The 71079-nt window shown below is 50.5% G+C and overlaps 1 protein-coding gene across 2 annotated transcripts; it reads left to right on the top strand.

Moving 5' to 3' along the window:
• The first annotated feature begins 31767 nt into the window (after positions 1-31767).
• On the top strand, positions 31768-57716 carry RSPO4 (R-spondin 4). 2 transcript variants are annotated; one of them, XM_069496441.1, is made up of 5 exons: positions 31768-31846; positions 50150-50338; positions 50975-51115; positions 54264-54449; positions 57610-57716. In XM_069496441.1, the coding sequence occupies exons 1-5, from the start codon at positions 31768-31770 to the stop codon at positions 57714-57716; spliced, it is 702 nt and encodes a 233-aa protein (XP_069352542.1). The 2 variants fall into 2 exon arrangements, with proteins under 2 accessions (XP_069352542.1, XP_069352543.1); XM_069496442.1 differs by lacking the exon at positions 54264-54449.
• Positions 57717-71079: the final 13363 nt, after the last annotated feature.

The following is a 71079-nucleotide window of genomic DNA, read 5'->3' as shown; positions in this document are numbered from 1 at the left end:
TTTACAGCTGCTCCCCATCCTTCACCATCCTCCCCACCTGCTGGTCCATGGAAAAATTGTCTTCTATGAAACCAGTCCCTGGTTCAAAAAGGTTGGGGACCATTGGCTTAGGCTTCTGTCAGCATTATTCTTTGTCCTCCTGTCTAGCTATCCACTCATCCATCCTTCCACCTATCCTTCTACTTGCTCATTCATTCAACCACCCAAGCAGCCAAGCCACCTACCTATCCACACATTCATCCTGACACCTAACCATCTACCAATTTATCCACCCATCTAGCCAATAAACCACCCAGCCAATAATCCATCCATCCAATCTTCCACCTATCCATCCACACCCCTGTCCATCCATCTACCCATCCATCCCTGCATCCATCTACACAACTCCCATCTATCTGTCCTTTGAAAATAGGGTTATCCAAGATCCATCTGACACCAACTTTGTGTCTTGGTCTAAAACAGAGATGGGCTGGTTCTGTGCAGTGGGGGAAACTGAGTCTGTGAGAGATGGCAACAGCTGAGGATGGGGAAACTGAGTCCTGGAAAGACCCACACAATTCAAGGCTTGGGGGAATCTTGGGGATCCTCTGATGCTGATAATAAACGACAGCACTCACTGAGCTCTTTCTCTGCGCTGCGGCCACGTGGTGCCCAGCTTCCCCAGCCCAACAATAGCACCGACCTCCCAGGGCTGCTGAAAAGACTGAAGACGTTAAAACACATGAAGGACCTAGAATGGCCCCTGCCATGAAGAAAGTGCCCAATAAGTGTTATTTATCATTACTATGATTTCAAAATCACCCTGTGCAGCTGTGGGAGGATGGAGTTTTCTCCTCCTCTAGGCCTGTTTGGTCTGATGTCCTCCACACAGGCTGCAGATGGCACCTCCTAGCTCTTCTGTCCTGCCAGAGAGTCCCAGACGGGTTTGTTGTGAGTGTGGTTTTAATTTAAGCCAATGCTGCCAAATTGAGAGGGTGTCAGGGAAGGAGGCCCCCTGGGAATGTCATCCTTCTTCTACTTACCCTGCACCAAGCCCCGAGTCCCAGCAGACGTTGCCGGGCAAGAAGGATGGTGGCACACTTCAGAGTCCAGGCTCTGGTGCCAGGTGGAGCTGGGTTCAAAGCCTGCTTTTGCCCCCTTCCTAATGGCAAGAGTGACTTCGCCTCTCTGAGGCTGTTTCCTCGTCTGTAAATTGGCAAAGCAAACAATACATAGTGGGCCCTACGGAAGATGTTGATCGCTTATCTCCCCAGCATCCACTCTCCTTACCAGTTCCTGTTTGGGGAACTCTTCCTAGTCTTTGCTCAGGGTAATCTGCATCCCCAGGCCTCAGCCAATCAGGTGTCACCCTCCCACATCCCCACATCAGGGTGGGTGTGTGATCACACTGGTCCAACAGACTCCCCTGACACAGCCGTGCTACCTCCAAAGACTCTGGGAATGAAGCCAACCCTGAAGGATGCCGAGCAGAAAAGTGGAGCGAAACCCCACCCCAACGACATCGTTTGAGCCCTGGGATCCTGCCACACGTGCAGCCCCGGCCTGGACTTTCCAGTCCAGTAAATCTCTCTTGCATGAGCCAGTTTTCCAAAACCAAAAGAGCTGACAGACACAAACGCAATGAATGCTAGCTGCGGGCGTGGGGCTTCCCTCCTCTCCCACAGGGGCTCATCTGCCTTTGTGTTGCACACTTGGGCAGGCTTGGTTCCCTGCACTCAGGGCTCCCATGGGGTCCAAATTCTTGCTGCAGAGAGTCTTTGTTCTGATACTAACTTTAATTAAGGGCTTTGCAAGCCCCTCTGTGAAGAGTTGTGCTGTCTGCTTCATTATAATTTGGGAACCATCCCTGGAGATGCCGTTCCTGTTTCCAATCATCCAAATTCTGAGTCCCAATTTCTACCAGATGCTGCCCCCAGAGGGCTAACAAGCAGGCAATATGGGGACGCAGAGGTCCCACCTGTGCTGGGTACGTGGCTTCACACTCATCCCATCATACCCTCGCTCAAGGGCATCCAATGGTTCCCCATTGGCCTTACACTCAAGAGTTGCAGAGCTGCAATTTGAATGCCGGCCTCTGCAAATAGAAGGCTTGGGTTAAACTGTAAGGAGATGGGAACTGACCCAGAAGGGTAAGGGAGCGCTGCAGGGGTCAGTAAGACTTCCCAGAGGAAGTGGAGCTCAGGCAGACAGTGAAAGACTTGGAGATGCAGAGGGGAGAGGAGAAGGTGCCAGGCAGGGGATGCAGCGTGGTGCAAGGCACAGAGGTGAAGCAGGGTGGGATTCTGAGAGATGTGCCAATAGAAGCTCCAGGTCACCAGACCCTGCAGGGTTCACCTCCTCTCTCATCGCTCTATTCCTGTGGTCCCTGCAAAGCTGGGCCCATTTCCTCTCATCTGGATAGCTGCTGTGGACTCCCCACTGGTCTCCCTGCCTCCTCTCTATAACCTCCAATCCACCCTCAATCGGCAGCCATTCATTCATCCATCCAACCATTCATTCGTTCAGCCAATATTCATGGAGGGGCAGGGGATGGGTCTTGCAGGGCCCCCAAGGCTGGAGCCTCTCTGCCCCTATAGCCTTGTTTCCCTTCCCCCAGCCCCTGTGTCAGTCTCAGGAGACCACTCCCCACTCCCGAGGGGCCTTGCTCTTTCACCCTCTCCGTCTGTTCGCTGCAATCCCAGTGCCGGGAATCCTACCCTGCCCTGCCCCTTCCCACAACACTCTCCTCATCCACAGAGGCAGGGCTCACCTCCTTCGTCTCGCCTGCCTTCCTCATCCCCACACTCACTGTACCTCGTTGTCTTTCCAGTCTATGTGTCCCGACGTCCCCGCTGGACCATAAGCTCCTTGAGGGCAGGAACTTGGACTCCAGGGACTTGGTGCTGAGTTGGATTAAAGGTTCTTATATGGGACCAGGTAGGATCCTTAGGTCCCACTGCTTGGGTTAGAATCCCAGCTGCAGCATCCTCCAGCTGCGGGACTCTTTATCTCACTGAGCCTCAGTTTCCTTATCTGGAAAGTGGGGATAATAATGCCCCCACTCATGGTTGTCATGAGGATGAGACAAAGGAATCCACGTAACACCCATAGTGAGAGGTGGGCAGTGCCCCGGCACAGTGAGCCCCCGTGGCATGATCGTTGTCAGATAACAGTGGACAGACAGGGGAGTGGATGCCAGGGCTCACCTGGACTCGCCCTCAGACACCCTTCCCTGCCCAAGGGACTTGGTCTGCTGATGGCTCCCAGCTGGGAATCACTCTCGGCTGCAGGGAGTGGCCCTGCCCTAGGACACGTCCTCTCCCAGGTGCAGCCCAGAGCCAAGGACTCGTTGATGTTCAATAAAACTACCTGACCCCTCAGCTCCAGAATTCCCATGGGATCATCTGGGATATTTTGTTGTTGTTGTTGCAACTCCATTGTGTCAGCTGTTCCTCCTCCCAGCCCCGCCTTCCTCACTCTCGCACAGGTATTACTCCTGAGTGCTTGCCCAAATACACCCACTGCACACCAATCTCTAGCTCAGAAGCTTTTGCCAGGAACCAACAGATGATGACAGGCATGGCGGGAGTTCCAAACACAGAAAGCATTGCAGGGTGGGAGGGGGAAGGGAAGGCTAGGAGAGAAGAGGTTGGGCAGATGCCAGCAGTCAAGTCCTGGGTCATGTTTGGGTCTCAACACCCTCTTACACCCTTAAAAATTATCGAGGACCTCAAAGAGCTTCTGTTTATGTGGATTATATCCAGAGCCAGGACTGGAGAATTAAGTGAGTCATTTGCTTCTTTAAAATTTAAGTATGCCAAAAATCTCAGTAATTAAGGTACATATTTCAGTGCAATATTTTGAAAAATCTACATTGAAGCTTGAGGCAAAAGGAAAAATCAGTAATATTGACATTCTCTTTGTAATTTTAATATTTTGTTCATGATAAATTTTTTTGCTTTGTTTTTTTTGCTGTCAGAGCAATAGTGCCATCATGTGTCATATCAACTTGGGACAACTCCACTGAGAGTGACAAGAACAAATAATGACTTAATGTTATTGTGAAAATAGTTTTGACTTTGTGGATGCCCTGGAATGGCCTGGGTGGTGGGTAAGGACCATTGCTTTTGATGGAACTGAAATCTTCTCCATGGAGTTGCCACCCTTTGGTCCTAGGTCTACCTCTTAGGGCTGCATCCATCTCTGCCCTCAAGGGGGCAGCACCCAAGAGGCTGAGCTTTAGAATTCATGCTTCTCTCCCATCTGCTCCAGGCCACAGACCTCCCAGAGCATAGGGTTCCCACCAGCCTCTTCCTGTCCCTCCTCCAGACAAGCCCCATTTGGTTGATGTCTCTGAAAGAGCGGGGGCCCCCAAATTCCCAGGTGTGGCCTGAGCAGCATGGAGTCCCCTGCGGACCTGTCACCTCCTCCTTGGGACATTCTAATTCTGCTCCTGCCCCTGGTCCCCTCCATGCCCCCAGCCACCTGTCCCACAGTTCCTGCGCCTTGTCCCTCCTGGCCTCGTGATTAGAGTTATGTTCAAACCTCTCCGAGCGTCCTCTAGGCTCCTGGAGCGCGGCTGTCCACCAAGAAATAGCATCAGGCAAAGAAAACCTCCAGCTTATTAAGCTGGCTTCGTTAGGAGGCCAACTTCTGAAAATTCAATTTGTCGGCAGTATAAACAGGATATTGAGCCTGGCCAGGACGGGCTCTGAGGAGGGCATCTGAGTGGGGAGGAAAGGAGGCAGCCACCTGCAGGGAACGGTAACGTCGGGCACATTCCTCAGCGGCATTAAAACCCACCGCTAATCACAAACAGATTCCTGCCTGCCCAGGGCCTTTCTTTGTTAGCTCGAATTTCTCTCTCCAGACATGACACTGAGTCCACCAGGCTCTGCCTCTCTCAAGCTTCTCCCTTCCCTTCCATGGGCCTCAGTTTCCCTGCCTGCTGTGTGAGAGGACTGGGCTTGGGTCTGCAACCCGAAGTCCATTTTGTCAGGCTAATATCCCAGGATCCAAACTCCTCTAACTTAAAGTCCCCAAGAGTCTGGAAATCCAGGACTATAAAATGCCCAGATTTTATGACTACAGAATTCGACAAGTCAATGACGGCAGCTTCTAAATGCTATGATTTTAAGATTTGGTGGTCTAAGATCCTGCCCTTGTAGCTTTCTATAATTCTAAAATCTGGAGATTCTAAGTCTTCATGATTTTGAGTATCTATGAGGCAATACGGTGTGCTCTAGAACCCGGGGGCTGCCAGCCCCACCCCCACTAACTGGGTGACCTTGGGTAGGTTACATGACCTTTCAGGGGCTCAGTTCTCACATCTGTAAGGTAGGGATCATAATAGTCACCACCTTATGGAGTGGTCGTGAGGGTTCAATGAGTTAATATTTGTAAACAGTGCCTGGAGTAGGAAGCACTCATGTGTTTTGCACTTAGCTTTATTCAAAGATGAATATTTTCTACAGTCTCAGAGTCTGAGACAGCCGTTTCTGGGCCTTGAGGACTCCAGAGTTGTAAGTTTCAAAGAATCCATTGCTCAGAGAGTCAATGACACAATGAGTCTGTCAGCTGGCCGTGGACATACCATGTTTTGGTATTCCTGACCCAGGACCATGGGGAGGAGTCTGGCTGGTGGAAGTGGACCAGGCACTCCCAGCCACAAGGCCAATGAGCATGACAAGTTGGAGACCCTCAGCTGCTTAGAAGGGCCCTCTTCTGCCCTTAACACATGCCCCTGGAGATAACTTGACCTTCTGGCCAAAGGTTCATTGACTGTGACTAACTCCTGGAATCCATGAAGACATGGGAAGACTGTCACTCCCATAGCTTGGGACTCCTTTTCTCAAAAACCTGCTGTGGCTCCCTACTGTCCTTCAAATCAAGTCCTGTTTCTCAGCTTGGCTTTTGGAGTCCCTTTATATCTTGTCCATTTCAAGGTAAGTTGTTGAGATCATCTGGAGTGGGGAAGAGTGAATTGGGATGATTCTTTTGGAAATTACCTCTAAGCCTTTGTTCATTCTTATTCATACCACGAATAATATATATTAAACATCTACTTTATGCCAATCTCTCTTCTAGGCTCTGGAGACACAAAAGTGAATAAAATTGACAAAGTTCCTACTCTTGGGAGCTCACAAAACTCATTTCAGACCCCACTCACTGTAAAGTGTTATTGTCAGGGGGTAAGAGTGCAGGCCATTTCCTGGCTGCAGAACTTCGGACCGACACTGTGCCTCATTTGTAAAATGGGTCAATAGCATCACCTACCACACGGGGCTATTGTGAAGACTAAAAGAGATGGTGATGGTGAAGAGCTCAGTCAGCACAGTGCTGGCACACAGCAAGTCCAAATCCATGGATGCTGCTTGTTATTGTTCTTGTTGGCCCTTCAGAGCACTTAATGTGGTGGCTAAAAGCCAGAGAGGCCTGGGTTCAAGTCCTGGGATGTAAAAGATGGATAATCACTGTGCCTGTTTCCCAGGGTTGGTTGCCTGGCATGTCAGCCACACCCAGCTGGGGCTCAGGTGGTAACAAAGACACATACTCCTTTCCCTCCAGGGTTCTCTCTCTAATAACTCATCCCAACCAAACTCACAGTGCACAACCTGAGCAGCTTCCTTTCCCCTTTGGGTTCCAGTGCCTTCCATGTAGGGCCTGAGTAAAATTGGCTCTAAGACATAGGGTGAGACATTTGAGCATGATACAAAAGGCAATAGGGAGCCAAGGCTGGCTCTGGAGGGAGGGCGTCTCTAGACAAAGGCCATCCCCTGTCTTCCAGTGGCTCCTCTATACCCCTTGCATCTTGTCCTCACAGCTGCCAGGGCTCCCGCCAACACCGGCCATGAGTCCCTGGCCCATTTGATGGTTAGGTTATTTTTCCATTAAGTTTGTAATTATTAAAAAATGCAAGTCAAATTGCGACGTGCTGAGCTGAGCAGGCAGGAGGTTAAAGCTTTTTTCCCAGCCTGCGGCCTGCTCGGCCCCCACCCTGTTCTGGTTAAAGGGGAACATTTTTGGGAAAATAAACAAGGAGGCCTTGATTCTTTGGGGAGTTTATGAACTTGACCCCACCCCCATCCCATACCCTACCCCGTTAGCGGGTCTGGTCGCTCTCCCTGTTAATCAAAGGGGAGACTAGTTTCCAGGGCAATTTGGCCCTGGCCGGGCTTGTGCCCACATCCTTGAGAGGGTGCCCATGGTGAAGGGCCAGCTGGGCAGCTGGTGGCCTTGGAGGTAATAATTTGCCTCCAGATGGAATCCACTCCCCCGAATAAAGGGACTTTGTGTTCTCTCCCATTCTCATAGCCCCCTGGCCTCCTAGGAGGGAGTTATTAGAGGGGAAACATCTGTGGTTGCCCAAGATCGCGGCCGCCATGGCAGGCAGCTCTAAGCTATTGCCTGGGCCATTCCTCCTGGGCCTCCATCTGTGTCCTCAGAGCTCTGCCTTCTCATAGAAAAGTATGGATTTGCCCAATTCCTCATTCATCCTTTTGTTCACTCCACAACTCTTTATTGAGCACCTACTGATGTACCAAGTGCTGTTCTAGGCACTGAGAGCATGGAGGTGAAAAAGAATAACTCCCTGTGGTCCCAGAGCTCATGGTCTCGTGGGCTAGACAGACACTAAAGATAAATCCATTGCCAGGCAATCAGATGGGGCCAAATAAAGCACAGTTAGTGGATAGAAAGTGATGGGTAGGCAGAGATCCCTAAGCAGGGACCTGCAGGTGGGGAGGGGTTAGCCAGGGGACAGTGGCATTTAGCAGGGACAGGTCAGCCTCATGCCTCCACCCCACTTTTCCACCCCTGGGAATCTTTGGCCAAGGCTGCCTGGACTGCTCTGCTCTCTGCGCTTTGCCCAGCCAGCAATGACTTATCGGTATTTTCCTTAATACAGAATTTGCTATTTCATTAACTGTATCAAGTGCATTTGTAAAACCAGAACATGAAGTCATCTTGGGGTGTGTAATACAGACTGTTTAGTTAGAGTCACAAAACCCACATTGCTGACACACTTACACACCTCTGCCCAATATAACGGTGCTTTTCCCATTTAAAATCCTAATGAAATGGTGTTTTTAAGATGGTGGACTAAGGCATTTCTACTCCCCCTCTCTTGTTAAAAGATCTCCTCAAAACAAGAACAAGAAAGGGAAATGCAAGCTCTGTCTTTGAGAAAACTGGGAGACATTTTAACCCTGAACCACAATGTACAAAGAAGGGAAGTAGATGGTAAGGCAGCCAGTGACTTAGCAGAGAGGAAAAAAGTCAAACCTAAGTGGATGGGGCCAATGGCTGCTGTACGGGTGGATTACTACAAAGAGAAACAAGCAGATTTGCCTGAAAAGTTCAAAAATTAGAGATCCCAGGTATGAGAGGAAGTGCTGGAGAGGTGGGGATTGAAAGCAGGGTGGAGGTGGTTCAAAGTCTGCACAAGGAGCATGAGACCCCCACATCCCCAACCCTCACCCTGCCCAGCAAAGTAACAGCCCCTCTCACATCTGCGCCAGTGAAGGGAGGTTTCATATCTGGGAAAAGCCAACAAGGAGGCTCTAAAGCCAGGGACACCGGGACCAGGGAAGGTGAGATCCTCAGTTGTCTTCATCTGTCTCATTCTAGAATGTCTTTGGATGTGCTTATGTCCTCACACCACCCCCAGGCAGAAAATTATCTGTAGAACCCCTTCCAAGACAAAGACCTACAGATACAACAATCTGGGGGGATAGCGCTCCATAGAAAAAGGCAACCAGCCTCTTGATCAGCCACCTTACACACACCCTACACAGAAGGCCACCAGTCCACCATCCCCACCCACAACCGCCAGTCAGATCGGTAATGTGAATGGACACCCAAGGATTACTGGAAATTTAAAGACATTTCCATCATGAAACACAGAGATGGAAGCAAACCATAAGGGCGGGGGGAAAGGACTTCAAGAAAGAGAGAATGCAGGGAGCAGAAAAACATTTAAAAATAAATCCTACAATTAGTATCCTTTAAGAGATAAAGATATTACAATCATAAAACAAGAACAGGAAGCCATTTAAAAGGAACAGAGAGTAAGAAAGTATAAATTTAAAATATGTGCAGTAGATCGCACAAATGACCCCAAGTTCTTTCTGTTCCAGAATGTCTTCCCCTTTCCAAGGAGACTTTGCGGGCCCACCCATCACAAGATGGAGTCTGTTCTGGTTATCTATTACTGTGTAACAAATCATCCCCAAAATTAGTGGATTAGTGTTATCAGTTAGAAACTCAGGCAAGGCTCAGCTGGGTGATTATTCTGTTCCACATGGTATTCATAGAGGTCACTCAGGAGGATTCAGCTGGTGGAATGAGCTGTCTGTTGGGTCCAAGATGGCATCACTCACGTGCCTGATGTCTTTGGCCTGGATGGTTGGAAGGCTAGACTCAGCTGGGACTGTTGACTGGAGTGTTTATATGTAGCCTTTCCAGCATGATGGTCTCAGGTAGTCAGACCTGTCCCTTGGTGGCTGAACCCCTACCCTCAGAATGAGCATCTCAGGAGAACCAGGTGGAAACTGAGCTTCAGAGGTTATGCAGCATCACTTTTGCTGCATTACTAAGGTTGGTCCAGGCCCAAGCTGGGGTAAGTGTCACAAACCCCATCTCCTGATGGGACAAATGTCAAAGGAATTGTGGACATGGTTTAAAATTACCACTCTAGCAGAGGATGTACTCCACCAAAAAGAGGAACTAAACCAAGAAGAGAAAAACATGTATCAGTTAGCTTTACCTATGTAACAAACTGACTCAAAATTTAGAGGCTTAAAAACAGCCCGCATTTATTTGCTCATGAACCTGTGGTTCAGTAGTGTGGGCGGGGCTCCACGTGGTGTGGGCTGGCCCCCATCGTGTGTCTGTGGTCAGCTGGTGATCGGTGGCCTCACTCACATGTCTGGTGGTTGGCTTGGTATCAGCTGGGGTAACAGATGATTTGGCCATGGGTCTCTTATCCTCCAGCAATCCAGCCTGGGTTCATCGCCAGCCTGGTGGTGGTCGCAGGGTTCCCAGAGCGCAAGAGGGCAAAGACACAAATGCACAAATGATTTTCTAGCTTCTGCTTATGTTGTGTTTCCTATTATCCTATTGGCCAAAGCAAGTCATATGACCAAGCCCAACATCCGTGAGAGAGAGGCTTGGATGAGGACTTGGACATAGGCAGGGAATCCTTGCCTTCTTTATTTTGTAAATATATGATGACTTTGAGATAAAGTAGTCCGTGGTTGCAACATAGGAGAGAGACAAGGGAATTCCTGGTGGTACATGTGCCCCGGGCCTAGAGCAAAACTTGTCCAGATGGCACTAAGGGTCAGAGAGCCCAGAAAAAAAATGACAGCAGCATGAATTATTGGGCAGGTGTGTCTGTGAGGAAACATGTTGAGGGGTGTTTTACAGAGCTGTTTTCAGGGTGAGGGAAGGCTTGGGTCAAATGTTCGAAGAAAACTAATCAAATAAAGAAAGGCAGTTTCTATTGTTTTTATTGATTGATTTTTTTTTTTTTTTTTTTTTTTGCAGAGATGGAGTCTCACTATTGCCTAGGCTGGTCTCCAACTCCTAGCCTCAGGCGATCCTCCCTAAAAAAGGCAATTTTTAAAAGAGTTTTGCTAACGATGGTTTCTTTTGCTTTTTTACTTTAATTGCCACAATAATTGTCCATATTTATGGGCTACAGTGTGATGTTTTGATATATGTATACATTTAGCACATCCAGCACCTCAAACATTTATCATTTCTTTGTGGTAAAGAGTATTCAGGCTCTTCTCTTCGAGTTATTTTGAGATATACACTAGAACGTTGTTTACTATAGCTACCCAACTGTGCTATAGAACACCAGGACCTATTCCTCCTGTCTAACTGCTCAACATCACTAATCATTACGGAAATGCAAACCAAAACCACAAGGAGATACCACCTTGTCCTAATTAGAATGGCTATTACTAAAAAGACAAAAAAATAACAAATGCTGGCATGGCTGTGGAAGTGATTATTAATTCAAGGGGAAAGGGCGAGGAGTTTAAGAGAAAGGAAATGTCATCACAATAGAGTACTTACTCAGCTGCAAACAATATTTTCACAGTCATAATAATGAAAACACTTAATACAAAATTAACCCAAAAATCGACATTGATAATATTTGGAGGAAAAGAGAGTAAAAATGGGTATAATTGAGCTAAAACCCCTCCTCTTTCATACCGGGAAGTCAGCATGTGATGTTTGAAATGGGTACATCAAGAGCTTTATATTTGCAAGGGTCAGAAATACGGGAGTGAATCTCAGGAGACACAGCTAAAAGCATCAACGTGCATCTTAGATCAGGTGGGGTAATGGTTAAATCCTGCAAAAAGGGTGAGATGAATTTGGGATGATTCAAGTGCATTACATTTATTGCGCACTTTATTTCTATTGTTATTACATTGTAATATATAATGAAATAATTATAAACTCACCATAGGTTGAGGAACCCTGTTTTAAATGAATTTTGATGGCCAGGCGTGGTGGCCATCACTCCCACTCTGGGAGGCCGAAGTGGGAGGATTGCATGAGGTCAGGAGTTCAAGACCAGCTTCAGCAAGAGCAAGATCTTGTCTCTACTAAAAATAGAAAGAAATTAGCCAGATAACTAAAAATATATAGAAAAAAAGTTCTGCCCAGTCTAGAATGAGGTGGCATCAGCCTAGCTCACAGTAACCTCAAACTCCTGGGCTTAAGCAATCCTTCTGCCTCAGCCTCCTGAGTAGCTGGGAATACAGGCGTGGGCCACCATGCCCGGCTAATTTTTTCTATATATTTTTAGTTGTCTGGCTAATTTCTTTCTATTTTTAGTAGAGACAAGGTCTTGCTCTTGCTGAGGCTGGTTTCAAACTCCTGACCTCAAGCAATCCTCCCACTTCGGCCTCCCAGAGTGCTAGGATTACAGGTGTGAGCTACCACGCCTGGCCATCAAAATTAATTTAAAACAGGGTTCCTCAACCTATGGTGAGTTTATAATTATTTCATTATATATTACAATGTAATAACAATAGAAATAAAGTGCACAATAAATGTAATGCACTTAAATCATCCCAAAACTATCCTCCTGCCCCCAGTTGGTGGACAAATTGTCTTCCATGAAAATGGTCCCCAGTGCCAAAAAGGTTGGGACCACTGGTTTACAAGGAAACCTAATGGCTCTTAAGCACAGGAGTAAATGTTTCCCAACACTCTTAGTTATGAAATTCACATTTTAAACATACCACAGCTTTGACAAGGAATAAGATAGTTAATAAAGATATTAAAGTATCTCCCTAAAAATTATGTTATAAAAGGAAAAGTAACAACTTTACAGCGGACATCACCTTAACCAAGTGACCAAAGTTGACATCAATAGAGGGACAAATTTACATCATGTACCTCCTGATGTGATACACAGAGAAGGACACAGTGTCACTTCTAAGATATTCCTGCAAAACAAGACATAGCCTGAATCTAATCATGAGGAAACATCACACAAGCCCAGACAGAGGGACATGCAATTCCACCAAACAACTAACCTATATTTTTCAAAAATGTCAATGTCATGAAAAACAAAGAGAGGCTGGGAAACCGTTCCAGATTACAGGAGACTAAAGAGACCCAGCAACTAAATGCAATATGCAATCCCATACTGCATCCTGCACTGGAAAAAAAAAATTCTATAAAAGACATTCCTGGGACAGTGTACAAAATTGAAATACAGATTGCAGATTAGTTAAAAAGTACTGGGTGGCTGTGTGGTGAGGAACAGGCATTCTGCCACATTGGTTGAACGAGTGTCAGGTCATTTAGCGATATCTAGCCAGTTACAAATACATGTTCCCTGTGCGCCACTAATTCCACTTCTAGGAGTTTATTCTGCACATTCTCGTATTTGCAAAATGACATCTGCGTAAAGACAGCCATCGCATCCTTATGATGGTAGCAAAAGGCAAGAAACAACCTAAACATCCATCAGTAGGGGAACAAGGAAGTAAGTGGTGGCACATCCACACCATGGAATTTATGCAGCTGGTGCAGAGGTGGCTCTGCACGCACTGCTGAAGAATGCTCTCCAAAAAGTGTTGCAAAAAGTGAAGTGCAGAACACTGCAGCGTGTGGTACCATTTGGTAAAGAAAAAAAGTGGGGGAGAATGTTTGTGCACACGCTCGTAAACACATGCACCATCTCTGCATGGAAACACAAGAGAGAAACTGAAGATAGTTGCTGCTTCCCAGAAGGGGAACTGGATGGCTGGGGACAGGAAGGAGGAAGAATTAGTTTCCCCAGTATACACTTTTGCACTGTGTGTTCTTGCACAACATGTGTTAATATTACATATTCGGAGAAGAAGGAAGAAGACGACGGAGGAGCAGGGAGAGAAGGAGGAGAAGGAGATGTAACAATAAATAAATAAATGCAAACATACAGGCATAAATAAATAAAGTGGTAATTTACCTGAAAATTTCATTGGCAACTTATACCAGCTATCCTGGCACACTGTTGGAAATGCATGAAAAGAATCATGGATGGCAGATGAAAGGAGGCTGTTCAAGCCTGTCTCCCCACTGACTAGAGGGAGAGACTTCAGCCCCTTGGTCCCTGAAGGAGGAGGCAGAGAGGCCTGGAAGGTCCAGGATGAGCACCGAGGCCCCCTGACCCCTGGCTGGGCATCCAGGCCGCCACCCCACCAGCATGCAGGCCTTTTGTTCTGCATTTTGCATCAGTGTCCATTGGTGCCCCTGACCTCCCACCATCCTCATCTCTCCCCTTGCCAGGCCCAGCCACACCTGCTGGGGTGTGGGTTTCTGTGCATCTACAAGTGTCTCAGTTAGCGTGTTTTCATCTTTTTCTTGGCTATCCATTTTGCCTTCACCACCAAACTGCAAAAGGCTGGCTAAGGGTTCAGGATCTGAAGCCAGACAGACCTGAGTTCCAACCCCAATGTCTCAAGTCACCTCTCCTCTGTGAGCTGTTGCTTGAGGATGAGTGTGGGTGCCTGCAAGCACTTGCCAGGTATCTGGCACCCCAGAATTCACTGCTTGGAAACTGCTGTTATCATGGAATATGAGCACCATCAGCCCAGTCTCCAACTCCCGTAAAATCTTCAGCCGAAGCCCAAAAAATACCCCTACAAAACAGGTTCCAGGACTCAGGGACCATCTGCTCTGGGATGAGGGATCTGAAAGAAGCAGCCTGCAGACCTGCTGAGTGATTGGTTCACTTGTCTGATCTTGTGAACCTGCCCCACCCCCTCCACCCCCACGGTACTAGGCGAAGGCAGAGATGGGTGACGTAGCCCCTACATCACACACAGCGTTGGCGTGGGTGCTCGTTATCTAATAAACTGCAATTATCTGAGTCACATAGGTAGAATAAAAGTGGTATATCCTCTTTGAATATTTGAAATGTATAGAAATACATCAATAAAAAAGTAAAAATCATGAAACACATAAACAGAATAGTGCACCAAAGAAGGAAGATACAAAATTGTATCCACCTTATGATTCCATTTATATAAAGTTCAAGAATTGGCAAAACTAGCCTGGGGTGATAAAAGTATAGAAGGGTGGTGATCATTATCCTCAAGAGGACAACAAGCAAGGCTGCTGGGGTGCTGGCAACATCTCTTTCTTCACCCGAGTGCTGCTTGCAGGGGTGTGTGCAGTTTGTGAAACTTTATCAACTTGCACACCTATCTGTGCACATTTTACATGCATATTATACTAAAATAAATTTTTAAAGTAAAAATAGTCCTTTGCATACCTCCCCATTTTATTCTCTTCTTCTGAAGCTACCACTGTTGATGGCTTGGAGTTTCCTTCCAAGATATTTTTCTGTGTGTATACATTTATAGATTGATCACTGATAAACAGATGGTTAAATAGATAGATAGATGATAGCTAGCCAGCTAGCTAGATGGAATTTGTTTTGTTTCTCCCATAAATGTTACATACTGTTGTTCTATGACTTGCTATTTTCTTTTAATATAATAGTATGTCTTCAAGATCCAACCACATCAGTATCAATGGGCTGTTCTCCTTTTTTTTTTTTTCTTTAAAGAGCCCATAATACTCCACAGTGAGAATGTATCATAACTTAGTGCAGTATTGGTGGGCATTTAGGTCATTTCCAACTTTTGCCATTTAAACAATGCTGCAAGGAACATCTTTGTACACATTGCCTTGAGTATCTGTATGTTTCTATTGAGCTTATGGCTAAAGGAGGAATTTCTGAATCCATGTATGTGCATGTGAATTCTAATGGATGTTGCCAAATCGCCTACCAAAATGTTACACCCAATTTACACCATGTCCTTCATTCACTCATTCATTCATTCCCTCACTCACATATTTGATAAATATTTATTGAGCACCTACTCTGTCTGGGTGTACCGTTCTAGCTTCTGGGAATTCAGCAGCGAACAGGAGATATACACATATGCAAATATTCTAAAATCAAAAAAAAAAAAAAATCCAAAATCTGAAACACTGCTGGTCCCAAGCATTTTGGATAAGGGATATTCAACCTGTACTAGTCCTTATTCTTTGCTCATATGCTGTTTCACAATGTCCTTTTGATGGGGAACGACAAGGAAAATTATTTCAGACTTTTATTCCAAGAAAAGTTGGGCTTCTTCTCACGAACTCTTTTTTTGTGTGTTTTGTTTTGTTTCCCTACAACTCCACATAACAATGTTTCCTTTTTCTTGCTTTGGCTACCAGGAAGCTCAGAACAAATTTTTCTGTTCACCTCTAGCAACTTCACGGCAGGCACTCAGTAACCTGACCTCATCCTCAAGTTCTCATTTTTTTCCCTTCTCACAATTTCATTATCCCTTTCTTTTGCTAACACCTGGTTTTATGACCTATGTAAGCCACCTCAAATCAAGTTCGCAGCAAGGTGGGACACAAAGGATGATTTTCTTTCCTGTGCACAGCAGCCTATTTCACACGATGAAACCGAGGCCCAGAAAGGGACAGCAACTTGAGCCAGGGCTGCAGTGAGTTAGCGGAGAAGTACAGACTCTCGCTCAGACTCTCCGTGCCAGTGGGTTCCTTCCTTGCTCTGCCCTTTCCTGAAGAGAAAACCTGTCTCTCATTTGCCAGCTGTATTAATTAAAATGCTTTTAGTTGCTAAGTGACAGAAATCCTGTTAAATAAGCAAAGGGAATTGCTTATTCCCTTATTGCCCCATGAGAGCAAACCAAATGGAGTTCAGGCATGGCTCGATCCAAGCACATGGACAGTATCAGCAAGGAGGCTCCACACTCAGCTTTGCTTTTCTCATTGCTTGGTAATATCCTTTCCTGCTTCAGACAGCTTCATTCCATGTGGCATGACTGACACCAGCAGCCCCAAAGCTACATCCTGACAGCATGAAGACAGACAGCCTCCCCTGCAGCCCCGGCAGAAAGAAAGGATTTAGATGGGCCCCACCTGGAAAGCCCTCCCCTTGCAGGCAGAGGACAGGCATCTTCAGTGACAGTTCCAACCTGTCTCCTGGAATCGGGGAGGAGTTCCCCAGAGACAGGAGAGGGCAAAAGAAAGTATAGTGGACAAACACACTCTGCAGAGAACAATGTCTATGATCCCAGGGAAACGGGACTTCCAAGAGAGGGAGGAAAGAGATGCTCTCCCCCTGCCCCAAGTACAAATCAGCCAGTGAGCGACTTCGGTCTTTCTTCAATAGAAACTCATCTTCTCTCCTGCTCTTAAGCTCTTAGCAGCTTTCAGACTAATCTACCATCATCACTTCCAATAAGAGCATCTCTCAGCTCCGCTCTGCCTCCACACACTGCCACCCTCCTAGCGTCTAACCAAATCCTAGCATTGCTTCCCCAGGGATCCTTCCACGAATACCCCACCCCAGGGATGTCTTTCACCTCTGAACTTCCCACCCCATCCAAAGACATATTTTTATAACTAACATGTGCTTAGCTCTACAGGAAGAGACAAAAAGGTACCAGTGTCAGAAGGAGCATCGGATTTAACTCGAAATGCCATTTCAGAGAAGTGGCTAAGTAGCTTCTAGGAGGTTCTCATTCATCCCGGATAAAACAAACAACACATCCACCATGGTCCCCGAGGTTGCCCGGGAGATTAACGAGAAGAGAAATGGGAAGAGAAGGCAATGAATACTAGACACCTCCCATGTGCCGCACTGGCAAGTTTTCATGTGCACGATCTAGTTTAGACTTCCCCAAATCCCTGCCAGGTAAATATTAATTTACAGACAAGGAAACTGGTGTTCAGAGAGGTAAAACACTCACTCAAGATCACACAGCCAGTGACTCGAAGAACCAGGATTTGAATTGTCCAACTGTCCTGTCCTCTGCCCACCCATTCCCTAATAAACAGTCCCTATTATTAAGTGATGAGTCACACTACAGAAATGTGTCCTAATTAAATTTGAAAATAGGAAAAGCATTTGGAATGTACTCCAAGGAGGCTAGCCTTAGCGGAATTACTTCCATACCAAGAATTTGTTCCCCAGCTATGTAGCAGCTGGATTTTTTTTTTTTTTTTTTTCATTTCTTGATGTTCCCAATGAGTGGATGTAAGAAGCACAGAAGATGACCAGTCTCCACCCTTCCCTTCCTTCCCAGGCTGCCTCAAACCCTTTGTCCAATAGGGACACAGAAATCACTTGATCGATCAATTAAGAAATAAATTAAGAAGTTCCCACTTGTACCAGAAATGCTTGTTTGGGGGCAGATATTGACCCACAGTGGACACAGCGAAGTCCCAGGCTCCATCTCCCAAAACCCAGTGACAATCAGAGGGGGAAGTTGGTTTGTTTTCTAGTCAACAGTCCGAGAACACAGCTGTTGTCAGGCCCCATGTCAAGCCACTAAAATTGTAGAGGAAAATGTGGGCTCTTTTTCCTTTCCCACCCTGTAGAGCTGTCATAAAATGAGCTGATTTGAATATCCCCACTTCCTCCTCTCTAAGCTGTGTGGTCTGAAGGACGTACCTTGGCTGAGCCTCTGCTCCCCACAGGTGGAAAGTTGGGTAGTGCCAGGTGAGTGTGACTGCGAAGCTCCCTCAAAACCGGCCAGGAGTGAATCTGCACCTGCCGCTCCTTCCCAGTCTGGCACCTAGTAGGTGCTCAAGTAAGTTTTTGAAAGATTCAATTTGAACGAAACAATGAGACTATGGGACTAGACAGTTGGGTGAATCTGGCGCCACCCCCTGACCGTGTGACCCCAAGCCTGCTGCGCCACCTCTCTGAGCCTCACTCTTTGAGATGGAGCCGAGGATGCCATCTTTGCAGGAGGATGGAGATGAACCTGGCTAAGGTGTGTGACAGGCTCAGTAATGGGAGAAGGACAGGCTCAGCCTCCTTATAACCCAGTTACTCACAGTGACTGAGAAAGCTAACTGTGATCTGGCCCTGGCTGGCCCCTTCGTGTTCTACCTCTCCTTCCTCACTCTGCCTCATCCATGCTGGCCTCCTTGTTGGTCCCCAAGCCCATCAAGCTGTTTCCACCTCAGGGCCTTTGCACAGCTGTTCCCTCCCAAGTTGTCACGGGGCTCTCTCCCTCACTTCCTTCAGGCTTCTGCTCAAATGTCACCTTGTCAGACAGGACTTCCCTGTTACTCCTTTATTTTTCTTTGCAGCACTTAAGTCTCATGTATAATGTGTATTTATTTGTGCATTGTCTGCCTTCCACAGCCAGAATGTGAGCTCCATGGGGCAGGACTTTGTCTAGCTCAAAGTCATGCCTCAGTCCCTGGAACAGTGATTGGTGGATGGTGGGCTCTCAGCAACTGTCGAATAAATGGATGGATGGGAGGATGGTGGATGGGAGGGTGGGAGACTGGCTGGGTGGGTGAGAGGATGGGTCAGTGAGAGTAGAAAGAGCCCTAGGTTTTCATTCCCGTGCTGGACTGAATGTTCTTTGCATCATGGATCTAGAAATTATTATGCACCAAATGTGATGCCAAGCACTTTACAACACAATGTCCTTTAACCTCCTCAATCAGTCCTGAGATGAGGAGACTGAGGCCAAAGAAAGACTGTGACCTGCCCATGGACACATGTTAGCAAAGACCAAGCAGGAACTTGAACCAGTTCACCTGACTCCAAGGTCCAGGCATTTGTGAATGTAGAGGGATGAACAAAGCAAAGTATTAATATTTTATTATTATTAATTTTTTCAATTGGTTAGTAGTAGGGCTTCACCAGGAATTGCCATTTGCAGAACTCTGGGGTGTGTTTGGGGCCTTCCTACAGCTCCAGGGTCATCCTTTGCATCTCTGCCTTCCAAGAAGATGGACAGAGAAGAGCTGAGAGTGCGCAGGGCCAGTGGAGGGAGGGGTGGGGGGTAAAATTAAGGAACATCAGCAGAAAGCATCGCCTCCTCTGACTGTCCCCAGGTGGGAGCCCAGACAGCCCGAGGTAAGACTGAAGAAGTGGCGCTGGGAAACAGGAGAGGAGGGTGGCAGAACTATTGGGACGGCAGGCTGGACAGGGCCATTGGCTCACTTGATAGAGGCTCTGGGAGAAGGGGGAGCCACAGGTGGAGCTGACGCTGGAGAGAGAGCAGGACCACGCCCCCCGCAAGGAAAGGTCTGACTCAAACCACAATGATCCCGGATCCCCAGCCACAGATCACTTGCAGGACTCCGTGATGATTCAGAAGGACAGCCTCGTGGTTAGGAGGAGGGCTTTGGAGCCTGAGGGACCTGAGGTCTAGTCCCAGCTCTGTCCCTGACTTGGGCAAGTCACTTCCTCTCTCCAAGCTCTGGTTTCCTCAGCTGGGAAATGTCGAGAATAATCATATCTGTCTCGTAAGGATATTCGTGAGGATGAGACGAGGCTGTACGTAAAGTGCTTAGCATGGAAGCCTTCACGGGGGAAACCAGCTGCTGTGCTGTGGTAGGACTCAGCCAGCCTCGTGGAGAGGCCCTCGGCCCTCATGGAGAGGAACTAAGACCCCCAGCCAACAGCCAGCGCTGGTTTGCTGGCTGCGTGAGTGAGTCACCTTGGGGGCAGATCTTCCAGTTCCAGCAACACCTGCAACCTCCTGAGACACCTTGAGCCAGAATCACCCAGCTAAGCCACTCCCAAATCCCTGGCCCTCAGAAGCTGTGTGAAATAATAAACAATTATGGTATTTTAAGCCAGGGGTCAGTGAACTTTTCCTGTACATGTCCAGATAGTAAATATTTTGGTACTAGCGGGCCATGTGGTCTCTTTCGCAATTTCTCTGCCATTGTAGTGCAAAAGCAGCCACAGGTGATACGTAAATAAACATGGCTGTTCTCCAGTCAAACTTTATTTATAAAAACAGGCTGAATTCAGTCTCTGGTTCATAGTTTGCCAACCCCTGTTTTAAGCTGCTAAAATAAATGATTTGTGCATTTCTCATAATGTATAAAAAAAATGGTCCCTTTCCTCATGGAGTTGGTGGTCTTGCCTAGAATGCCCAACTCCACCTCCTGCACGTATCTGCCTTGGACGGCTCAGACCTCAGGGCAGGGTCTGTGTTGACGCATCCTCATGTCACCAGCTTTCCCAGCATTCAGGGCCATACACAGAGAAAACGCTAACCTAACCATTTGCTGGAGGAGCAAACCCAGTAAAACCCAAGGCACAGCCAGGCGTGGTGGCTCACACCTGTAATCCTAGCACTCTGGGAGACCGAGGCAGGAGGATGGCTCGAGGTCAAGAGTTCGAGACCAGACTGACCAAGAGCAAGACCCCCGTCTCTACTAAAAATAGAAAGAAATTATCTGGCCAACTAAAAATATATATAGAAAAAATTAGCCAGGCATGGTGGCGCATGCCTGTAGTCCCAGCTATTCGGGAGGCTGAGGCAGAAGGATTGCTTAAGCCCAGGAGTTTGAGGTTGCTGTGAGCTAGGCTGATGCCACGGCACTCTAGCCCGGGCAACAGAGCGAGACTCTGTCTCAAAAAAAAAAAAAAAAAAAACAACCCAAGGTACTATTTGTGCCACAAGTGGAGAGCAGATTTATGGGGCTATGGGAACACTCCGAGGATTAACGTGGTCTGGAAAGCTTCCTGGAGGAGGTGACCTTGAGCTGAGTCTTGAAGGGTAAGTATTAAACAAGGGTAGGTATTAAACAAGCATTAAACAAAAGAATGATCATGGAGCAAAGCACGGAAGGGTAGATACTTGCTAGTGGGGTAAGCATGTCATGGGCCTTGAATGCCAGATAAGGGGCTTGGGTGTCATCCTGGAGACCATCACCTCTCCAACAGACGTAAAGAGGCTTCATAGATGGGCTTTAGGGAGAACACTGTGACTTTTATAAAATTCTGTGGCCCACAGACAATGAGGACACAACAGTAAGCCACTGAAGACACTAATGTGTAATGAAGCAAGTCGCAGATGTGGGTGATGGGAGCTCAACTCCCCTGGAGCGCTCTGGAGGCCATGAACAACACACCTCCGGCTGAGGGCAGGGGGCTGCTTTATCCACCACCTCCCATCTGTCACTGGCCAGGGCTGCTCGGGGACTCTTAATTCTCCATCCCCTTTGGCCTCAGGCAGAAAGAGGCAGGTGTTTGCAGAAGTCTCTGTGGGCATGAAAAGATGAGAGCTGAGGGGATGTGGGCAGGACAGTGACAGTGTGTGGTACGGGGCAGGGTAGGGGGGGATGTTGATGCAAAACAAGTATATTAGGAATAGTGATTGAGCAGCCGTGTATGTTGGGATGGGGAGTGGGGCGGCAGGCTGGGGATGAGGGGGTGGGGGCCCCCCAGAGAGCAAAGCCTGGCTCCACAGACCCAGTGAGGAGGTGCATGGGTCCGTCCCAGAGTCGGAAGCCAGGAGGGGAAGAAGCTGAGTTTGGTTCCAGACACCCTGCGTTTGAGATGCCCACAGGACCTCGAGAGGTGCTGTCCAACCAGAAGGGACAAAGTGTGGTGACATGTCAGAGCTGGCAAAGGATTTGGGAGAGCTGCGGAGATGGAGAGGGCAGAACAGAGCCACAGACCACTCAGGAATGCAGCAAGGAGGGGGAAGAGAAAGAGGGGCTAAGCAAAAAAGGAGAAAAGGGTACAAACAGGGCCATGGGAGGAGCAGCACTCTGAGCGGATGCCCGTGAAGAGATTCGCATTGGATAAGAGCTAAGCACTCCATAGTAGTAATATGGATTGTGTTATCATCGCTTTCGGATGTGTTTACACGGGTTTATGTAAATGCCTGGTATGTCTTAGCTGCAGATAAAAAATTTGTTTAATTAGTTAATGGATGTTCTCAATCCCATTTTACAGACAAGGGAATTGAGGCTCAGAGAAGAGAAGCACCCTCGTTCCTGCTCTGCCCAACTGCAAAGCCCATATTCTGTGATTCCAGTGGGTGGCGAAGTGTCACACAGAGCATTGGGAAGGATGTCCAGCAGGACAAGGCCCACAGGGAGGTTGGAGAGAAAAAGAGAGGGCCTGGTCCCTGCTGAGTACGCCACATAACAGAGTAGGGATGGGGGAGAGGCCAGATCCCAGAGGGCGTGGAGAGAGAAGGGCGTGTGTAGGCAGAACTTCCAAGATGTTCCATGATGAGAGGGAGAATCGGAGGGAAGACGGGAGCAATGAGGGCTGCAGAGAACAGAGCCTGAGAGCCGGAGACGGAGGTTGGAGACGGGAGGGAAGGAGGGAACTACCAGCGGGCGTGGGGTCAGGCCCATTCAGGGCTGGGAGCAGCCATCTTTCCCTTCACTTTGCAGGAGGAAGGACCAAGAAATGAATGTGCAAAACACAGGGAAGTGGGGGTTGGTGGTTTCCTGCTGGCGCCTGTGGCAAGGACTGCCAGGTATCCCCCATATCCAAACTCCCTTTCTCTTGTTTAATAATATTTCCCTGATTTTTATGTGCACACAAGGCTGCCCTGGTGAATACTACATTTCCCAGCACCCCCTGCGGTTGGGCGTGGCCGGGCAGCTGCGGTCTGACCACTCCCACCTACTGGAATACGAGGTGCTGGGAGCTACCTTGGGCAGCTCCTTAGCAGCCGTGGAGACATTTCCCAAACTGCATGCATTACGTCTGGGCTGCTGTCGGAGAGAACACACCTGCACCTTATTTAAATCATTCTCACCAAAGGTCTCTGCTCTCACACAAAATCTAACCACCCAAGTGAGTGACTTTCCCATTCCCTGCCTCGCCCAGGTACTCCCTCTCCCAGTTCCCTTCTCCTTTGTGGCATTTTCCACCATCTGTTTTCCTTCCCCAGCTCCTTTCCAACCAGAGATCAACCCCAGGAGGGCAGTCCACCAGAGACCTGCTGTCCCTTCATTATGAAAAATCTCTCTTTGTCCTTCCCTTCTCACCCCTAGCCAATGATCAGGGCATTAACTTGATTGTGAACATATTTGGGAAATATTTTCACTGCTGTTTTTTAAAATTTTTTCCTTTGTTTGACAAAGTGTTACAACTTCAACCGCAGGGGGAAGAAAAACCCTACCCCAGCTGACCAAGGCTGTGAATGTAAAACCAGCAAAAACTGCATTAAGTAATCAAAACTAAAAACCACCCAAACAATAGAACTCAGAGTTCTGGCGTCAGGAGGACTTGGGTCTTTGAGGCTGTCCCCCCTGGGGAGGGGTTGATGGGGGTTGCAAACACAGGAGATGTAATGGGGGACTGGCTTCCTGCACTGGTTTGTAAATTCTGCTCTGATGCCTGGGCCTTCTCCAAAGGGTGGGTGGATGAAAGCCTGGGGAAGATGGGCAATTGGATTTATACAACAGATCCAGTGTAGGGGTGGAGGTGGAATTCCAAGTTAGAGGCTCACACAGTGGGATCAGTCTGGGCCAGAGTTAGAGCTCAGTATGGAACCAGGATCATGAGTCAATATGGGACCAGGATTAGGACTCAGACTGTAACAAGGATCAGGGATCAGTCTGAGGCTAGAGTCAGAGCCTAGTGTGAAACAAGGTTCAGAGTTCTGACTGAAACCAAAATTGAGGCTTAGTCTGGGCTTCAGTCTATGATCAAGAATGGGGTCAGAGCCCCATCTGAGACCAGGGTTATGAATTGGTCTAAAATCAGGTTTAAGTTTCAGTGTGTGATGCAGGATCAGGGCTCTGACCTGGTCTCAGTGTGTGATGAGGATCAGGATTCATCCAAAATGGAGTCCTGGCTCTACCACTTCCTGAGACCATGGACAAGTCAGTTCACTCACTGGGCCTCAGTTTCCTCGTTTGTAAACTGGGGATACTGGGGATAATCATAACCCCATCCTGAATCCTTCCACAGTTAAACGTTACACCAAAGGAGATGGCAGACATTAGCAAGCTTTGGAAACTGCAGAGTGTCGGGCAGACATTTCTGTAAACATCCTGGAAGAAACTCCAAAGAACGCTCACTGTGGGAAAGTCCAAATGTCACTAAGCCTCCTACTCTATCTTCTATCCTAGTTTCTCTTCTGCCTGTAAAACTAATAATAGCTAAAACACAGTTACACGGAATGACTTTGTGCCATGTTCTAAGAGCTTCATGTATATTTAACTAATTTAATCCTCAACCAACCCTATGAAGTAGGTACTTATCTCTCTTGTCAATGGGGGAAACTGAGGCAGTGAGAAGTTAACTGACTTGCTTAAAGTCACACTGAATAAGTGGAAAATCTCTGATTCAAATCCAGGCAGTTTTGCTCCCAAGTCTATGCTGAGCGTAGGAACTGGGGCAAGGGGACAGGGGATGAGTCTGGGGGAATCTTTACAGAGCAGACAGACAAAGATGACAGGCACCAGTCAGTCCAAACATCTAGGGGGCACTTGTGGCCCCCAGCAGCCTGCCTTTGCCCAGGAGGCCAAATCTTCCAGCTGACCCCACTCCCACATGGGGACATAAAATGTTGGGGGAGGAATTGGCGGGTGGCATTAAGGCATCTCTTTAAACTTGTTTGTTTATGGAAAGAAACTTCAGGCCAGCTGCTGAAGACCTGTATTTTATGGGTAATTTTTCAATTTATTTCACACTGGTATTAAAAAAAACAACAACCCAACCCACCGTGGAGGCTGTGATTCCACTAGGGCTGGTGAGGGAGGGGCAGCTGGCTTGAAGCAGCTCCTTTGTCTGTCTGAACATCCCACAGGGACAAGGTTGTTTGCCTTCCCTTGGAAAAAACCAGATAAAACAGAGAATGAAGGTGGGGGCTAAAGAGGTTTTGATTTAAGAGGAGAACAAGATGAAGTCTAGAGGAGGTGGGTAGGGGGTTCAGTGTCTCTGTTTTATAGATGATGAAATTGAGGCACATATAATGAAAGTTATTAGTGAGAACTTACTCTGGGTTACATGCTGTGCTATGTTTTCTCTGCACTACTTTAAAGGTGGTCACGAGAATTAGTGTGATACTGTCTTGTTTTGGGATTGCCAGAAGCAGACCCTGAGACAAAGATTTGAGTTCAAGAAATTTTGGGGGGAATTGACCCCAAGAAACATGATGTGGGGCATAAGAGGTGAAACAGGAAGGGAAGGCAGCCATGAAGGGGTTATCCAGATGGTTAGTATCATGGGAACTTAAGTTCAGTCCTTCTAGGGAGTTCTGGGAGACATCACTGAACGTGCGTGCCTTGGGGTATTTATCCATCATTGGACATCTCCATTCTACTCTTGAGTCCATAGCAAGCTTTTCCCCCCAATTGTTATATTTTTCAGTTCTATAATTTCTATTTGGTTCTTTTTTTTTTATAACTTCTACTTCTTTACTGAGATTTTTCTGTTTTCACTTGTTTCAAGAGAATTCATAATTTCCTGCTGAAGCATTTTTATAATGGCTACTTGAACATCCCTGTCAGACAATTTCAACATCTGAGTCATCTTGGTATTAGCATCAGTTGATTATTTTTTCTCATTAAAATTGTGGTTTTTCTGGCAATCTGCTATCATATCTTGGACATTTTGGCGCTTATGTTAGGCAACTTCAGACCCTGTTTACTCTTTTATTTTAGCAGGTAGTATCATCATTTAGGTGTAGCACGTAGGTTCTCATCTACTTTTGTGGGCTATAGTTCCAATGACAGTTTAGTTATTAAAGTCCTTGCAATTCTATTCTAGTCTGCTTTGTTCTTCTGGTGCGACTGGGGCTAGTATTACCCTAATACCAAAACTAGATAAAGGCAGAACAAAAAAGAGAAATATAGAGCAATATTCTTCGTGAATATAGACACAAAAATCCTTAGCAAAATATTAGCAAGTAGAATTCAGCAATATATAAAAAGAACGGTACACCATGACTAACTGGGGTTTATTCCATTGGAGGATGGCTGGTTCAATATTTGAAAATCAATCAATGAAATATACCCTATCAACAGGCTAAAGGTGAAAAATTAAATGATTATATCAATATGCAGAAAAAATTGACAAAATTCAACCTCCATTCATAATAAAAACTCTCCAAAAAATAGCAACGAGAGGACCTTCCTCAACTTGATAGAGTATCAACAAAAAACCTATAGCTAACATCATATTTAATGGTGAAAGACTCAATGCTTTCCCCCTAAAACTGGGAAAAAGGCAAGATGTCCACTCTCATCACCCTTATTCAGTACACTCTAGCCAGTTCTAGCCAGTTCAATAAGGCAGGAAAAGTAAATCAAGGCACAAAGATCAGAAAGAAATAAAATTGTCCCTATTGGTAGCAGACATGATTGTCTATGTTGAAAAACCCAAGAAATCTTCAAAAATACTCCTAGAACTAATAAGTGAGTTTAGCAAGGTGGCAGATATAAGATCCACATGCAAAAATCAACTATATTTCTATATACTACCAATGAACACATGGACAGAAAAATTAAAGATACAATACCATTTACAATTTCTAAAAAAGAAAGGAAATACTTAGGTGTAAATCTATCAAAACATGTACCAGACTTGTATGATGAAAATGACAAAGCACATTTTAAAATCAAAGTCGATCTAAATGGATGGAGAGAGAGCTATGTTCATGGATCAGAAGACTCAACATAGTAAACATGTCAATTCTTCCCAAATTAGTATACCCATTTAATGCAATTTGGATCAAATTCCCGCAAGAATTTTTATAGATATAAATAAGATCATTCTAAAATTTATATGCAAAGTCAAAGAAACTAGAATAGCTGAAATAATTTTGAAAAAGAAGAATAAAATGGGAGGGATAATTCTACCCAATTTCAAGATTTATTGTATAGTTACAGTAATCAAAACAGTATAGTGTTGGCCCACAGAAAGACACACAGATAACCCCAAGATAAATCCACACAAATATGCCCAATTGACAAAGGAGCAAAATCAATTCAATGGAGGTAAGATAGCTTTTACTTAATTGTACTGGAACAATTGGACATCCCTAGGCCAAAAAAAAAAAAAAAGAACCTTGACCTAAACCTCACACTTTACACAAAAATTAATTCAAAATGTATCATGGGCTTAAATGTAAAATGCAAAACTATAACTTTTAGAAAAATAGGAGAACATCTTTGAAACTTGAGACTATAAAATGTTCTCATACTTGACACCAAAAGCATAATCAGTAAAAAGAAAAAATTGATGAAGTGGACCTACTCAAAATTATAAAAGACTCTGTGAAAGACCCTAATAAGAAGATGAAAAGATAAATTATAGACCAGAAGAAACTATTTGCAAATCCCATATCCAACAAAGAACTTCTATCTAGAAAAATATATAGAACTCTTAAAACATAACATTAACTAAAAAAAAATTTTTAAATGTGCAAAAGACATGCATAGGCGTTTCACCAAAGGGGATACACAGAAACTTATTCACAAATGTACATAGTAGCTTTATTTTCCTAATAATCAAAAACTGGAAATTACCCCAAGGTCTTTGAGTGGCTAAATGGCTAAACAAACGATAGTATATCCATACCATGGAGTACTGCTCAGCAGTAAGAAGCAATACATGCAAAATCTGGAATGAATCTCAAGGAAATTGTACTGAATGAAGACAGACAATCTCAAAAGGATACAGACTGCAGGATTCAATTCCATAAGACTTGTGTAACAACGTAATGAAGAGATGGAGACAGATTAGTGGTTGCTAGGGGTTAGGGCAGGAAGTGGAGAGGGAGGGTGGAGCCATCAAGGGGTAGCACAAGTCTTGTGATGGTGGCACAGTAAGTGTCTTGATTGTGGTTGTGGTTCTACAAAGCTATACATGAGATAACACTGCATCCCAGGGACCCCCTCAGTTCCTGACAAATCAGAAAGTTGGTCACCCTAGCAGATGGCCCCCTAGCAGGGGCCATGATGCAGCCCTTGTGTCTCTAAGAGTTCAGGCTTCACCTGGTGGAAAATACAGGTCCTCTGTCTGCTTAGGAAGAAAAAAGCTTGTAGGAACCAGAGCAGATACAGGCAGGAGCTACTGCATCACCGGAGCAAGAAACAAGGGTGGCCCAATGTGGTCAATGAGCCAGATGTTCACCAAACTCTTGCTTTTCCTCTTGTATGTAGTCTAGCACGTAGCTAGACTACATTTCCCAGCCACCCTCGCAGGTAGGTGTGGCCATGTGACCAAGTTCTGGCCAATGGGACATGGGTAGACACGCTCTGTACCTCCCATAAGCCCTGTCCCTTCCCAGAGAGCTTTAAACCACAGAGGGCAGAACACAAGCTGGAAGGGTCCTCCCTATCCCATGGAGGAGGATTTGCTGATCAGGAACACATGCTATGAGCTGAAACATATGTTTCGGCCATTATACCTGTCTTCACCTATTTGTGACAGTGGTTCCTTAAGTGACATCCCTGGGATGCACAGCTCCTGGGCATGCCATCAGCATCGCTAGCCTCAATGTCCTCCCCGGGCACCTGTACTGGGGGAGAGGGGTTGGATGGCAGGCTGAGATGCCCAGACAGCCCCCTAGAGCTACAGAGAACCCAAGACCCTCTGAGCATCTCAGGGTGGGAGTTCTGGGCCTTAGAACCCTAGAAATATCAGATTCTGGAAGGACTGGGAGCTCTCTCACAGAACCAGAATCCCATCTGTGTCATTGGACAAATGGGGACACTGAGCTCAACAGAGCTCAAGAGAGCAGGACCTGAGGTCCCACATGAATCAAAACAGCAGTCCCCAACCTTTTTGGCACCAGGGACCGTTTTCATGGAGGACAATTTTTCCACGGACCCGGGAGGGCTGGGGATGGTTTGGGGAAGATTCATGCACATTACATTTATAGTACACTTTATTTCTATTACTATTACATTGTAATATATAATAAAATAATTATACAACTCACCATAGGTTGGGGACCCCTGAGTCAAAGGATGAGTGAATGTTCATTCATTCATTCTTTCTTTTGTTCATCCCACAGATGTTTATTAATCACTTTATATGTTGGGCACCCGCGGTTCAAATAGAAGATTGACAAGTTACAGACGTAAACAGCCGGTGGTGCTTGTACTATGGTGGGCAGAGCAGGACACAGGGATAAAGGGAATGGTGTTCTGTCTTATCCAGGGCCCTGAGGATATCCAGGGAAGGATTTTCCAGGCAGAGGGAACAGCAAAAAGCCCTGCAGAGGACACATGGCAGGAGTCTGAGAAACAAGAGGAGGCCTGGGTAGCTGGAGCAGAGGGAGTGCAGAGTGGGGGAGAAGTCCAAAAAGGGGTGAAAGGTTGCGTCCCGCAGAGCTGTGTGGCTGTCCGCAGCCCTGGCCTCTGCGTGACTCACAATGCCATTGTTCCTCTCTGGCCCTGCTCACATGGAAGCTGCCCCCTCTGGACTTTGCAGACTCCAGGGGGTGACTACCCACTTTCCTAAGGCTGGATCTTCTGGGGCCACCTCATTTCTCAAAGAGCCAACATTCTGCGGACATCTGGAAGTCCATCCCAGCTTTGCCCTCAACTTACTGGACTACCTAATCTAGGCACCCCCAGTCCTGAGGCCTTGGTGGCCCCATCTGTGAAATGGCACAGTCTGGGTGGGCTGGCTGACATTCCATCAAGCTCCCCGGGCCGCTATCTGCCCGTGTTCATAGAGCCCCACAGAAAGCATGGCCAGGCCAGCGCTGTCTCTTCAGCTGCCACACCCTCTATGTGTTCCCCCCAGCCACCTGACATGCCTTCAAGTGTCCCTCATGGCACTAGGAGGAGCTGGAGGAGACACCAGCATTTATCTTCCATTTCTTTTGGATCAAGCTACACACATAGGAAAAAGGAAGGATCATTGTTCAGCAAGAGGGTTTCAAGGATAATTTCCTCTGGGCCTCCAAGCCTCCTTTCCTTCTGATGAAACTGTGTCTGAGTAGCAGCTGAGAGGGGCAGGCACTGGCCCCAGACAGAACACTGACCTGCTGTGTGGCCTCGGCCAAGTCACTTGGCCTCTCTGAGCTTCCCTTTCCACCCCTGAAAAGTGGGCTTAATCAGAATAGAAACTCACTGGGTTATTTTGAAAATTATATTATGTGTAAAGTTCTTAACAATGACAAGCATATGTCTCAAAATTGATAGCCAGCATTCTTATTCTTCTTCTTATTATTATTTTAGGTGGATAGGGTGACAAGAGGTGGGAGTGTGCTTTGGGGTTGGAGGAAGAATTTGGCTCTGAAAGGGTTAAAATCGAACCAGCTGCTCCCAGTCTGGTGATAAGGTTGGAGGAAACACAGTCCAGGTCCCCAGCCCTGTCACAAGTGAATTTATGAGGTGCTGGTCACACTCAAAGAGTAGGTGCTCCCTCGAGGCAGCACCGGAAGCATTCAGGGTTATGGGGACTCTCTGGGAAGAAAGAGAGCAGAGCAGAGAGGAAAAGTGAGAGCCCGGCAGTGGGAGCCCCCATACAGTCCTGGCCGGGCCATTCCTCCTTCGGGGCTCTGTGAACAGGGGCAGACAACACCCTGGGGACCTTGATGGAATGGCAGAGCCAGCCCACCCAAACTGTGCCATTTTGTAAAACTGGGGTTCCAAGGCTCAAACAGGTTAAGTAACTTTGCTCAATTGTCCGGCGGGTGAGTGGAAGAACTGGCGTCTTCTCTCTGTCCTGCAGGAGGAGAGAAGGGGAGGAATGGGGGCGAAGGGAGAGACAGAAAAGGCAGAAACAGAAGGCGGGCCAGGTGAAGACAGAGACAGTGGGCCAGAGAGAAGGAGAATGACAGCACGAGTAAAGTGATAAAGGAACAGACCAGACAGAGTCCGGAGTGCAGGGAAGAGGCAGCAGAGCAGGGAGACATGCGGGGGGACCGCCAAAGCAAGAGGGAAGGAGCGGTCCTTAAGGGCTAGGAGGAAGAAGAAACAGAGAAAGCGAGTGGGGGCGGGGGAGAGAAAGAAAACCGGGGGAGTGGTCGCAGGACACGGGGGTCTCTGGGTGGCCGCGCGTCTGCACCTTAGTGTACAAGTGTGTGCGCGCGCGCCTGTGCGTCCCCGGGACTGGCCGGCCGCGGTGGATCTGTGCACACGTGTAGGCCGGTGTAGGGGGCGGGAACGACGCGAGACCGCGGGCTGCGAGACAGACCGACCTCCCGGACCCCGGCCGGGCGACCCCCACCCCCGCCCCCACCCCTGCGTGCGCCAGGTCCCCGAGCGGGTTAATGCGCCGCCCCCACCGTGCCGGCTCCTCCCCGCCAGGGCACTGCCCGGCTCCGACAACTCCCTCACTCGACCTGGCCGCAGGCCCCTGGGCGGACGGCAGGTCCCTGGCGGCGGGACAGACCAGAGCCCGGCGGATGCGCCCGGCACGCCCCGAGCAGCCCCTGCGCCCGCCGCGCCGCCGCCAGGCCGTTGGGCCGCCCGGGGAGCCCCAGCAGCGCCGCCTGGGTGCCAGGAGCCCCGCGCGCCCGCCCGGACCAGGCTGCCCAGATGCGGGCGCCACTCTACTTGTTGCTGCTCGTCGCCCACGCCGTGGACATGCTTGCCCTGAACCGAAGGAAGAAGCAAGGTACGAGGGGAGGCTGGGCAGGGTGGCCGGGGATGAGCTTGGGGCGTCTGCCCGTTACCCAAAGCCCTGGGCCATTGGCTCCTCCAGGTAGGCGGCAGTCCCACTTTACAGATGGGGAGACTGAGGCTCCGGGAAACCCACTGAAAACCATTGAGCAAGCTGGACCAAGGAAGCTTTCCATGGAGAGAAGGACTAGCAGGAATCTCCCCATAGTAGCCACATCGCTGGCCAGGAGGAGCATGGCTCTGTGCAGAGACAAGCCACCAGAGCCAGCTTGGGGTGGGAGGGGTGGGGGACACGGGGACTAGGAGACAAAGTTAATGGCTTAGAAGCCATCCCAAGCGTTCATGCTGAGCCAGGAGGTGACATAAGGAGCCCGGGGCTGGGAGTCCAGATGCCCCCAGTCCCTGCCCCATCACTGACTCTGATTCAGGTGTGTCCTCTCAGAGGGCAGTGATCCTCGGTGGGGCCCCTCTGGTGAGCTCAGCCGGACATGAGGTCTGAATTCAAGTCCACTTATTTTGGGGACGACTTGGAAGAAGTCCAGCCCCTCAGAGAGCCTCAGTTTTTCCATCTTGACCTCTTAGAGCCACTAGAAAGATGCACCAAGGTTCAGATTATAAATGTACCAGGGGCCCCATGCACACTTACCTCTAGGTCCCATGCTGCAAGGGTCAGAATGTCCTCAGGAGGTGAGTTTGAGGCTGTCACTGGGAGAGGGAGTTGGCAGAGCCTGTGCCACCGAGGAGCGGTGGCGAGCAAGTCCCCTGCCTGAGCTGGGCAGCCCTCTGGCCTCTGGGTGCTGGTCTGAGAATGCCAGCTACTGTGCCAAGGGTTTTCCATGCACTAGCTCGCTGAACCCCCACTATGTCCTCACGACACAGGGGTCATCCCATTTTGTAAAGCTGGGGTTCCAAAGCCCAAACAGGTTAAGTAACTTTGCTCAATTGTCCAGCGGGTGAGTGGAAGAACTTGTGCCTTCTCTCTCCCCAGCTCTGGTGTTGGGTCTGAGCAGGGCAAAGTGGTAGAGAGAGGAAGAGAGTGGCTTGCCTTCTGGGGGTTTCTAGTCCAATGTGTAAAAAGCCCTGCATGGGCACAGTCACTCCTGGGGGGAGCAGGAAGACGAGTGAGGCTGTGGCAGGTGGGATTGGATGGGGTGGGGGAGATGTGGCCCCAAGGGCCCCAACCCCTGCTGTGACAGAGGGACCAAAGGAATGGAGAGGCTGATGGGCTTCTGCTGAGCTGGGGGCACTTTGGGGCTCCGTGGGGCACTCCTCTGTGAGTGGCCTTTGTTTAGTGGCTAAGAGCATGGCCTCTGGAGCCAGCCTACCTAAGTTCAAATCCCGGCTTCCTCAGTTACCAGCTGAGGGACCTCGGGGAAGTCACTTTGCCTCTCCAATCCTCAGTTTACCCGTCTGAGAGTCCTTTAACCACCTTTCCTCTCATTGACTCATCTTTCAGATGGGAATAATAATCTCAAGTATCCAACTTGTAAGGAAGATGAGCGAGTGTGTATGGTATGAGCAGCTGGGTGCACAGGCTCCTGGTGGGCACTCGTAGGTATTCATCATTCTCATTTCCTGTCCACTGTGTCCTCGGCTGCTCTCAACAGCCTACTGGAAGGAACAGGGAGATGCTTATTTTCTAGATGAGGAAACTGAGGTTCAGAGAGGGGAACTGACTTGTCCAAGGTTGCACAGCAGGTAAGGAACAAAGGAGGCTTGAATCCCAATCTGTCTGACAGGATGCTGAGATCTCTCCTGAGCTGTGTTGGTCTTCCGTTTTCAAAGCCTCAGTTTCCATAGCTGAAGAGGATCTGGTTTAGAAGATCTTTAATATGTTTCTCAGTTCTAAAAAAAAAAAAAAAAAGGAAGAAAATAAAGAAAAATGAAAAATTCCAACCCGTCCCCTCATCCACAGCTCACCACCACCTCCCCAGGAGCTGAGTGAGGAGGTGAGAGACAGCTCTCCTTGCACTGCCCCAGGCTGGGGAGGTGCTTTCAGCAGCCTTTGCCCCATAGCTGATCTCTTGTCTGCAGGACACACACCTGCCCAGCATCTTTAGAGAGAGCCTTGGGGCTCCACTTAGTTGGATGCAATGGGCAAAGCCTTGGATTTCAGTCCCATCCCTGACCGGGTTGTGCTGTGTGACTTTGGGTGAGTGTATTTCCACCCTTCTCCCCACCCACAGCCTCAGTTTCCCTATTGGCACTGGGATGGGGGGGGAGTGGCTAAACAAATCCTTCCTATAGCGTATTTTGCAAGGCAGCCATAGCAGTCCTGGCTACATAGGTTTGGGAAACACTGGGTTTTGCAGATCTCTTGACTGCAGGACTTCTCAGCATGGGGAAGAGGTGGAGATAGAGAGGAAACCCTTTCCCACACTCATTACCCATTGGACACCACTTCTCATGAGGCATCTGCTTGGAAAGTTCTGCATGCAATCCCCCCACAGTCCTACCAGCTTTGACTTTCTCATCTAACTTTGGCAGAAGAATGTGCCTGAAGACACGTGGGTATTGGCAGTGCTTCGTTCATTCATTCATTCATTTGCTTGTTCATTTAACAAGTGTCACCGGGCAGTCTATGCGCCAGGCTCTATGTTAAGGACCTTGGGGATACCAAGGTGAGCAGACCTGGGCCTGCCCTTGAAGAGATGCCAGTATGGAGGGGTGACCCTTCCCTGCCCTTCCCCAGCTCCTTCCACACCTAAGTCCTTGGCCTCAGCCTTCAGCCTGGTCTGCAAGGTCAGGAGCAACGACTTGTTGGGCCCAGCAGCTGCCTGGCCCGCGCCGTCACCCTGGGGGCCTGGCTCCCACAGAACCGTGTTTCCCTAGGCCCCAGCGTCACTGTTTTATGATGAAACCCAATTTTTCTGTTTCTAAGAAAGAACGAAAGAAAAGTCTTGAGAAAGTTTCTTGGATCTCAAGTGTCTCTTACAAAACAACATTTTGGTTAATTGAGTGTAAATGAATCAGAACCAGATGGGGACGTTTCTTTTGAAATATGCTGGGGTGTCCTGGTAATGGGACAGTCAGGCAGAGTGAGGGGGCTCTGGTTCGCGTCCCCTGCCCTGGATGTGGAGCTACATTTAGGCAATGAGGAGAAGCCAGCCTGTGATGGGCTTTCTCAACATCCAAGGCCTGCTGGCAGGGGGCAGGGGGCTCCCCACAGTCACATGGAGCTTCTAGATCCTTCCAGAGCTGAGCCAGCAAAGGGCAGAGCAAGGAGCTCTGGAATTCAGGTAGGCCCAGATTCAAATCCTGAGCCCTCTTCTGCCCCAGATATGTTACCTTGAATAAGGCCACATGCCTTCTCTGATCCACAGTTTCCAAATCTGTGAAATGGAAACAATTGTACCTGCCTCTGTGGGAAGTTGCGAAGATTTGCCACAGCTCTAGAGGGGAGGTGCCCAAAGGCACACAGTAGGGGCTTCAAAAGGATTCATCCACTTTCCCTTCGCATTTTACAGCAGAGTGGAATGTGCCCCGGATGTGGGTGAGGGGAGTCTCACATGGGTTGAATCTTGCCTCTGCGTCTTCCTTGCTGTGCGTCTCAAGCAAACCTCCTCCCCTCTCTGAGCCTCTTTTTCTTTACCATAAAATAACAGCCCCCATGCCAGGCCTGTTAAGTGGAGTGAATGTGATACTTCTGCGTAAGTTGCAAAGCCTGAGACAGAGACGCTGAGATTCAGGCAAGCAGGGACAGGGATGCTGGCATCCAGGTGATGCTGGGTTCAGATACAGGGCAGTTCTGAAAGGGAAAAGAGATTCCTACGGAGCAGAGCGAGGGTGATAATTGGACACTGAGGGCTGAGGGGATGGCGCTGTGTCTCTATAGAATGCCACCTTGTGCCTCTCGGCCTGGGTTTCTTCAAAACATAGGGGCTGGTTGAGAAACGGAAAGCAGAATACTTGGCACATAGTAGGTGGTCAGTCAGCCAAGCTCCACTCACCCTCCCTCTCCTTCTCAGCAGTTCTAAAGCCATCGTGGGTACAAACAATTGCTACTTTCACCTTGTACTGCCCCACCCCAGGGGAACCCACCTCCCTCTCCCATGGATAGAAGCCATCCAACCCCACTGCCCAGCCACTGAGGAAGACCCTTGAGGCCACTGAGGGAGGGCTGGCCACTTGCCGGGTGCTCTGCATGTAGGGCTGTGAGTCCTCACCCTGCCACAGTTGTGTGTTATACCCATTTTCCAGACCAGGGAACTGAGGCTCAGAAAGGATCAATGGCCTGCCTAGGAGCTGACAGTAGCTGAACCAGAATGTGGACCCTGAGTTTTGGAGGCTCCAAAGCCTGTGCATGAACACAGCAATGAATCCTGTCCGGATTTGCTGAGGGCTGCAAGGTGGAGGCATTTGAGAGGACCCTCATCAAGAGGGGTAGGATTTAGGAATTTGTCAGGCAGAGGTGGCAGGAGGGTGGGGACTCCTGCAGGAGGAGGGGAGAGCTTGGTTGGCCAGGTGGGAAGGGCACAAGGGACCGTGTGGCCGGAGGTCTGATTGCAGATAGGGCCAGAGTCCGGTTATGGAGGGCCTTGGGTGCCACTCGTCTGCCATGAAGAAATATTTATTGAGCCCTTCCTCTGGGCCAGGCCCCGGGCTAGGTGTTGAGATGGGTGCTCCACCGTCCCTGCTGTCACAGGGCCCAGCGTCTCCTTGAAATCTGTCGGTGAGAATGCCACCGATAGGACCCCCTAAGGCTGCTCCTCAACGCAGCCTTGACAGGCAGGCCAGTGGTGTCCCCATCTCTGCTGAGGAATCTGACACTCGAACAGGGGACATTGCTGGGCTAAGGTGTCACGAGGGTAAGGTTTATTCATCCAACCTTCTGTCTAGTGAAAACAACTGAAGCTTACATGAATTCAGTTTTTCCAACTGTGGTTTGCAGTCCATCAGCAGGTTGGGGCAATAAATTTAGTAAGTTGCAGCCAGCGTGTTTGAATGAAATGGAATGGAATGGAAAGGAACAGACCAGAATTGAATAAAATAGAGTAGCATCAGCAAACCTTTTTGTAAAGGGCCAGATAGTAAATATTCCAGGCTTTGCGGGCCACAGATGATCTGTCACACATTCTGCTATTCTTGGCTCGCAGATCGTACAGAAACAGCCAGATTTGGTCCACGGGCTGTGGTCTGCCAAGCTCCTTTTTAGAAAATATCAGAGTGTATTGCAAGCGTTAAGATTAATTAGTATTTTGACCAGTGTGTTTCAATTGCCTGACATATGTAAATGTGTGTGCGAGTGGGTGGTGTGTATGCACATAGGTGGGGGCGTGTGCACACGTCTGTGGATGTGTGTGTCAATGAGTGTGTGCGTGTGGCTGTGGGTGTGTGTACCGTCGGTCGTGTATATTGTGTGTACTGTGTGTGTACTAATATAAAAATGTATTTCTTAACCATTGTCAAAAAAATGTGGAAGCTCTTGTATCGGCCAAGCCCATCTTCTGTGACCTTTTCAGTTGTAACCTGACACAGGCCCTCCTGGCAGCTGTGAGAGGTGGGTTCCGGGAGGGTCCCTGTATTACAGATGAGGACATGAGGCCCAGTGGTCGCACAGCAGCAGGCAGGGCGGCTGGGATGGGAACCCAGGGAGTCTGGCTCCAGAGCTCTGAACGCCGCGTGGAATTGCCTCAGTGAGCAGCACCGCTCCAGACACGTTTTGCAGGTGCTTAGTTCAGATGCTCGTTTCTAATCACCCCGAATCTGGCGGCCACATCTCTCCCCAGGTGTGTGGATTTCAGCCCCTGGGAGGTGGAATAATCAGTCGGAGCCCTAAATATCCTCCTGCATCAGACACCTCTGAACAGCCAGCGTGTGGCTGTCGTTGTATGTTCCTTTCTCGTTCGTCCTCACCCTAGCCCTGTCTGGTGGACGTGGCTGCCCCCACCCCACGTCCCCCCACTTCCAGAAGAGGAAAGCTGGTTCAGAGAGGGGGACTGGCTTATCCAAGGTCATGTAGCACATACGTGTGTGACCTGGGTCTTCCTGATTCCAAAACTCACAGGAGCAAACCCTGCCCGCTGTAGACTTCTCCAGAAAACCCATCTAATGCTGCTATTAACCACCCTCTTGTTTGTGTGGCACTTTACAGTTTGCATGGCAGGTCAACTTTCATTTTCTCTCTGGAGTTCTGGAGAAGGATTACAGAACAGTGGAGTGTGAAGGCTTAAAAGAGACCGATACTTGTAAAATTGGAGGCACAAGTGGGGAAGCACCTTACCCGAGGCCGCCCAGCTGTGGGTAGGAGTGAGGATGCGGGAGAGACTGGGGGTGAGGGCAGCTTTGAGTAGGTGGAGGAAGGCAGCCCGCTGCTGGGCCTGACAGGTCTGGTTTAGAGCCTCTCAGAGCCTCAGTTTCCCCCTGTAACCTGGGATCGCTGTCTGCTTTGCCTTTTTCCCAGGGCTGGGATAAATGTCACAAGAGAAGACGGAATCTAGGCGCTTTCCCACATTGAAGGCTGTCTGCAGAGCTTTCTTAATAACCGGAGCCCAGCCCAGGGCTGGGTGCCTCTCAAAGGCTTCTAGAGTTACCTGAGTGACGTGAAGCTGCCACGTAGGGTCTGTGGCTTGGCTGTGTGGTTCCATGAGAGGGACTGGGCTGAGGCCTGGGCCAGACACAGAGCCATCATGGCCTGGAGGCCAGTCCTTCCCTCGGAGCCTTGGGCTGTGGGCACCATCGGGACAGAATGGTCCCGGCCGTGGCGGACACCCAGGAGCACACTCCTCACTTTTATCTCTACGCACATGTATGTTCCTAAAAACATATCTTTTTTCTTTAAAAGTACTTAACTTTCATTGGCATCAAAGGTTTAAAAAAGTCTCTTTTTGGTTTGGTTTTGTGGTTGAGCATTTCCTCTATGCCAGATGTCACCTGCATTCTTTTATTTAACAATGTCAGGTTTTGTTCCAGGTACTTAATGGATATTAATTGATTCAGTTCTCTTAATAAATCTGCGAAGTGGGTAGTGTTATTATCTCTATTTTACAGATGAGAAAACTGAGGCACAGAGAGGGGGCTTCCTGGGTTTGGAGCAGTGGGCATTGTCCCCCACCTTGTCACATTGAGCATTCTGATTAGCTGGAGGTGTCCTGCCAGGGTCCTAATGTCCTACTCAGCCAAAGCTGAAGCCTTTACAGCGCCCCCAAGAGCCATGAGAGGCCTCCAGGGTCCTAAAGAGCCCTGAGCATCGTAAGCTCCCCGAGGGAGGGAGAGGCAATCAGCAGGGGACGTTTCTCCCCGCCCCCCCCCCCCCCCGTATCTCCAGGCACTTTGTACGCAGGACTTTACAACAACGGGGTGGGCTCAGAGAGGGTCCCAGAGGCCAGAGACCTGCCCAAGCTCATGCACCAGACCACCTCACTGCGGGACAAAACCAGGACAGGAAAGAGCCAGAACCTGTCTGAGTCCACTCCCAGCCCCGAAGAGTCATTCAACAAGTACTCATTGCGCACCTACTGTGGACCAGGTACTGGCAGCTGAAGCACAGAGCACTTCAGCATCTTGTTCAAGGTCACACACACAGTTCCCTGTCCCCATCACGTGAAAAGAAAAGGAACTGTTTCCTAATATTTTTCTCAATGAGTGGAAACCACACGTACCTGACAACTTCATGACAGTTTTGCCTATAGGACAATTGCAAGACAATTTCTTACACAGTGTCACATACTTGACAGCATTGTGACGCTTTCAAACACAAGACAGTTTTGTGACAGTTCCATAGACAGATTTGGTTTTGTGACAGTTTCGTACTTGGGACAGCTTCGTGACAATTCTGTGTTCATGGCTCACAGGGTGCTGAGCTCTGGGAAATGGGTCCGGGGGAAGCTGGCTGGAGGGGGTGACTCCCTTCCCTGTCCCCGTCTCAGCTGGCTGTCCCTCCCTCCTATTCAGCTTGCCGAATAATGAAGAATCCAATAACAGTCCTTATTCCTAAATACGATCTTTCTGAAGGTCACTGGCGGCTGCTCTGGGCCATGCAGTGCCCTGAGGGCTCCCACCAGGAACGCAAATGTAACTTCTCCTAAGGAGTAACTAATGGCAGGCAGAAAGCATCTGGTCCTTAAGGGGTGGGGAAGCAGAGATTTGGCTTGGTGTGGGGAGGAAAGCCAGGCACAAGCAGCCTGCGCTGGACAGTGTCCGCCCCCCCACCTGGTACCCCAGAAGGCCCAGCAGGGGCAGCACGGGCCAGGGGCCTTCTCCATGCTTCCACTCGGGGGCCTCTAGCCTTCAGAGGTGGGTCTCACCTGTCCACACACCCATGCTCGGGCACGTAAGAACCCATCCCCTCCTCTTCCTGTCATGCTGAGCTGAGCGGGGACTGTCCCCAACTTGGACCACTTAGGGAAATGTCTGTCCTATGAGAGGTGAGAGGAGCCAGGTTGCCCCTTCCAAATATCACCCCGAACATCCCCACCCCCATCCATCATCGGGCCACCAGGGCAAGGCACTGTGTCCCAGGAGAAAGAGTCTGTGGACTGGGTCAGCTGTGGTGGTGAGTCTGGCCCCGCCACTTCCAGTTGCTGGTCTTTGAGTCTTAGCCGCCGCCGCTGTGAACTGAGGAGCACTGACAGCACCTCCCTCCCTGCTGCTGACAGTGAGGTCTGGGGCCAGCACCATCGGCTTCCCAGGGGAGCTTGCTAGAAAAGCAGAATCCCAAGCCCCACCCTGCTCTTTGGCATCAAAATCTGCATTTTAACCCCAGACCCCCGGACACTTGTGTGCACATTATATAATAGGTGGGAAGCCCTGGCTGACCTCACAGAGTAGCTTTTGGAGATCGCATGAGTTCATGCATGTCCAACACCGGGCACATCGCAAGCATGAAACCAACAGCAGGTACGGAGAGGTGGTGGCACCTCTTGTTTTTAATAAGCAACCTCAGGTGATGCTGATGCAGGTTTAAATTTGAGGATTACCACTGGCTGTGAAATCAACAGATGTGGGTTTGAACCCTGGCTACACCACCACCCTCCTCCAACCGGCCCGTATAAACCAATGTCTATATGGGATTCCAGGGGGGCAGAGAATCACTCCTAGAGAGTTTGGAAGGGACCTGACACACAGGGAACGGGCATTTCATCGCCTGATTGAACACACACCTACTGATGGGCTCCTTGTTGGACTTGGCTCTGAGCCCCGAGGGGCAGAGGTCGTCAGCTTTCTTTACATTTCTATGAGCCTGGTCCTCCCAACTAGACTGTAGCTCCCTGGGAACAGTTTTTGAGAACATTTATGAAGCTACAGTTCATTCATTCATTTAAGAAACAGCAGCACCTCCAACGTGCAAGGCGATGTGGATTTAAAGGAGAACAAGCCAAGCTGGGCCCCAGCATTCAAGGGAGCATCTCTCATGAATCAAGTAATAACATAGCGCTTATTCCTCTGCCCTTAACTGTGCTAAGCACTTTACATGGATGAGCTCATGTCATCTTCACAGGTGCCTGGGGGGGGGCGGTGCATGCTACTATTGTCCGAATTTTACAGAAGAGGAGACTGAGGTTCAGAGTGGTGAAGCCACTTACCTAAGATCACCCAGCCAGGAAGTGGTAGTTTTTCAGGCCCCAAAGCCAAGACCACCTCAGTGTTCCGCTGAACATAAGGCCATGAGGCCTTCTGGGTTCCCCTCCCTCCTTCCCCCTTCCTTTACTAAGAAGGATCCAGTGGGCCAGAGACCTCTAGCCCCACACCCTGGGGAGTCTCCAGGGCTCACCCACTTGCCGGGATGGTGCAATCTACCCCCCAGGCGGGAATGTGCCAGGGGCTCTTCTGAGCCAGCCTCCAGCGGTGGCGACTGCCTCCCATATGTGGCGGCCTGCGCGGGCAGGCGGGTGCCCAGATGTTGTTTATTTCCTTTGGTCATCAGTGACATGCATCCCCCACTGCCAGGCAGGGATTGGAGGATGGTCTGCACAGCACTCTTTCTGTGCCCCCCTCCCACCCCCGTACATCATTCTGGATCCTTCCCAAGGACAGAGCAGGGACCAGGGCAGGGCCTAGCCCCCTCAGGCTCACTGCCTTGGAGCAGGGGGCAGTGGTGTCTTTCTCTCCTTCCCCGTCGTCCTTCTCACCCCCAGGGAGTCCTCAGGACAGCTGTGTTAAATCCTTAGTCCACCATGACACACGATGTTCTCATGCAAGACACACTTCCCTGGGCACACCCCAATTATGAAGAAACTCTACCCCCCAAAATGTTAGCATCAAAATAGAAAGCTCTGGACTGATTGTCAAAGCAATTCCAGGATCACAAATGCCAGCGGAAGCAGGGCAGATGGTGACAGTAATAGTAACAGGGATACCATGGAGACCCTCTTAAGTGTCAGGCCCTGCCCAGGTCCTCACAACACACCTGTGAGGTCAGCCAGTAGGATTCTTGTATTATAGATGGGAAAACTGAATCACAGAGAGGCTAAGCACTAGTTCAAGGTCACCCGGACAAGGGCAAGGGGCAGAGCTGGGATTTGAACCTGACCAGTCTGGCTCTTAACCCCGTTCCACACTAGTGGCTCTCAAAGTGTGGGCCCAGGACCAGCAGCGTCAGCACCACCTGGGAACTTGTTAGCAACATCAGCAACGCTGAGGTGGGGCCCAGCAGCCTGTGTTTTTAACAAGCCCTCCAGGTAACTTTGGCGCAGGCCCAAGTTTGAGAACCCTGCTCTACCTTGTCTTCTAATGTGAGTGAGCGAAGTGGCCATAAGGTGCAGCCCAGGGACGATAACATATGGCAGCTGACCTCTGCCCTCAGCATCAGGGACAATAATAGGGAGTGGCAGGGACTGCAGCAAACCGGAGAGCATATGTCCCATTTATGTAATTCCAACCACCAATTGCCCTGAGAATGCAGGCCCAGTGTTGCAGGCCCAGATGTCCTGACTCTTTCCAGAGAAGTCCAAATTCTGGCTTTTTAATGTGAAATCTCTTATTTTTTTAAAATTTTGGCAATCTACCCAAATTATTCTTTAAAAAAAAAAAAAAAAGTGTAGGACTAGAGTTGTTCTTGGCTTGGGTATTGAGGATATTTCAGTAACAGACTCACCGTGGGCTGCTAAAGAGATGAACTTGTCCAGGAGAACGTGTCATTTTCAGGGTCCCAGATGTCATCCTGTGCTTTGTGACCCCCCTCAAGGAATGTCCTGCAGAGAGAGAAGGTAGATGGGAGGCATGATTTTGCAGAGGTGACCCTAACTGCACTCAAAATCCCCAAATGGAAGAAAATACAGGGATCGCTAGCAAATGTTGAGCCATTGGGCTCCAGTTGAAACAAGGGGTTTGGGGCTATTCTTAGGATGTGGGTGACCCTGACCCTAAACTTGGGAAGCCTTACTTGAAGAGCACAGGTCATTCCCTGTTCCCAATAGAAAGAATAAACCTGCCCTTCACCCAGGAACAAAGCCGCCTCCTACTGTCTCTGCCCTGAGCTCTTCACCATCCAGAGGGGCAAAGACCATGTGCCTGCACCTTGCTGACCACCTTCCAGCCTCACCAACGTCTCTGGCCTCCGTTTGCTCACCTGTGAAAGAGGAGGAGGGTGCAAATGTTGGCTGGCAATCCCACTGTGCACCATGATGGTGAGGGAACAGGAAGGGAACTTATGTTTAGAGAGGAACACCTACTATGTGCCAGACACCTGCTGGTTTGTTCGCACAGCCCTCATAATAAGGCTTGTGGGGGTAGGAATTGCTGCCACAATTTTTCAGATGGGGAAACTGAGGCCCACAGAAATGAGAGCACTTGTCCAAGGTCACATAATGAGTGATGGAGCCAGGATTTCACCCTGGGCACCCACACCATAATGTCCTTAGAGTCTTAAGTCCCTTGAGGGCAGAAGACACATCATCCTCTTCAACGTAACAATAATAGCTCCAGTTTATCAGATGCCTGCTGTGTGCTCAGCTCTGAGCTGAGTTTTCATGCACCATCTCTTTTAATCACAACAACTCTGTAAGATAAGCATTATTATTCCCATTTTACAGCAAGAAAAACTGAGGCTCAGAGAGGTAAAGTACCTTTCCCATGGCCACACAACTGCCCCTAAAGCTCAAAACCATTGAGCCCCTCTGGACCTGACACAGAGTAGGGGCTGAGTAATTATTTGCTGAGCGAATGAGTGAATGAATGACTCAACCCTGGGTTAATGCATGTGTTCAGAGTCATCATGAGCCTTCATCACTTTGTATACTGTCAAGCCTGGTGTGTTTAATTCCACTATCATTCTCCATAAAATGGACAGCCAAGTCTCAACTCATCCCTTGGGTGCTTGGAGAAAGACGGAGTGACTCAGATGTCATTCTAAGCTGCTCCAGCTGCTGGAGCAACACAGGGCCATACTTTTGGGGCTGACTGGCTTTTTGATGGGGGGGAGGGGACGAAGATGGTCTTGATTACGGGAGACAGTTGTTAAGGGAAATTACGTGGGGTGCCTGCCATCTGCTCTGATGTATGTCCCGAGAAAACTTGGGGAGGTGGCAATTAGAGCTTAAATGCTCTTAATTAGAAATACACATCCGAGCTGGAAGAGGGCAGCAATAGAGGCCAAGATGCACTTGAGGTGCAGAAGGACCCAGGGAGATCCAAAGTGTGATCCCTAGAACCCCAGGGTCCCCTGGGGCATCAGAGCAGTTATGCTGGGGGATGGGGCTCCAGGCTCTCACCCCCGCCAAGGCAGAGCTGCTCCACCAGGATCTGCTTCCTAACTAGTAAGCTACATCCATTTTGATTGTAAGTTGACAGAAGAGAACTAGCCCAAGTGAAAAAGTGACTTTCTTTGGAGCTACAGGACAAGCCAAGCCTTGGGAGGGACTGGAAGGCTGTCAGAAACTTTGTCTGTCTTAAGAGCCCACGAGGTTTCTGGTTGCTGCTTCTCTCTCTGCATCTGATTTGTTTATTTTTTCTCTCTCTGCTTCTGTATTAGTCAAGAGTCATTTGGTGCAAGTGACAGAAAACCTAACTCAAAGTGGCTTGAGAAAAGAAGAGAATTTGTGGATCCCCCAGGGGTGGATCCAGGTGCCCAGGTGACTCCATTTGCAATCTGTCTCTGCTGCTGCTGTGTGGCCTCCATTCTTGGGAGGCTCTTCCCTAATGTGGCAGCCATAAGCTCTGGCCTACATCCTTCCAGATCCAAAGAGTGGAAAAGAAAACACACAAACACACACACCCATTCAATCAAACAAAAATCCCAAAACTAGCTCCTGTTGGGAAGTGTGCCTGTGTCTGAATTAACCTCTGTAGTCAAGGGGACCTGAGGCTCTGATTGGCCAAGCCCACATTAAGTGCATCTGGGTGGAGATGGCACATGAACCTCAAAGTCTGAGAGCGAGAGGGGTGGGGTCTCTGCTAGGTAGCACCCACCAAGGCTTCTCACACGTGCACAGGAACAGGCTGCCTTCCCCACCTGCAAATGTCCTTAGGTCAAAAGGCCAGCCCAGACCATTGTCTGTCAGCCCAGAGTCAAAATTTTCAAGAGAGGAGGTCTAATTAGCTCATCCTGATGAGCTGCTGGTCGCTGTCTGAAACCACCACTGGCCAGCATCAGGGCCAAGTAGTGCAAACACGGGTGCCAGGGCCAGTCCTCAGGGAAAGACATGAGCTGGGAAGACACCTCCAAAATGCCTATTACATTTATTTTGGACTTGTTAAAATTCACATTCCTGGGCCCAAACCAGATACTTTGTAAGTCTTTTCCACTCTTTGGATCAGGGATTCTTATGCATAGTCAAGTTTAGGAACCATCAAGTTTGGCTCTTTCTAGAGCAGCACTGTACAAACTCTAGTTGTCATTACTTATTATTCATAAAGTCAGCACTCAAGGCCCTAAATTCGTCACCGTAGAGGGGGAGTCTGGGGAGGGGAAATGGCATTTCTTGTCTAATGGGTTATAGAGATGTGCCACTGAGACCATGAGAATTCAAAAAGTCAGAGGTGCCATAACAACATACAGGCACTAGAGGGCACCCTCGGCAACTGCCAGGGTCAAGGATGCAGCAGAAGACAGAGCCGCCACCCCTCAAAGACCTGGGCTTGAAAATCCATTCTGCGGGCCAACACTCCCCGAGATCAGGGACTGTTCTTGGGTTCTTTTGCCTTTAGCATATTGAGACATCGTTCTACAAAAATTTGGCCGCCTGACCTTGGGGAAGGGCCCCGCCTTCTAGCCTCAGGGTCCCCATTGAAACTGCAGGGGTGGGGCTGAGTGATCCCTAAGCTCTTCCGAGAACGGTAAGAGATTTCTTTGCCTCCACCTTGGAACCCTTATCGCATCCTACTTTGCTATCACTTTTGTGGGCTGCAGTCCTTCCCACCAGGTTATGAGTCCCATATGGGCAGGGGCCAAACGTTGCTCACCCCTGGGGCCCCAGGCTCTACCTGGCACAGGAGGCCCTGAACAAATGCTCACAAGAGAGCAGGGTGGGGCGGATAGATGTGGGTCTGCCCCTGCTGATTCTGCATGACCCTGGACACATCATTTCACCTCCTTGAGCCTTGGTTTCCTCAGCTGCAAAATGGGCAACGACATCCATGTCGGGGTGTGAGTCTCCGTCCACAAATCCAGTTTGTAGGTAATGCCACTTTGTTTTGCTGTAATGGAACATAATTTGTAATTGGAACTCGTATTCTGCCAAGTGGCAGAGATCACCTCAAACCAGTTGAGGGTCCCCTTACCCCTTGGCGATGGGGTTGCGTCTTCAGGTCCAGTGGGCTTACGTGGTGCCGAGGCACAGAGGCGGGCACCCTCGTCCCCGCTGACGTCAGTCTGTGCCGGCCTGCGCGGCTGAAGACCCAACATCACCAGTCACTATCGTGTGTCAGAAAGGCCCAGGGACCTAAACAAGATGGACGACGCTTTCCTCCCTCTCCCATAAAAGAAGCTCTGCAGTACACAGTCCCGGGTTCGTAAGGCCGCGCCAAGGTGTCTTTCTTTAAGAGCCCTCTGCCACCTGGATCTGCCCAGCCCACTGCTATCAAGTCTGCAATCCCGCGGGCGGAAGGGAGAAGGGGAGGAGAATAGCGAGGGCACTTCCGGGGGCGGCACCGGGACACGCCCACTCACATACCATTGGCTAAGTCTCAGACACATGACCACATATAGCTGCAAAGGTGCCTGGGAAATGTAGTCTTAGAAGACGTGCACGCCGCTTAAAATCAGGGTTCCATTAGGGAGGACGAGGAAAGGAATGAACGTGGGGGACAACTACTACAGTGATCAGGGACGTGGGCCTCCACAGCTCTCAGAATCCCCGTCCCACGTCTACAGAATTTGTCCCCTTCCACTGACCAAGACCTCAGCTTGAGGATGGGACAGGGCTAGGGAGGGAAGAAGCGGGGAGAAGAGGAAAAAAGAATGTCGCTCACTCCCTGGCCCAGGACACAGTAGAGGCTAAACTCTTTTCTCTTTAAGAGTATTTTTAGTGTAAATTATTTCAAACTTACAGTCAAGAATTAAAAATAATATAATGAACACTGTGTGCCACTATCCTGAGTTCAGTGTTTATTAGTCTCTTATGTCTTTTAGTATACATGTAGGTGTCATAAATGCTACAAAGTGTTGTTTTGCAGGTTCTTGAACTTGATATAAATGGCTCTGGACATATGATTCATTGTGCACTTTGCTTTTCCCTTTCAGCATTGTCTCTGAGATGTGTCCACAATGATACCTTTCACTCTGCCTCAGCCATTTGTCATAGCTGGGTTGTGTATGTGGCACGTGGCTGTGATGTGTGACTACACCACAATGTGCTTATCTATTCTTTTGACAGAGAGTTAGTTTTCTCAATTGTTTGCTATTGAACAATGCTGCAGTAAACATCTTTGCACATATCTCTTTGTGCACATATGCAAGAATTCCTCTAGGCCAGTGGTTCTCAAAGTGTGGTCCCTGGGCCAGCAGCATCAGCATCACCTGGGAACCTATTAGAAATGCAGGTTCTCAGGCCTAAGGAATCAGACACTCCAGGTGGAATCCAGCAATGTGTATTATCACAAGCTCTCAAGGAGCTGCCGATGTATGCTAGGGTTTGAGAACTGCTGCTCTAGAGTTTATGCCAGGAACCAAATTGCTGTGTTTAGAAAAGGGACATCCTTAAATTTACTAGAGACTGCTAGATTTTTCTTCAAAGTTTACACTTCTACCAGAAGTGAACATTTTATCTTATGTTTGCCAACCCTTGGGAGCATCAAAATTTAAATTTTCTTTGCCAAGTAGATGAGAAATCTGAGCTCTGCTAAATTCTCAGTTGATGTTCTTCTCTCGCTGGCCCTGGGAATCCCTCTTACAACATCACACTTTCTCTTTGCCCTGGGGTCCCTGCCAGGTATAGAGCTTTGGAAGCACAAAACCCTTTATTCTCCTTCCCTGTTACAGTTTCTCTTCCCTGGGCAAGGTCACTGTGGGCATTGCCACCATTGCTTGGGGGCAGAATCCCAGGATATGATTTAGTTATTGTGCACCTCCATATAAGCAACAGAAATAGGGTTATCAGCAGGATGTGGAGAGTCGCGGGATCCAGGGAGCTGAGGATGAGGTTTGGGGAAGGGGCAGTTCTCACCCAAGAGCTGGAGGCGGGGAGGAAGGAATGGAGTGACTGAGGGAGGGAGGGGAGGCAGAAAGGCCCCAGTCAAGGCTGGGCAGAGAGCCTGCTCTGCAACCACATGGACCCCATTCCTGTGTGCCCCCTTGCTCTTGTGTCCCACTCCCAGGACTTGGAGTCAGGGGGCTGGGTATCTGGCCAGGCTTCGGTTAAGGCCTACTCACTGCCAACTTGAGAAGGGCCAGGCCTCTTTGCTTTCTGTTCCAGGGGGAAGACACCAGGATTTGGCCTTCACCAGGCCTCACACAATGAGGAGTTCCTCTAAAAGGGAGCTGGGGCACCAATAGGAACGGGGGAGGGACTAGGAGCTGGAGAGCCAGGATGTCCCCTGCTGGGTGGCCATGAGGCCTAGGGGAGCCAAGGTGTGTCACCAGATCATTAAACAGTCTGACCCCAATGGGGTATAAACAGGAAACAGTTTAATATTTCCCCAATTGCTGCCTCTAAGAAGCTGCCCTGTCCTTTCCTGTCCCTTAATGACACCTGGTCACTTTCTGACCCTCCCCACTTCCTACCCCCAATGGTCTACCCTGCTGCCTCTTATTGCTGGGGCATCTGCCAGCAGCCAGCCTTCTTGTGTGAGGCAGCAGCAATACCACTGGTGCCTGGCTGCTCATGAGGTGGCTCTGGCCACTGACAGCCTCCTCGTGCTTGCCATGAAGGACACGCAGGCTCTTCCACCGCTGTCTCTGCCCTTCTCTGTCCCGATCTCCTTTCTCTGCCCAAAGAGATGTGGGAAGGGGGGAGATCTGCAGGGCTGCGAACACAAGTTTATGTCCAACTGGGCCAGGAGATGCTGGCATCTTCTTGCAGGCACCCCCATCTTTGTAAGGAGTTCCCTTGCGCCTCCTCACTTGGCCTAGAGGGTTGGGAACAGAAGAAAAGTCACAACACCAGCACCCACTTCCCTAGGCTGACAATCCCTAACTCCATGAGTGTTTAATCAGGGATCCTGAAGTGATGGTCGGGGTAACAGAGACTCCCCATGAGCCTTGGAGAAGCTCTTTAAGGTTCTAGGGGATTTTCCACCTCTTTTTCCCCAGCCCTCAACTTGCTATTACTGATGATAGTGGGAGCCCTTGATGCTGGTGACAGTGAGGAATGGAGTATTGTTCAGAAGCCAAGCAGGAGGCCGAAGGTCTCGCCCCAGCCCCCATGCATGTGCACTCCCTACACACTCAAAAATACACACTACTTTAGTAAGGATTAAGTTTGCCTGTAAGAGGAAACTCTGAATAACAGCAGTTTAAGCAAAATAGATGTTGATTTCTCTCTCACATAATAGTCTACACAGGCAAGTTAGGGCTAGTACAACAGTTCTTTCTTCTTCAGGGACCCAGGCTCTTTTTATCTTATTTCTCCACCACCTCACAGGATATAGGTTCCACCTCATGATTCAAAATGGCTGCTTGTGCTCCAGCCATCGTGTTCACATTCCACCAACAGAAGGCATGAGAGGATGCAAAGGGCATGTCCCTGCCCTTTAAGATGGCTTTCTGGAAGTTGCATATACTGCTTTACCTTACTTCCCATTGGCCAGATTCTGGTCCTATGACCATATCTAGTTGTAAGGGAAACTGGGATATGTAGTCTTTTGTTTGGGCAGCCATGTGCCCAGTTAGTATCCCAACGAGAGGGTCTGAGTTGCTCACACACATAGTTTGATCATCTCTCTCTCTCCTTTCCCCCTCCTTCCACCCTGGTCTGGCTGGCAGTGGGCTCTGGCCTGGGGGGCAACTGCACGGGCTGTATCATCTGCTCGGAGGAGAACGGCTGCTCCACCTGCCAGCAGAAGCTCTTCCTGTTCATTCGCCGGGAAGGCATCCGCCAGTACGGCAAGTGCGTGCACGACTGTCCCCCCGGCTACTTCGGCATTCGCGGCCAGGAGGCCAACAGGTGCAAAAGTACGTGGCTGCTCCCTTGTCTTGTGCTAGTGCTGGGCTCCTGGACACTGCTGGCCCAGATTCCACCCTCTCAGCCCAACACAGCCAGAGGGGACACAGGTGTGTGCCTGAGCCAGACTCTCAGACACCTGCTTGGTTCCAGGCTGGCTCTGCAGCCTTAGGCAAGTCAGTCCCCTCTCAGCCTTACTCAGCACTTACAGGGCCGGGAAGCTTCACTTCTGCCCAAGTTTGCTGTGTGGCCTTGGGCATATGATTCACCTTCTCTGGTCCTGGCTCAAAAGGGAAAAGGAGTCTTAACTCCTAACTTTAATTTTCTCTGTGACCTGGGACAAGCCATCACTGCCTCTGAGCCTTGGTGGAAAAGAAGCAGGGAGTCCTCACTCTCAGCCCAGATTGGTTGTGTGCCTTCAAGAAAGTCACTTGCTTTCTCTGAGCCTCAGCTCAAATGAGAACCGCAACTCCCTCATAGGCAGCCCAGTTTGACCTTGGCCAAGTCTGGGCCTCAAAGGAGACACTGAGTCCTGATCCCAATGCTGCAGATCCTGGGGCTGCTCAGAGGCCCTCCCACCCCAGGCAGACCCAGAGGGTCCCCTCCCTGGCAGCCACCCTCACCTGGGTGTCCCGGCTCTGTTACAGAATGTGGGGCCACTTGCGAGAGCTGCTTCAGCCAGGACTTCTGCATCCGGTGCAAGAGGCGGTTTTACTTGTACAAGGGGAAGTGTCTGCCCACCTGCCCGCCGGGCACCTTGGCCCACCAGAACACACAGGAGTGCCAGGGTGAGTGGGGACCTCCTCGTCCTGCCCCCTCCCCCTCTCTCCCTGGAGCAGGGGCTTGGTGAGAGGTGTCAGGAGACCTGGAAGAAATCATAGCCGAATGCCACGTGGCGATGGGAGGCCCAACAGCACCACGTCAGGTACTCCAGGCACCTACACATGGTAATCCTGCAATACACCAGCGCCAACATGACCACCAGTCTTAGGGATACTATTACGGCCAACATTGGCATCTTTATTACTACCAAGAGAGGCAGCAGGGTACAAAAAAAGAGCACTGATTTTCAAATGAGACAGATCAGGGATCAAATCTTATCCCTAACCCTTACCCATTAGTGATCTTAAGCAAGTCACCTCAGATCTCTGTCCCTGAGTTTCTCCAAGGGTCAAAAGAAAAAGTGAGACTAGAACATAGAACCTACCTCATGCGGAGGGGTTGTTAGGAGGATCAAATGAATCAATGCAATTTAAAGAGCTCGATACAGTAGCTAGCATACAGTAAACGCTCAATACATGCCGAGGTCATTATTATGCCCGCTCTGACTGTTTCCCGACAGCTCCTTGTCAGACTCCTGCCTGTGAGTCCTACATGAGGATGCCCCTCGGCATTCTCACCTGAACCCACACGTATCTCTGCCCACACGTCCTCTCTGGGCTCATTCCAACAGCTGACTCACCGTCTCCAGCCGTATCCCTCCCTGAGCAGCAGACCCGCACCGCCACCCACCTTCTGGGTGCCTTCGTTCTACTCCCCGCTAGCCTGATGCTTCCCCTGGGATTCCTCTGCCAACAGCCAGTTCCGCCCTCCCTGGGTGGCCATGGCCGAGACGCAAGCCTCATTGCTCACTCTTCTCACCTCCTCACCCTGTATCCAATCCAATCTGCTCCTGTGCTCACTTAAAAAATATTTACTAGAGCATCTGCTATGGCCACGCACTTCCTAGGTGCTGAGGACATGGCAGACAAAGCCTCTGCCCTCATGAACGTGACATTTCAGCGGGGAGACAGAAGAGAGGCATGAGAATAAATGCATAATATGTTGGCTGGCAGAAAGAACTTTTGGGGGAAAAAACGAAGCGGCATAATGCTCCCAAGCCCACCCCGCCCCCACCCATCTGTTTCCCTCCTCCCCACTCCCTGCCGCCGACCGCCTTGTTGCCACCCTCTGCCTCTCACTAGGGTTCTGGCTGCAGCCTCTTGCCTGTCTCCCTACCTCAGATCTCACTCTCTCCAGCCCACGCTCCACCCAGCAGCCAGAGGGCTTATTTCAAAATGACAGTCTGCACAGGTTCCTCTTCTGCTCAAGGCCCTTCCATGGCTCCCATTGCCCTCAGGCAGAGCCGCCCAGGCCCTGGGCGATCTGGGGCCCATCTGCCGGCTGCTTCACCCCCTGCATGTGTGCCTCCCCCGTTTGAGTTCATGCTCCAGCTTGCTCAGTTCTGGGCGGGCATCACAAGCAGAATCCCCCTGGGGACGTTGCTGGAGTTATTCCTTCCCCCTGGAGCACCCCCTGCCCCCTGTGAGCCTGGCTAACCTCCCCATCTCACCCCACCTTCCAGACCCAGTGCAGGAGTCTCCTCCTCCATGACCCAGGCTGCCCCTGGGGTCCCACAGCACCTGTCACTGCTCTGACCACCCTGCCTCCCAGCCTGGTCTCCAGTGGGGCATTCCAGGAGGACAGGCCCGGGCCAGTCTTGTCTGCTGCCTGTCACACCCGGGACAGTGCCTGGCACATAGCAGGTGCTCAGTCGTTACTGGTCGATGAACGCACCTAGCGACAAGACCGCTGTTCTAAGGTCTGGGCCCCACTGCCTCCTGAACTTGGTGTGTCCACTGTGAGCCCCTTGCTGTGTTCCCTCAGCACAACCCTTGCCTGCTCTAGGCCTCAGTGTCCTAATCTGCAAAATGGGAGTATTCATAGTTACCCATACTCTGGGCCTACTTCTCAGGGACTCTTAAAATAATCAAATGTGAAATAAATATACATGTACATTTACATATGTTAATATATATACATTTATTTGTTTACATATATTTTAAAATTACCTCCTACTAAGAACTGTTATGTCCATGACTCCTTTTTCCTCACAGCAGCACTGGGTAGCTTCTGCCTTCTAAGGTGGATCAAAGGCACATGGTCAAGTTCAAAAGCCATGTCCTGGCCAGGCGCAGTGGCTCACACCTGTAATCCCAGCCCTTTGGGAGGCTGAGGCAGGAGGATAGCTTTGAGTCCAGGAATTGAGGTTGCAGTGAGCTGTGATTACAACACTGCGCTCTGGCCCAAGCAACAGTGAGACCCTGACTCAAAAATAAATAAATCAATCAATAATAGAAACAAAATCTGTGTCCTGGTCCCAAGTGCTTCCCAGACAAGCTTCCAGCCTCCTCTCCTGCCCCTCCCCTCCGCCCCAGAACCTTCACCCCCGACTCAAGCTGCCCCGTCTCTCAGACGTGGTCGCTGGGCTCCCAAGGCTTTGCATGCCTACCTAGAATGTTCTTCCTTCTCCACCTGAGGAACTGTCTCTACCTTTAGGTCATATGTCACCTCCTCCGGGAAGCCTTCCCCTTTAAAGCTAGACAGTCGGTCACTCTGGCTTCTCACCCCAGGCTCTTAGGAGTAGCTTTTTATTTATTTATTTATTTATTTTTTTTTTTTTTTTGAGACAGAGTCTCACTCTGTTGCCCGGGCTAGAGTGAGTGCCGTGGCGTCAGCCTAGCTCACAGCAACCTCAAACTCCTGAGCTCAAGGGATCCTCCTGTCTCAGCCTCCCGAGTAGCTGGGACTACAGGCATGCACCACCATGCCCGGCTAATTTTTTCTATATATATTTTTAGCTGTCCATATCATTTCTTTCTATTTTTAGTAGAGATGGGGTCTCGCTCTTGCTCAGGCTGGTCTCGAACTCCTGAGCTCAAACGATCCGCCCACCTCGGCCTCCCAGAGTGCTAGGATTACAGGCGTGAGCCACCGTGCCCGGCCAGGAGTAGCTTTTTAAATGTCTCCCCTCTGATCCTAGTAATCGACTGAGTCTGCTGCCAGTGGAGACGGTGTCCTCAGCGGCCTGAACCCCTCAGGCCCTGCCCTTGGATCTGAAGGCCCCCCACTGCCAGCTGACCCCGCTGTCTGTCTGTCTCCCCCTTGACCCCGCAGAGGAGTGTGAACTGAGCCCCTGGGGCAGCTGGAGCCCCTGCACACACAACGGGAAGACCTGCGGCTCAGCCTGGGGCCTGGAGACCCGGGTCCGAGAGGCCAGCCACGCGGGGCGGGAGGAGGCGGCCACCTGCCCGGTGCTGTCTGAGTCGAGGAGATGTACCACCCAGCGGCGCTGTCCCGGAGGTGAGCACCGGGACGGGTGTGCGGGGCTGCAGACGGCAGGGCCAGCGGGTGGCCTTGAGTGCCGTTGGGACGTTGCCTCCGCTAATAGTATCCGTAAGTCTGCCTGAAAGGCCACCACTGGCCACATTGTCAAGTATGTGTCACTCTCCCAGTGTCTTTCAAAGGAGGGTCTTTGTTGCTGGGATCAGTCCCATGTACAGTAGGAAGATTGAACTGCCAGGAATTCTCAGCCCTCGCAGCACCTCCCAGGCAGAACCCCACTTCCCTGTCCACTAAATGCCACTGGAACCCCCTTCATTGTGGCAACCGAGACCACTACACAGATTTCCCAAGTACCCCTGGAGGCTATTAAGAACCACTGATTTAAATAGAAGAGAGGCCACAGAGTGTAGCCGGTAAGATGTGAAGGGTAAGTATTAACAGTAATGATATGGAGTCAGCAGTGTTAACTGTGCAGGTACTATGTGCCAGGCACCGTGCTAAGTTCTCTACAGTCATTAGCTCATTTATCTGCACAATGACACTATGAGGAAAGTATTATTATTATCCCCATTTTGCAGATAAGGAGACTGGGGCCCGGAGAGTTTCAGTCACTCGACCAACGGTCACACAGCCAAGGACGTGTGGACCTGGAATTCAAACATAGGTGGATGTGCAAAGAGGAATCTGAAGTCATGACAAGGAATGAGGGACCTGAAGTCAGGCAACCTGGGTACACAGCTGGGATGTGGCCGAGGCGGGATTTGAACCAGAGACACCTCTGGTTTGAGGACATGGGTATTTGGGTTGGGAGTGCAGATAGCAGAGATGGGAGCCTCTAGGAGACATGCTGGGCACTTGGGGACAGAGAGCGAGGTTGAGATGGGACCAGAGAAACTAAGAGACCCCAGACCCAGGGAAGCACCCACACAGGCAGACAGACAGGCCTCTACAGCCGTCGCTGCTGTGGCCACACCTCTTACAGCGTCTGAGAGCTGGTGGCTGATTGGCTGTATTGAAGGATCAAGAGAGGAAAGCTCTTCCCCCATATAATAATAATAATTAATAATATTAATAGCAGCAAACATCCACAAAGCACTTACCATGTGCTGGCACTGTGCTAAGTGCTTTGTACATATGACTCTAATTCTCACGGCAACCCTACCGCGGCTCCTGCATCACCCAGGTCTCAGCTCAAATATCTCCTCCTCAGAGAGGCTTTCCATGCGTCTCCCCCTCCCAAGAGTCATTTTCCATCGTCTCACGTCATAGCACTTGCGTCTTTCTGAAATGATCGTGTTCACTCCTGTGTTTGCCTGTCTAGCGTCTGTTTTTCTTACTGGAGTGTGATCTCCAGCAAGAGCGAGTCCCTGTCTGCCTTGTTCATGGCTGTCTCTCTAGTCCCTAGAGCAGGGCCTGCCATGTAGTAGGTGTCCAGGTGACATGTGTTGGGTGAGTGGATGGATGGGAGGGTGGGCAGGTAGATGGCTGGGTGCGTAGGTGGATGGATGGAGGGATGGGTGGGTAAGGTGGGTGGAGGGATGGGTGGGTGGAGGGGTGGGTACATGGGCAACTACCAGGCACGCAAAGGGAAGGGACACAAAGCCACGCACCCCTGCATCCCCACCTTCAAGCTGGCAGGGGCTGCTCTGGCAGCACCCACACCCCCTCCCCAGATGCTGTCCTCACCTGAGGGCTGTACAGTCAGCCCCAGAGCTCAGACAGGGAGCTGGCTTCAGTGCCCTCCACGGACTCAGAGTGGGCATGGGGAGCCCCAGGAGTTGGCAGCTGGTCTGAGGGGCTGCCCCTGCCCCTGCCCTGCAGAGGGAGGAGCTGGGGCTGGAGCCACTGCAGCTCTGACTCCTGGGGAGACTGGCATACAGTTGACACTCGAGCCATGAGACTGCTGTCCCCTTGCAGCTGGCTCGGAGATCTCTGACTGCCTTGCATGTGCCCTTGGAAAGTGACTCACTGAGCCTCGGTTTCATCGTGTTCAAGTGGGCACACAGCTCCCTTTGGGGAACTGAGTGGGGACCAAATCGTATGACAACGGCCTGGGTGTTGGAGACACCCTGGAAAGCAGAAATCTGGGCTGGCCTGGCTCTCAGCCACACCTCGGTTTTCTTACCTGTCAATAATAACAATGACAAACAAGTGCTTGGAAGAACACTCCAGGTGGCAGGCACAGCCAGTACAAAGGTGTGGCTGGGGCGGAGTGTGCCAGGAGGACACAGCAAGGTCAGGGAGGAGCAGGGGCTGGGCAGGCCAGGGCAGGGACTTGGTCCTTAACCCCTGGTGAGCCAGAGCTCACTGCAGGAGTTTGAGCACAGGGACCACGCGATCTCTTTTGCTCTAAGAGAGAATGTGCTGGAACTCCGCCCACTCCTCCCAGCCATCTGGGCTGGAGTATACTGACTCCAGTCCAGACTGTGACACTGAGCAAGTCATCCCCTGGCTGGGCCTCAGACTCCTCATCTGAGAAACGGGGCTAATCAGATGTTGGAGAGTCAGCTCAGCTCCACAGGGGGCAGGGGGCACGATTCCAAGTTAGGTCTCAGGTTTGCATCCCAGCCCACCCCTTCCACAGTGGGCACTGAGTGTGGGGGTCCCCTCCATGCCCGTCAAATGGGGCAACGGGGCTGTCCCTGCCTCTCTCTGCTGTCGTGAGTTGAGCACGTGGTGCCATAGCCGGCACTAGCTAAAAGCTCAATTACTGTCGCCGTCGCGATATTTGAAGGGCAGCGCCTTTGGCAGGGAGGTGAGTGGAGAAATTGGTGCAGGGACCCAGGTAAAAAGTGCTGAGTCTCCAGCAAAGAGCCTGGTACGCTGTGAAGTGAGTGCACCTGGGAGGGCCATGGGGACCCCACGAGGCCACCCTAAGTCCTGACCGCAGGTCCCCATGTGGACCTCCAGGCCTGGCCAGACCGGATGCCCAGCACAGGTGGCCCTCAGCGAGTTAGCGCCCCTCCCTCTCCCTACAGAACGAGGGGGGATGTTCAGTTTGGGGTAACCCAGCCTGCAATCTGAACTCTGAAAAGGAGGGGTTGTGAGGGCAGCCCGCAGCTGTCCTGGGCCCCATCATGAGGGAGTGGGTGGGGCACCCTCGTCTTGCAGGGCTGGGAGCCTCCCAGGCCGCATCCCGCCCTGCAGCCTCACACCAGGCCCTGTGCTCTCATTGCAGAGAGAAGCAGCCAGAGGAAGGGCCGGAAGGACCGGCGCCCGCACAAGGACAGGAAGCCGGGCCGCAGGCTGGACGCCAGGCAGCGCCCACCCACCAGGCAGCCCTGACTGCTGCACCCACCCCCTTCTCCTTCCTCCTCTTCCTCTTCCTCCTCCTCCTCCTCCTCCTCCATTTATCTTCTCCTCACTCCTCTCTCTTTTTTCCTTCTACTTTTCCTTCCTGTCTTGTGCTCTATGTCCTTTATTTCTTCAATCACTATTTTCCTCTCCTTCCTCCCTCCCTCCCTCCCTCCTTTCCTCTTTCTTCCTTTCTTTTTATCCATCTTTCTTTTCCTTTGCTCCTGTGTTTCCTCCTGTCCTTCACTGTCTCTGCCCCCAGCACGTCCCCACACACACTCACTTTAAGAGAGAGACCACGAGCCTGTGCCCTCCCTGCGGCTCTCTCTGTCTGCTCCTTAAGGAAAGCAAACATCTTTCTCTAGGCCTTTCCCTGACCCTGTTCTGACCCCACCTTTGCAGAGAAGGGGCTCAGGGGTGGGGCCCGGGCCACAGCACAGGCGAGTCCTGGGAGCTCTGCTTCTGCTCCAGAGGAGAGTCCAGAACCCGGCTGTGAGTGCCTCGTCCCCTGCCCAGTCCCTGGAGGCCATTTCCACAGCCCTCGGCCACCAGCTCCCCCAGGAGCCTGCGGAAGAGGCTCCAAGGCCTCCCACGGCCTGGCCTGGCCTGGACAGCTTCCCCCAGTTGGCCGCAGAGGAGCCATGACGGGGCCTCTGGCTGGACAGCCAGCCCTGTGCCCGCCAGCTCTGTCCCCTGGAAGCTGCCTGCCACATCCCCCTCCATGCCCCTCACCGGCCTCCCTCTCACGGTTCCCATGCGCCTTGTTCCCAAGCTGACAGTATTCCCTAGGCCTTTGGGGACCCGAGCACTGGATCAGGTGGGGCTGTCACCCCTGGGGAAACTGCCAGCCCAGCCCAGAAGAGGCCATCAAAGCTGGAAGCAGCGCTGAGATCATCCAGCCACTCTGTTCCCCACCCCGGCACCTCCTGCCTATTGTTCTCATGGAGAAACTGAGGCCTGAGAAGGAAGGGACTTGCCCAAGGTCACACAGGGAACCTTCATGCTCTGCCTCCTACCTGGTGGTTGGCACATTCGTGGCCGAGAGGAGACTCCGGGGGTCTCTGGGGGAGAGGATGAAGGAAACTGTGGGGGCAGGAGCAAGGGAAGAGCCCCCCACTCACCCGCACCCACCACTGCCACCCTGAGCATTGGACTTTCACTGTGATGCCCCCTCGCCCCAGGCAGGAAGGACCCCAGGAGGACTCTCCAAGTTGGTCCGAGCTTAGAAGCAAGTTTGTTCCCACTGCCTGTCATCCCGCCATCGTAGTACCCCCTTCCTCCTTTGCTCCCAGAATCCCCGGGAAGGGACACTCCCGATCTGTAGTCACCATTACCTGCTGGCTGAACTCATGGCACTCAATGGCAGTGGGCAGGAGAACAAGCGTCTGAGCCCTGAGGTGGGCAGCAGGCTGGGGGAGGAGCTCTAGGTGATGAAATGTCACATAGCCCACCCCAGGGGGGTGCCCCATTCAGACCTGCCACCTGACAGATGGAGATCCCCTGGCACTGCTTCAGCTCAGGCCCCTGGAGGCCTGGCCCCCAAGGCCCACCCTCACTCTGACTTCCTCTGTCCTGCCTCCCTGAGGACAACTTAGAGCCACCCCAAGCCCGGCCAGGCCATCAGCTTCCCTTCTGCAAAATTTTGTGCCTCTGAAATGCTGTGTTGTTTTAAGAACCCAACTTTTTTTTTTTTTTTTAATAAAAGGAAAAGAAAAAAGAAACTTGCAAATGCTTCTTGGGCATCAAATGAGTGTTACAAAACCATGATGTTGATGAGTTTGGAGTCACAGAATCTGAAACACTCGGGGTGGTTTTCTCTGGAATGCTCAGGGCTGAGAGGGGTGAGGGGGCATTGGGGACAGGGTAGGCTTTCAGCTTGGGGGGCACTGAAAAAAGAGGAGGGACCCCCAAGACCCCTCTAAAGAAGGGGGCTCAGCCAAAGACAGAAGAGGGCAGCACCATGTCCCCCAGCACCTCTCAGTCCCAGGAATCACAGAAGTGGCCCCCGGAGCCCTACTGTGCTCTGTATGCCATGTCTCAGGGGCCAGGGGCACCTCTGAGGGTGACACTTCCCTGGAGCCACCTAAATGCCCTGGGCTGCTGGTGACAGTGGCCTCAGCCTTAGGGAGGCCCAGGATCAAGTTCCAGTCTGTCACCAGCTATCCGTGGGGTCCAGACGAAGTCACTTCCCCTTTCTGGGCCTCAGTTTACCCATCTGATAGATGAAGATGAGGCATGGCTGGATTAAATCTATTCCCCAAATCTGGGAGGCCCGACAGCATCAGCTGGGAAGCTTCTGAAAAATTCAGATTTCAGCACCCCAGCCCAGCCTACTAATCATGAACAAGTTTAAGAGCAAACTCATTCGTTCCAGGACAAGCTGGGGGCGGGGGTGGCTCTCAGATGACTTCCAGCCCAGAGTGCTGGGGGTTGGTTGAGATTTGTGGCTGCAATTCTGATTCTGACCTCAAGGCCCAGCGATCCGATTCTATAGAAGGTTCTAAAGTCCACAGCTCTAGAAGACCAAGATAAGAGTGGAAGTTTCCAGTCCTGCAATTCCCTGGCCACGTTCTTTCCCCTCAGGAGGCCTGGTCCTCTGCCCTCAACAGGGGTCTGTGAATGTTTTCGAATCTGAAGATAAAGTTTCCTGGGGCCCAAGCCCCACTTGGGAACCTTTGGTTCTCAGACATTCCGCTGTTCCCAGCCTCTGCCACGTTCTCTGGAGGACACGGGCGCCTTCTGGGAAGGAGACCCTCTGCTTTCGGGTGGTCATCCCCTAATCCCGTCTTCCAGGAGAAGCTTGGAGAAGTTCACAGAGAAGCTCGGAAACTGGCTGGGGTCCCACAGCCAGAAGGGACAGTCTGGACGAAGCCCTGAGGGATGTTCAGCTGCTCTGAGCCCTCCATCAACAGCTTTGCCCGTGCTGGGGGGTTTCTGCTTGATCCCTCCCGCCCCCCACTCCAGCGAGGCCACACCAGGACCCTCTCTGCAGGCTCCCCCCAACCCCAGCCCCAGCCCCGACCCCGGCCCCTCACTGGGTCCCCATCCCAAGCCGACCCTTCACGGCGGCCCTGCATGTCATTCCCATATACTGCCACTAGAGTGCGCCGCTCAATCGAGAACAGGGCAGCAGCCAAGACCGTAATTTAGCGCCTTTCTGAAACAGGAGGGACCTGCTGGGGCTCTCTTCTGGCAGGACTAGAGGAGGAGGGCCGGGGAGGACAGGGGACAGGCTGCCTCCCGCCTCAGGCCGGGAAACCTGACTCAGGAGACTGGAGCCCCACACCCCACGCCAGTCACCATGACACGACCTCTTGCCAAGACATGCAGCCCCAGGTGACATGTGGAGCATTACACTTCTCCATTTTCACCTGTAAGAAAATTTCAAGCCATCCTACGTAGTCCTTCTAACTCAAGAAATGTGCATTCTTATAATAAAAACAGCAGGAACAATGACAATGATGATGATGATGATGATAATGATGTCTTACATTTTTGGAGCACCTACTACGTGCCAGACACTGCTAAGCACTTCAGGTACAGTATCTCATTTCCTTTGCTTTCCCTCCTCAATATACATCATAACTGTCATTTTGCTGAATTCTTTCTATGAACTCCACATTTTCCCATCCTTTATCTCCTGCCACCTTCACAGCAACCCTGCAACCGAACTTACAGAAGAGGAAACCAAGACTCAAAGTCATTCAAAATCCATCCATTCATTCAATAAATATGCATAAAATGCCCACTGGGTGCCTGGCACTGTGCTGGGTGCTGGTGATAAGGACCCTGACCTTGTCCCCTGAGCATTCAGTCTGTAGACAATTCAATTCTGATGGTGTAATAAGAGCTTCCACAGAGGGCAAAATCTGGAAGGAGAGATGGCAAATCCTGTCCACAGCCTCCGGAGTCCAGGGAGCGCCTCCTCCAGGACCAGATAGCCAAGCTGAGGGCTGAAGGATGAGGAGGCATTAATGACAGGGGTGGGGAGGGTTTCCCAGAGAGAGCAAACAGCACGTGCAGAGGCCTGGAGGAGAAGCCACTCTTGGGGGTGCCAACCTCAGAATTTCCAAGCCTCTTAAGCTATCAGCCCCAGGGTCTGCCGACTCCCCCACCCTTCTCCCCTCAACTCCCAGCCTCACCTCTGGCCATGCCTTTCCATTTGACCTGCCATCCTCAGGGGGGACTAGATTGTCCAGCCAGGCCTGCAGCTGAAGAAGCCACATCAGAAGTCCCAGCTGTTGCAGCCCCCAGCTGTAGAGTCCTCCCAGCAGAGATAAGCCACCCCACCTCGTCCTGGTCCTCAAAACCCACGAGCATAGTAACGTGGTTGCTGTTTTATGTCTCTAAGTTGGGGAGGGTTGTTTCGTGACAATAGACAACTGGAACAGCGGGAAATCTCTCCTGGGGTGGGGGATAGGGCAGTGAGATGGGCAAGAGCAGAGAGCAAGGCCGCAAATCCCCTCACCTCCACTGGCCGGCTGTGAGCCTTAAGCAGGATTCCCTACTTCTCTCCGTGCCTCAGTTTCCTCATCTTTAAACAGAGATAATAAGAGAACCCCTCACGGTGTTCCTGGGAGGTTTCAGTAAGTTAATACATGAGAAAGGGTTTAAATACATATTAAGTATTCAATAAAAACTTTTTTAATTGTTACATGTATTTCATTTGTTCACTCAACAAACATTTCCTAAGCACTAAGTCTGAGCCAGGAACTGTGCCAGGCATCAAACATTAAATACTTAAATTCATCCTCCCCAGATCCCTCTGAAGTGAGTTCACTATTCCTATTTTTTACAGACAGGGAATCCTCGGAACAGGAGCTCAAAACCTTGTCCTCCGCCAGCTGGCCCCTTCCTGCACAGGCACCCCCAAGGGGCACGTCCCGCTCAGCCCAGGGAGATGAGCATCATATGACATACACGTGTCCAGAGCTGCACTGCTCAGCATGGCTCCTACACAGCAAAAACGCTTCTTCCAGCAAAGGAACTCCAAACGGCTCTGAACACCAGAAAAGACAGTCAACCTCACTCAAATTAAATGACAGTAAAAGCACACAAAGCTACTATTCTTCACGTATCTGATTAACAAAGAGCCAAAAATTGAAACCACTGGGGCTTGGCTGGGTTGGCAGTAAGCTGACACTCCCCAATACCTTCTTCAGGAGAGGGTGACTTGGCCCAGCCTCTGTAGAAGGTGAGTTGACAACATCTATCAAAATTACAGTGCACACGTCCCCGGACCCAGCAATCCACCTCTGGGATTTATCCTCCAATTAGCCTGGCCCACGTGCAAAATGACAAGCATACCTGGGTATGTAGCACAAAAAGCTGGAAAGATCCTCAGTGCGCAGAGGAGGTCTGTTTAAGACAGTCTCACAGCACACAGTGAGGTGCCACGCAGCTAAGAAGCATCATGAGGAAGCCTTTGCCCTAATGCCACGGAACAATCCGCAGATGGCTGCTTAAGAGAAAAGGGCAAGGTGCAGAACAGTGCACGGTGAGCTGCCATGCGGGGTGGGGGAGGAGAGAAATACACATGTGTGTATGATTCACATATGTGAATACCTACATGTGAAAAAACACACTAGGAATCAGCAACAGTGATTGCTCGGCGGGGGGAGGTGGTTAGAGCGGGTGGAAAGGAGGCTCACCTTTCTCTTTTGTTCTTTTCAAATTTTAAGCCATGGAAATATATTACCAAGCACAAAAATAATTGAAATACTTTGGGGACACTTTGAAAACTGGTCTTTAAATACCCTCAATAAGGATTCAAGTGGCTTTGACATAAATTCCAAAATGAAGGTGTTTTTCAGACAGTGTCTTGAGACAGATCCTTGAACTCAAGGAGTGACGCCCCCCCCGCCCCACCTTTAAGCCCCAGATGTGGTGCCCAGCTGCCTGCCTGGCACGCTGTCCCACGGAGAGCTTCCTCCTGTCCACACAAGCTCCATTTCCACCCACTGTGCAAACCTGGCATGAAATTCTGCTAAGACATGGTCCAGACAAGACTCAGGGGTGGTTTGTGCCTGAGCTCACCAGGGTTCCCCAGTCCGCCCCAAAGTGGGGATGGCAGAATGCACCAGCAAGTCACACAGACCGGGGTGTGTATCCCAGCTCTGCGCCCAGCTGGTTGCTTGACCTTGGGCCAGTCACTAATCCGCGGGGCCTCCCTTTCTGCAGCTGTAAATGAGACTGAAAGCAATACCTCCCCTTCCCAGGGGTGGTGGAAGATGAACGGTAGGAGGTATGGAAAGCCTGGCACATAGTAGGGCTAAGTAATGGTAGCACTCGATATTACAACTCCATTCATTCTTTCATTCGCTCATCAATGGCCTTGACTCCAAATTGCATCTGTCCTTCAGCATAGCCGCTCCTCCTCCAGGAAGGCTCCCGTGACTCTCTCCCTTCCCTCCTTCCCACACTGTAGTCGGACACCTCGGGCCACAGCCAATTTCTATTCAGTCTGACTTATTGTCTGGGCCACAAGAGGGCGGCCCTGCCCAGGATGCAGGAGGAACAAGGCTCACGCCGGGTTCTGGCGCTGGGGCTGGAGAGAACACAGCACACAGTTATGGCGCACAGTGGGCTGCAGTCCTCGCTGAGTGCTCCCAGTGCTCTAGCTCACTGGAGCCACGTGGCTTCCCCCTGAGAAAGGTGCTCCCTCCTGTGGCTGCCCTTCCATCATCCCCACTTTATCTCCTTTCCCTTGTTTTTTTTTTCATTTGGACTTCGGGTGCCAAGAGCTGAGTTGACCATTTTTAATCAATTCTTGCAAAGTATCCCTTGCTTAACTGGATTGGTTTGAAGTTCTCTCTTTATGTCACCCTGCCCCTCCCCTCCCCCTCCCACCCAGGCACCTGCTCTGCCCTCTGTCCTTGCATGGACGTGAGTCCTTTTAAAGCACACAGGGATGTTTTTTATGTTTGTGAGGTTTTTTTAATTCACAGAAACGGTCTTGTGCTACAGATTCCCTCCTGTCTTTCACTTTTTCCCCCATCCACCTGGTGTTTCCTCTTCCCGAAACTGACATGGGTTGTCATCTGCTACTCACTTCCTCAAACCGCATCACAGTGACTCACGGCCTCTTCCCATCTCCTTCTGGACCTGCAGGAGAATGTCCCTGGCGTATCTACTCAGAAGGAAAGCACCTGGGTCGTCGGGTACACTCCGACTTGCCTTCTTAGGTACTGCACCAGTCCAGACACCCAGCAGAACATGGGACCCATCTCCTACCCCCTCGCTAACACTTGGTAGTTCCCAGCTTTCCAATTTCTGCCAGCCCGGGGGCGTGGGTGAAGGGTGTGCCTCGTCATTATTCAACCCTCATTTCTCTGATGACTGCTGAGGTTAAGTGAGCATCTATTCACACGTTGGCCACCTTCTCTCCATTTTCCAGGTGAAACAACTGAGGCTCAGTCCCCCAGGTAGTAGGAGGTGGAGCCAAGGGGCACAACCAGATCTGTGAGAGGCCTTCCCTGATAACCTTATCAACCTTAAATATCATGCCCCTCTCCAAGTCATTCTCTATTTAGTGCCTGTTAAAGTTTTTCTTCCTAACCCTCAATGGGATTTAAAATTATCTTATTTACCTGATTCTGTACCTCTTTACAATCTGCCTCCCTCGTCTGACTGTGTTTGTCTTCCCCTGCAGACTATGAGCGTGGATTATATTATATCTGCCTCATTTACACCATATCCCAAAGACCCAGGAGAGCACCTGGCACATGGCAGACTCTCGGGTGACGGCTGTGGAATGAACGAGAGAAGGAAGGGAGGGATGCACCGGGGTGGCGGGGCACCGGATCACTCACTTTCTGACCTCCCCCTCTGTGCCAGGCACAGTCCACTCTGCAGGCAGCCCAACAGAGAAGGGGTCATTTCCCAGGAGAGTAAAGCTGATGCACAGAGATTCGGTCCCTCGCTTGGGGACACACAGCTCGGGGGTGGGAGGCCTGAGTTTGAAGCTGCACATCGTGCCAGTTCTCATACTTTCTGTTCTGCAGTAGGAGGGCCTCTTGTCACCCTGTATCCCTGCCCCTGCCGGTGGGGTTTCCTTTCTTCACACCGAGGTGCCACCACATCACGAGTCCGGTGGCCACTTGCCAAGGCCCCTCTCCGTCCAGAATGCCTTCCCGTGTCCCCTCCCCCAGTGAGCCAGCCTTCTGCATCTGGCTTCTTTCACTCCACGTAATGCCTTGGAGACGCATCTACATTTCGCCTGTGTCAATAGTTCATTCCTTTTTATTACTGAGTAGTAGCCCACTGTTTCTCCATTCACCTATTGGTGGACGGTTGTTTCCAGGCTTTGGTGACTATGAGAAAAGCTGCTGTAGTCATTTGCCTACAAGTTTCTGTTTGAACACAATTATCATTTCTCTTTCATTACTCTTTTACCCAAGAGCAGGGCAGTTGGATTACATGGTAAGCAAATGTTCAGTTTTATAAGAAATTACCAAACTATTTTCCCAAGTTCGAGTTGTTACGTACACTCCCTTGCACTTGGTAATGTCAGTTGTTTTTCATTTTAGCCAGTCTAAGAGGTGTGTCATGGTATCACTTTCTGGTTTTAATTTGCATTTATCTGATAACTAATGCAGTTGGGTATCTTTTTATGTGCCTATTTTCCATCAACACCTATTTTAGGGTGAAGATTTAGGTAAATCTTTTGCCCATTTTTATTGGATTATTTGTTATTAGTGAGTTGTGAAAGCACCGTATGCATGTGTATGTGTGTGTGTATATATATATATATATTTTTTTTTTCCTGGATAGAAATCTTTTATCAGGTAAAACTTTTACAAGTATCTTCTGCCAATCTGTGGCTTGCCTTTTCATTTTCTTAAGAATATCATTAGAACAGCAGACATTTTAAATTTTGAGTAAGTCAAATTTATCATTTTTTTCTCTCGCATGGTTCATGCTTTTTGTGTCTTATCTAAAAAATCTTTGCCTAACCCAAGGTCACAAATGTTTCCTCCTATTTTTTTGTTTAGAAGTTTTAGGTTTTACATTTAGATCTATGATTCATTTCAAGTTAATTCTCATGCATGGTGAGAGGTGAGGGTAGAGATTTTTTTTTAACATGTGGATGTAGAATGCAATTTCACTTCTAGAATTATCCTACATATATCTTCCCACAAATGTACAAAATGGATATTTATTGCAACCTTGATTGAAAGAGAAAAACATTGGAAACAGCCCATACCCATCGTTTGAAGACTAGTTACGTGCACGTTGGCCCGTCCACGCACTGGTAAACTGTGCAGACACAGAGCTGGTGTCCGGCCATCAGCCACGTGTAGCCGCAGCGGGTGTGCACTGCCGGTCAGTGTCCATGCTGAACAGTTGTGTGATGTTCTGAAACCATCTTGGTCAGGCATCAAAAAGAATGAGGCACTCTTTATAGAGTGGCATAGGAAGATCTCTAAAATGTGCTATTAAATAACAAAATGACAGCACAGAATAGTGTGTGTGACATTTGCCATCGTTGGGTAAAAAGTGTATTTTCTTGCATGTGCATGCAATATCTCTGGGCAGATTCTCAAGACACTGGTAACAGGAGTTGCCTTCGGGGAAGAGGGGTCTGGGTGTCTGGAGGGCAGGGGTGGGAGACAGATTCACTTTTCACTATGTTCCCTTTTGTACTTTTGAGATTTTGTACCATAGGTATGTATTATATTAATACATTCAGAAAATAAGTGCAAAAGGAAAATAAAACCAAACCAAAAAGCCCTACTTTCCTAGGGATGCCTGGTCTGGGAGCTTCTGTCCCATGTGCCCAGCCCTCTCCAGTTCGGGAAGTCCTCTCTTGTTTTTCCTTGAGTTTCCCTGCACACAGCTGCTCTGCCAAGCCAGCATGATGGAGAATGCTGGTTTCTCAGATGGAGAAACTGAGGCTCTGAGCAGGGCTGATGTTCCCAAGGTCACCTGGTTCGAACTCAGGTACTGTATCAGGTGTCTACCAGGGCCAGAGGGTCTGAGAACCAGGGAAGAGGCCTTCGGTCCCTCACCGCAGGACCCCAGACTGAGCCACTTAAGGTACTGCTCAGAGCCGAGCCCATCTGGAAGCCATCGCCACCTCCCACCCCAGGCTGCAGAGAAGGGCTGGACGGGGCCTCGGACTGTGCGTGCATCTGTTCCTCATCAAGGCTCTTGCTTAGACTGGGCGCCAGCCCTGGAAATCCCATTTCCCAGCCGGGCTGGGCCACCCTCAGACCAGCCACCCTCCCCACTGGGACCTGAACAAGCCCACAGGGCATGTGGAGGAACAGCCCACAGAGCTGCAGGCGGCACCCCCCTTTACCTCTCAGAGCTTCAGGTTGCTGTACTTGTAAGGATTAAGTAAGGCCATTCATGCAAAGCAATGAGCACTAGCTGTCACCTCCTGACATCCCCCTGGTCTCATTACCGTACGGCCGGTGCCAACAACAATACCGACAGCTCATGCGCCCAGCACTCTTGCAAGCACTGAGTGTGTATTAACTCATCCAAACGACACAGCAGCCATCTGAGCTAGATAGATGCTCCTACTGGCCTGGCTTTTTGACGACCCAGCTGAAAATGAGACGTTGAGTGACTTGTCCAAAGTCGCACAGCCAGCAGAGGGCACAGCGGGATTTGAACCTGCGCACGTGGCTCCAAAACCCCAACTGCAAAGCACTCGTCTATGTGCCCAAACTGCTTCCCCACGGACCCCTGATTCCTGAGTGCCTGTGATGGTGTCCTCTGAGATGAAGACGAACACTGACCTAAACCAGTGTTGGCTGACTGACGGCCAAGCGTCCACAGCGCGGCCGCGAGAGGAATCTTGGCCCTCGAGCCACCTGGAACTGAACGAGAAAACGAGAGAAGCAAGGAGGCTGGGGACAGCCAGGATGGAGGAGTGAAGTTAACAGACCCCCCACACACGGGGGACGGAGTCTAGAGCAGCCTGCTGGAGAGGTGGGGTTTGGCGGCACCCCACATGTAAAGGATACACGCTGTCCATCTTAGAGAAACATGTCCCTGTGGACAAAGAGACACCAATGGGGACTTGCCCTGCACCTCTGTTAGAGGGAAACTGGCTGCAGCCCAGATGTCCACTGGGGCACTTGGCTCCACTGATGGTGGCCCAGCCACACGGGGGAAGACTGCAGTGATGACAAAGCCTGACGTAGGGCTCGCTCATGCGCTGACGGGGCTTCGTCCAGAGCCCATTGTTCCACAGACAAAGGAAGCTGCGGGGCGGCCTGTGCGGGCGCGTCCACGGAGCTGTGTGCGAGGACAGCTGCGACCCATGAGCAGATGGACAGGACACGGTTCTAACTCTTTGCCTCATGCCCTCCTAGAACTTGTTACACCAAAATAAGAAAAAGAGAGAGCAGCATGCAGCGCTGTGCCTAGCACCTGGTAGGAGCTCAGTGTCGTGAGCCCCTGGTGACTGGTGAAGAGGGTTGTCAGGGCCCCGTCCCTGGACTGTGTGTGGCCTCCAGTGCCTGACTGAGAGCAGTTCTGATGCAAGTGGCAGGAGAGGCACAGGGAAGCAGGGATGAGGTGACAGTGGCAGTCTTGGGCTAAAGTCACATATAGTGATTTGTTGAGTGCTAACAATGGGTGGGGTACCATTCGCAGTATGGAATCTTCCATTATCAGCCCCATTTGACAGATGAGGAAACTGAGACCCAGCGGGCTTAACTCACTCACAGCTAGTAAATAGCAAAGTCAGGCTGCAAACCTGGGCTGTCTGACATCAGAGCCCATCCCCCTAACCACCGCTCGGTCCTGCCCCGGGGAGCAACCGGTGGGCTGCCCACCCCACCCTCCACTCACAAACCATCCCGCCCAGCCTGAGCGCTGGACGGGAGTCTGAGGCCTGGCTTGTGATCCACTCGGGGCTCTGCTCCCTCGTCCCGTCCAGGGTGGGATGAGGGCAGCCAGCAGCGAGTGGCCACTCAGCCAAGAAGGCTGGGAGTGATTAGGGCCACGGCAAGTTTTCTGGACAGAGGCGCCTTATGCATGTTAATCAAATGGGGCATAGAAAGACCAGTTGCTGCCCTCCAGTGGGCCTGGGGCAGGCCTGGAGGGGCAAGGAGCGTGCTCTCGGGAAAGGGGAGCCAGGGTGGGACAGGGAAGCAGGAAGAATATGGAGGAACCTGTCCCTGGACCCTGAAGATCAGTCGTCCTAGAGGGAGCAGCAGGCTTGGGGCTGCTTCTTCCTGCCTCTTCCTCCTCCCTCCAGACTCAAAAACATCTGCTGAGGGCCAGGCATGGTAACTCACGCCTGTAGTCCCAGCTACTCGGGAGGCTGAGGCAGGAGGCTCACTCAAGCCCCAGAGCTGGAGGTTGCCGTGAGCTGTGGTGATGACACGGCACTCTAGCCCAGGGGACAGAGTGAGCCTCTGTCTCAAAAAGAAAAACCTGCCCTAGCAGACATTCAGGCCTTAGGGACAATTTCTGGTTCTGTCTTCTCCTCCTGGTAGAAACTTTCTTTCTCAGGGGAGTAAAGCCTGGGTCCCTGCAGGAGGGTGTCCGGGTGAGGAGCGCTGGGAGGCTGGGAGGCAGGAAGCAGGGCTGGAGTCCCCTCTCGGGGAGGGAGGTCTAGTCCCATTCCCCTCTCCGACTCCAGGCACAGCAGCAGTGAGGTGGAGGAACACTGTCCCCCGACACTAAGGGGTTAGGGACAGGCAGCAGCCAGGCCAGTCAGAAAGCTGGAAGGGACCTCAGGAGAGACCTGCACTAATACTAATAGTGACACCAGCGATCCTGATAGGATGCAAAGCGATAGCAATGGTGGCGATTCCCAGCAGTTCCTAAGCACCAGGCAACCTGCACTTAACCTTCACCATGACCCCGGGAACTGGGCCAGGCCCAGGATTTCCATTTATTTCGTTCACTGCTGTGTCCTCAGCCCATGAATAATGCCCGAGTATGGTGGAATGAAGGTACACGCCCCAAGGGAGGGCTGTACTGGAAGGAAGCTGATGAAGGAAGTGCTCTGCCCTTCGGAGAGTGTCCTCAGACACCCGCCGGGCCTTTGTGTTCTCATCTGTAAAATGGGGCTGACACCAGCGGTGCCTTCATTGCCGGGTCGCAGGAGGATGAGGTGAGGTCAGTCCTATGACGCAATCAGCCCTGCCTGGCAAGAGGTAAGTGCTCCTGAACACTGGCGGAGACGCCTACTTTTATTGTCGTAGTGTTATTGGTGTTATTAGTCTCTTAGCCCGACTGCAGGCTTGGTCCACCATGGGCCACTGTCTGGCGGTCGGCGGGGGGGTGGTCAATGGAGCCTGGTCTGGGCACTGCAGCGTGGTCACCACTGGCTCTTCAGCGTCCTCGCCTCCCACCCTCTGCCCTTGCTGATGCCACAGGGAACACC

Source organism: Eulemur rufifrons, chromosome 20 (genome assembly GCF_041146395.1).
Source record: "Eulemur rufifrons isolate Redbay chromosome 20, OSU_ERuf_1, whole genome shotgun sequence".
NCBI lineage: Eukaryota > Metazoa > Chordata > Mammalia > Primates > Lemuridae > Eulemur > Eulemur rufifrons.
The sequence above is the reverse complement of the archived record's forward strand: the minus strand, read 5'-3'. Positions and strand labels throughout refer to the sequence as shown.

Excerpts from the sequence above, each read along its gene's own strand:
- RSPO4 (XM_069496441.1), top strand. The coding sequence starts at position 31,768 with ATGCGGGCGCCACTCTACTTGTTGCTGCTCGTCGCCCACGCCGTGGAC. Across the intron at positions 31,847-50,149 it reads GAACCGAAGGAAGAAGCAAG|TGGGCTCTGGCCTGGGGGGC; the intron begins GTACGAGGGGAG and ends TCTGGCTGGCAG. Across the intron at positions 50,339-50,974 it reads GGAGGCCAACAGGTGCAAAA|AATGTGGGGCCACTTGCGAG; the intron begins GTACGTGGCTGC and ends GCTCTGTTACAG.